We start from the raw sequence: 71,332 nt of genomic DNA on the forward strand, positions 1-71,332 counted from the left end.
GGTGTAGAGTGGAGTCTGTGCTGGTTGGGTGGTGGTGTAGAGTGGAGTCTGTGCTGGTTGGGAGGTTTTGTAGAATGGAGTCTGTGCTGGTTGGGTGGTGGTGTAGAGTGGAGTCTGTGCCAGTTGGGAGATGGTGTAGAGTGGAATCTGTGCTGGTTGGGAGGAGGTATAGAGTGTAGTCTGTGTCGGTTTGGAGGTGGTGTTGAGTGGAGTCTGTGCTAGTTGGGACGTGGTGTTGAGTGGAGTCTGTGCTGTTTAGGAGGGACGTGGTGTAGAGTGGTGTCTGTGCTGTTTGGGTGGTGGTGTAGAGTGGTGTCTGTGCTCGTTGGGACGTGGTGTAGAGTGGAGTCTGTGCTGGTTGGGAGGTGGTGTAGAGTGGAGTCTGTGCTGTTTGGATGGTGGTGTAGAGTGGAGTCTGTGTCTGTTGGGAGGTGGTGAAGAGTGGACTCTGTTCTGGCTAGGACGGACGTGGTGTAGAGTGGAGTCTGTGGTGGTTGGGAGCTGGTGTCGAGTGGAGTCTGTGCTGGTTGGGAGCTATTGAGAGTGGAGTCTGTGTCCGTTGGGAGGTGGTGTAGTGTGGAGTCTGTGCTTGGTTCCGACGTGGTGTAGAGTGGAGTCTGTGCTGGTTGGGAGGTGGTGTAGAGTGGAGTCTGTGCCAGTTGGGAGGTGGTGTAGAGTGGAGTCTGTGTCTGTTTGGGAGGTGGTGTAGATTGGAGTCTGTGCTGGTTGGGACGTGGTGTAGAGTGGAGTCTGTGCTGGTTGGGTGGTGGTGTAGAGTGGAGTCTGTGCTGGTTGGGAGGTTTTGTAGAATGGAGTCTGTGCTGGTTGGGTGGTGGTGTAGAGTGGAGTCTGTGCTTGGTTGGCAGGTGGTGTCGAGTGGAGTCTGTGCTGGTTGGGATGTTTTGTAGAATGGAGTCTGTGCTGGTTGGGAGGTTTTGTAGAATGGCGTCTGTGCTGGTTGGGAGGTTTTGTCGAGTGGAGTCTGTGCTGGTTGGGAGGTTTTGTAGAGTGGAGTCTGTGCTATTTGGGATGTGGTGTCGAGTGGAGTCTGTGCTGGTTGGGATGTGGTGTAGAGTGGTGTCTGTGCTTGGTTCAGAGGTTTTGTAGACTGGAGTCTGTGCTGGTTGGGAGGTGGTGTAGAGAGGAGTCTGTGCTTGGTTGGGACGTGGTGTGTAGTGGAGTCTGTGCTTGGTTGGGACGTGGTGTGTAGTGGAGTCTGTGCTTGGTTGGGACGTGGTGTAGAGTGGAGTCTGTGCTGGGTGGGACGTGGTGTAGAGTGGAGTCTGTGCTTGGTTGGGACATGGTGTATAGTGGAGTCTGTACTTGGTTGGGACGTGGTGCAGAGTGGAGTCTGCGCTTGCTTGGGAGGTGGTGTAGAGTGGAGTCTGTGCTCATTGGGTCGTGGTGTAGAGAGCAGTGTGTGCTGGTTGGGACATGGTGTAGAGTGGAGTCTCTGCTGGTTGGGACATGGTGCAGAGTGGAGTCTGTGCTGGTTGGGAGGTGGTGTAGAGTGGATTCTGTGCTGGTTTGGGAGGTGCTGTTGAGTGGAGTCTGTGCTGGTTAGGAGGTTTTGGAGAGTGGATTCTGTGTCGGTTGGAGGGTGGTGTAGAGTGGGGTCTGTGCTGGTTGGGAGGTGGTGTAGAGTGGGGTGTGTGCGTGGTTGGCAGATGGTGTAGAGTGGAGTCTGTGCTGGTTGGGACGTGTTGTAGGGTGGAGTCTGTGCTGGTTGGGTGGTGGTGTAGAGTGGTGTCTGTGCTGGTTGGGAGGTGGTGTAGAGTGGAGTCTGTGCTTGGTTGGCAGGTGGTGTCGAGTGGAGTCTGTGCTGGTTGGGAGGTTTTGTAGAATGGAGTCTGTGCTGGTTGGGAGGTTTTGTTGAGTGGCGTCTGTGCTGGTTGGGAGGTTTTGTAGAGTGGAGTCTGTGCTATTTGGGATGTGGTGTTGAGTGGAGTCTGTGCTGGTTGGGATGTAGTGTAGAGTGGTGTCTGTGCTTGGTTCAGAGGTTCTGTAGACTGGAGTCTATGCTGGTTGGGAGGTGGTGTAGAGTGGACTCTGTGCCAGTTGGGAGATGGTGTAGAGTGGAATCTGTGCTGGTTGGGAGGAGGTATAGAGTGTAGTCTGTGTCGGTTTGGAGGTGGTGTTGAGTGGAGTCTGTGCTAGTTGGGACGTGGTGTTGAGTGGAGTCTGTGCTGTTTAGGAGGGACGTGGTGTAGAGTGGTGTCTGTGCTGTTTGGGTGGTGGTGTAGAGTGGAGTCTGTGCTCGTTGGGACATGGTGTAGAGTGGAGTCTGTGCTGGTTGGGAGGTGGTGTAGAGTGGAGTCTGTGCTGTTTGGATGGTGGTGTAGAGTGGAGTCTGTGTCTGTTGGGAGGTGGTGAAGAGTGGACTCTGTTCTGGCTAGGACGGACGTGGTGTAGAGTGGAGTCTGTGCTGGTTGGGAGCTGGTGTCGAGTGGAGTCTGGGCTGGTTGGGAGCTATGGAGAGTGGAGTCTGTGTCCGTTGGGAGGTGGTGTAGAGTGGAGTCTGTGCTTGGTTCCGACGTGGTGTAGAGTGGAGTCTGTGCTGTTTGGGTGGTGGTGTAGAGTGGAGTCTGTGCTGGTTGGGACGTGGTGTCGTGTGGAGTCTGTGCAGGTTGGGAGATGTTACAGAGTGGAGTCTGTGCTGGTTGGGAGATGGTGAAGAGTGGAGTCTGTGCTGGTGGGGAGGTGGTGTAGAGTGGAGTCTGTGTCTGTTTGGGAGGTGGTGTAGATTGGAGTCTGTGCTGGTTGGGACGTGGTGTAGAGTGGAGTCTGTGCTGGTTGGGTGGTGGTGTAGAGTGGAGTCTGTGCTGGTTGGGAGGTTTTGTAGAATGGAGTCTGTGCTGGTTGGGTGGTGGTGTAGAGTGGAGTCTGTGCCAGTTGGGAGATGGTGTAGAGTGGAATCTGTGCTGGTTGGGAGGAGGTATAGAGTGTAGTCTGTGTCGGTTTGGAGGTGGTGTTGAGTGGAGTCTGTGCTAGTTGGGACGTGGTGTTGAGTGGAGTCTGTGCTGTTTAGGAGGGACGTGGTGTAGAGTGGTGTCTGTGCTGTTTGGGTGGTGGTGTAGAGTGGAGTCTGTGCTCGTTGGGACATGGTGTAGAGTGGAGTCTGTGCTGGTTGGGAGGTGGTGTAGAGTGGAGTCTGTGCTGTTTGGATGGTGGTGTAGAGTGGAGTCTGTGTCTGTTGGGAGGTGGTGAAGAGTGGACTCTGTTCTGGCTAGGACGGACGTGGTGTAGAGTGGAGTCTGTGGTGGTTGGGAGCTGGTGTCGAGTGGAGTCTGGGCTGGTTGGGAGCTATGGAGAGTGGAGTCTGTGTCCGTTGGGAGGTGGTGTAGAGTGGAGTCTGTGCTTGGTTCCGACGTGGTGTAGAGTGGAGTCTGTGCTGTTTGGGTGGTGGTGTAGAGTGGAGTCTGTGCTGGTTGGGACGTGGTGTCGTGTGGAGTCTGTGCAGGTTGGGAGATGTTACAGAGTGGAGTCTGTGCTGGTTGGGAGATGGTGAAGAGTGGAGTCTGTGCTGGTGGGGAGGTGGTGTAGAGTGGAGTCTGTGTCTGTTTGGGAGGTGGTGTAGATTGGAGTCTGTGCTGGTTGGGACGTGGTGTAGAGTGGAGTCTGTGCTGGTTGGGTGGTGGTGTAGAGTGGAGTCTGTGCTGGTTGGGAGGTTTTGTAGAATGGAGTCTGTGCTGGTTGGGTGGTGGTGTAGAGTGGAGTCTGTGCTGGTTGGGAGGTGGTGTAGAGTGGAGTCTGTGCCAGTTGGGATGTGGTGTAGAGTGGAGTCTGTGTCTGTTTGGGAGGTGGTGTAGATTGGAGTCTGTGCTGGTTGGGACGTGGTGTAGAGTGGAGTCTGTGCTGGTTGGGTGGTGGTGTAGAGTGGAGTCTGTGCTGGTTGGGAGGTTTTGTACAATGGAGTCTGTGCTGGTTGGGTGGTGGTGTAGAGTGGAGTCTGTGCTTGGTTGGCAGGTGGTGTCGAGTGGAGTCTGTGCTGGTTGGGAGGTTTTGTAGAATGGAGTCTGTGCTGGTTGGGATGTGGTGTAGAGTGGAGTCTGTGCTCGTTGGGTGGTGGTGTAGAGTGGTGTCTGTGCTGGTTGGGAGGTGGTGTAGAGTGGAGTCTGTGCTTGGTTGGCAGGTGGTGTTGAGTGGAGTCCGTGCTGGTTGGGAGGTTTTGTAGAATGGCGTCTGTGCTGGTTGGGAGGTTTTGTCGAGTGGAGTCTGTGCTGGTTGGGAGGTTTTGTAGAGTGGAGTCTGTGCTATTTCGGATGTGGTGTCGAGTGGAGTCTGTGCTGGTTGGGATGTGGTGTAGAGTGGTGTCTGTGCTTGGTTCAGAGGTTTTGTAGACTGGAGTCTGTGCTGGTTGGGAGGTGGTGTAGAGTGGAGTCTGTGCTCATTGGGTCGTGGTGTAGAGAGCAGTGTGTGCTGGTTGGGACAAGGTGTAGAGTGGAGTCTGTGCTTGGTTGGGACGTGGTGTAGTGGAGTCTGTGCTGGTTGGGACATGGTGTAGAGTGGAGTCTCTGCTGGTTGGGACATGGTGCAGAGTGGAGTCTGTGCTGGTTGGGTGGTGGTGTAGAGTGGAGTCTGTGCTGGTTGGGAGGTGGTGTAGAGTGGAGTCTGTGCCAGTTGGGAGGTGGTGTAGAGTGGAGTCTGTGTCTGTTTGGGAGGTGGTGTAGATTGGAGTCTGTGCTGGTTGGGACGTGGTGTAGAGTGGAGTCTGTGCTGGTTGTGTGGTGGTGTAGAGTGGAGTCTGTGCTGGTTGGGAGGTTTTGTACAATGGAGTCTGTGCTGGTTGGGTGGTGGTGTAGAGTGGAGTCTGTGCTTGGTTGGCAGGTGGTGTCGAGTGGAGTCTGTGCTGGTTGAGAGGTTTTGTAGAATGGAGTCTGTGCTGGTTGGGATGTGGTGTAGAGTGGAGTCTGTGCTCGTTGGGTGGTGGTGTAGAGTGGTGTCTGTGCTGGTTGGGAGGTGGTGTAGAGTGGAGTCTGTGCTTGGTTGGCAGGTGGTGTTGAGTGGAGTCCGTGCTGGTTGGGAGGTTTTGTAGAATGGCGTCTGTGCTGGTTGGGAGGTTTTGTCGAGTGGAGTCTGTGCTGGTTGGGAGGTTTTATAGAGTGGAGTCTGTGCTATTTGGGATGTGGTGTCGAGTGGAGTCTGTGCTGGTTGGGATGTGGTGTAGAGTGGTGTCTGTGCTGGTTGGGAGGTGGTGTAGAGTGGAGTCTGTGCTCATTGGGTTGTGGTGTAGAGAGCAGTGTGTGCTGGTTGGGACAAGGTGTAGAGTGGAGTCTGTGCTTGGTTGGGACGTGGTGTAGTGGAGTCTGTGCTGGTTGGGACATGGTGTAGAGTGGAGTCTGTGCTGGTTGGGTCATGGTGCAGAGTGGAGTCTGTGCTGGTTGGGAGGTGGTGTAGAGTGGAGTCTGTGCTGGTTTGGGAGGTGCTGTTGAGTGGAGTCTGTGCTGGTTAGGAGGTTTTGGAGAGTGGATTCTGTGTCGGTTGGAGGGTGGAGTAGAGTGGGGTCTGTGCTGGTTGGGAGGTGGTGTAGAGTGGGGTGTGTGCGTGGTTGGCAGATGGTGTAGAGTGGAGTCTGTGCTGGTTGGGACGTGTTGTAGGGTGGAGTCTGTGCTGGTTGGGTGGTGGTGTAGAGTGGTGTCTGTGCTGGTTGGGAGGTGGTGTAGAGTGGAGTCTGTGCTTGGTTGGCAGGTGGTGTCGAGTGGAGTCTGTGCTGGTTGGGAGGTTTTGTAGAATGGAGTCTGTGCTGGTTGGGAGGTTTTGTTGAGTGGCGTCTGTGCTATTTGGGGTGTGGTGTTGAGTGGAGTCTGTGCTGGTTGGGATGTAGTGTAGAGTGGTGTCTGTGCTTGGTTCAGAGGTTCTGTAGACTGGAGTCTATGCTGGTTGGGAGGTGGTGTAGAGTGGACTCTGTGCCGGTTGGGAGATGGTGTAGAGTGGAATCTGTGCTGGTTGGGAGGAGGTATAGAGTGTAGTCTGTGTCGGTTTGGAGGTGGTGTTGAGTGGAGTCTGTGCTAGTTGGGACGTGGTGTTGAGTGGAGTCTGTGCTGTTTAGGAGGGACGTGGTGTAGAGTGGTGTCTGTGCTGTTTGGGTGGTGGTGTAGAGTGGAGTCTGTGCTCGTTGGGACGTGGTGTAGAGTGGAGTCTGTGCTGGTTGGGAGGTGGTGTAGAGTGGAGTCTGTGCTGTTTGGATGGTGGTGTAGAGTGGAGTCTGTGTCTGTTGGGAGGTGGTGAAGAGTGGACTCTGTTCTGGCTAGGACGGACGTGGTGTAGAGTGGAGTCTGTGCTGGTTGGGAGCTGGTGTCGAGTGGAGTCTGTGCTGGTTGGGAGCTATTGAGAGTGGAGTCTGTGTCCGTTGGGAGGTGGTGTAGAGTGGAGTCTGTGCTTGGTTCCGACGTGGTGTAGAGTGGAGTCTGTGCTGGTTGGGAGGTGGTGTAGAGTGGAGTCTGTGCCAGTTGGGAGGTGGTGTAGAGTGGAGTCTGTGTCTGTTTGGGAGGTGGTGTAGATTGGAGTCTGTGCTGGTTGGGACGTGGTGTAGAGTGGAGTCTGTGCTGGTTGGGTGGTGGTGTAGAGTGGAGTCTGTGCTGGTTGGGAGGTTTTGTAGAATGGAGTCTGTGCTGGTTGGGTGGTGGTGTAGAGTGGAGTCTGTGCTTGGTTGGCAGGTGGTGTCGAGTGGAGTCTGTGCTGGTTGGGAGGTTTTGTAGAATGGATTCTGTGCTGGTTGGGATGTGGTGTAGAGTGGAGTCTGTGCTCGTTGGGTGGTGGTGTAGAGTGGTGTCTGTGCTGGTTGGGAGGTGGTGTAGAGAGGACTCTGTGCTGGTTGGGAGGTGGTGTAGAGTGGAGTCTGTGCTGGTTGGGAGGTGGTGTAGAGAGGACTCTGTGCTGGTTGGGAGGTGGTGTAGATTGGAGTCTGTGCTGGTTGGGACGTGGTGTAGAGTGGAGTCTGTGCTCGTTGGGTGGTGGTGTAGAGTGGTGTCTGTGCTTGGTTGGCAGGTGGTGTCGAGTGGAGTCTGTGCTGGTTGGGAGGTTTTGTAGAATGGCGTCTGTGCTGGTTGGGAGGTTTTGTCGAGTGGAGTCTGTGCTGGTTGGGAGGTTTTGTAGAGTGGAGTCTGTGCTATTTGGGATGTGGTGTCGAATGGAGTCTGTGCTGGTTGGGATGTGGTGTAGAGAGGACTCTGTGCTGGTTGGGAGGTGGTGTAGAGAGGACTCTGTGCCGGTTGGGAGATGGTGTAGAGTGGAGTCTGTGCTAGTTGGGAGGAGGTGTAGTGTGTAGTCTGTGTCAGTTTGGAGGTGGTGTTGAGTGGAGTCTGTGCTGGTTGGGATGTGGTGTAGAGTGGAGTCTGTGCTAGTTGGGACGTGGTGTTGAGTGGAGTCTGTGCTTGTTGGGACATGGTGTAGAGTGGGGTCTGTGCTTGGTTGGGAGGTGGTGTAGAGTGGATACTTTACTTGGTTGGGACGTGGTGTAGAGTGGAGTCTGTGCTGGTTGAGACATGGTGTAGAGTGGAGTCTGTGCTGGTTGAGACGTGGTGTAGAGTGGAGTCTGTGCTGTTTAGGAGGGACGTGGTGTAGAGTTGTCTGTGCTGGTTGGGAGGCGGTGTAGAGTGGAGTCTGTGCTTGGTTGGGAGGTGGTGTAGAGTGGAGTCTGTGCTTGGTTGGGAGATGTTGTAGAGTGGAGTCTGTGCTTGGTTGGGACGTGGTGTCGTGTGGAGTCTGTGCTGGTTAGGTGGGACGTGGTGTGGAGTGGAGTCTGTGCTGGTTGGAAGGATTTGTAGAGTGGAGTCTGTGTCGGTTGGAACGTGGTGTAGTGTGGAGTCTGTGCTGGTTGGGAGGTGGTGTCGAGTGGAGTCTGTGTCGGTTGGAACGTGGTGTAGTGTGGAGTCTGTGCTGGTTGGGAGGTGGTGTAGAGTGGAGTCTGTGCTGGTTGGGAGGTGGTGTCGAATGGAGTCTGTGTCGGTTGGAACGTGGTGTAGTGTGAAGTCTGTGCTGGTTGAGACGTGGTTTAGAGTGGAGTCTGTGCTGGTTGGGTGGTGGTGTAGAGTGGTGTCTGTGCTTGTTGGGAGGTGGTGTAGAGTGGAGTCTGTGCTTGGTTGGCAGGTGGTGTCGAGTGGAGTCTGTGCTGGTTGGGAGGTGGTGTAGAGTGGAGTCTGTGCTTGGTTGGCAGGTGGTGTCGAGTGGAGTCTGTGCTGGTTGGGAGGTGGTGTAGATTGGAGTCTGTGCTGGTTGGGACGTGGTGTAGAGTGGAGTCTGTGCTTGGTTGGCAGGTGGTGTCGAGTGGAGTCTGTGCTGGTTGGGAGGTTTTGTAGAATGGAGTCTGTGCTGGTTGGGATGTGGTGTAGAGTGGAGTCTGTGCTCGTTGGGTGGTGGTGTAGAGTGGTGTCTGTGCTGGTTGGGAGGTGGTGTAGAGTGGAGTCTGTGCTTGGTTGGCAGGTGGTGTTGAGTGGAGTCTGTGCTGGTTGAGACGTGGTGTAGAGTGGAATCTGTGCTGGTTGAGACGTGGTGTAGAGTGGAGTCTGTGCTGTTTAGGAGGGACGTGGTGTAGAGTTGTCTGTGCTGGTTGGGAGGTGGTGTAGTGTGGAGTCTGTGCTTGGTTGGCAGGTGGTGTAGAGTGGAGTCTGTGCTTGGTTGGCAGGTGGTGTTGAGTGGAGTCCGTGCTGGTTGGGAGGTTTTGTAGAATGGCGTCTGTGCTGGTTGGGAGGTTTTGTAGAGTGGAGTCTGTGCTAGTTGGGACGTGGTGTTGAGTGGAGTCTGTGCTGGTTGAGACGTGGTGTAGAGTGGAATCTGTGCTGGTTGAGACGTGGTGTAGAGTGGAGTCTGTGCTGTTTAGGAGGGACGTGGTGTAGAGTTGTCTGTGCTGGTTGGGAGGTGGTGTAGTGTGGAGTCTGTGCTTAGTTGGGACGTGGTGTCGAGTGGAGTCTGTGCGGGTTGGGAGATGTGATAGAGTGGCGTCTGTGCTAGTTGGAAGATGGTGCAGAATGGAGTCTGCGCTGGTGGGGACGTGGTGTAGAGTGGAGTCTGTGTCTGGTTGGGAAGTGGTGTAGAGTGGAGTCTGTGCTGTTTGGATGGTGGTGTAGAGTGGAGTCTGTGTCTGTTGGGAGGTGGTGAAGAGTGGACTCTGTTCTGGCTAGGACGGACGTGGTGTAGAGTGGAGTCTGTGCTGGTTGGGAGCTGGTGTCGAGTGGAGTCTGTGCTGGTTGGGAGCTATTGAGAGTGGAGTCTGTGTCCGTTGGGAGGTGGTGTAGAGTGGAGTCTGTGCTTGGTTCCGACGTGGTGTAGAGTGGAGTCTGTGCTGTTTGGGTGGTGGTGTAGAGTGGAGTCTGTGCTGGTTGGGACGTGGTGTCATGTGGAGTCTGTGCAGGTTGGGAGATGTTACAGAGTGGAGTCTGTGCTGGTTGGGAGATGGTGAAGAGTGGAGTCTGTGCTGGTGGGGAGGTGGTGTAGAGTGGAGTCTGTGTCTGTTTGGGAGGTGGTGTAGATTGGAGTCTGTGCTGGTTGGGACGTGGTGTAGAGTGGAGTCTGTGCTGGTTGGGTGGTGGTGTAGAGTGGAGTCTGTGCTGGTTGGGAGGTTTTGTAGAATGGAGTCTGTGCTGGTTGGGTGGTGGTGTAGAGTGGAGTCTGTGCAGGTTGGGAGGTGGTGTAGAGTGGAGTCTGTGCCAGTTGGGAGGTGGTGTAGAGTGGAGTCTGTGTCTGTTTGGGTGGTGGTGTAGAGTGGAGTCTGTGCTGGTTGGGTGGTGGTGGAGAGTGGAGTCTGTGCTTGGTTGGCAGGTGGTGTCGAGTGGAGTCTGTGCTGGTTGGGAGGTTTTGTAGAATGGAGTCTGTGCTGGTTGGGATGTGGTGTAGAGTGGAGTCTGTGCTCGTTGGGTGGTGGTGTAGAGTGGTGTCTGTGCTGGTTGGGAGGTGGTGTAGAGTGGAGTCTGTGCTTGGTTGGCAGGTGGTGTTGAGTGGAGTCCGTGCTGGTTGGGAGGTTTTGTAGAATGGCGTCTGTGCTGGTTGGGAGGTTTTGTCGAGTGGAGTCTGTGCTGGTTGGGAGGTTTTGTAGAGTGGAGTCTGTGCTATTTGGGATGTGGTGTCGAGTGGAGTCTGTGCTGGTTGGGATGTGGTGTAGAGTGGTGTCTGTGCTTGGTTCAGAGGTTTTGTAGACTGGAGTCTGTGCTGGTTGGGAGGTGGTGTAGAGTGGAGTCTGTGCTGTTTAGGAGGGACGTGGTGTAGAGTTGTCTGTGCTGGTTGGGAGGTGGTGTAGTGTGGAGTCTGTGCTTAGTTGGGACGTGGTGTCGAGTGGAGTCTGTGCGGGTTGGGAGATGTGATAGAGTGGCGTCTGTGCTAGTTGGAAGATGGTGCAGAATGGAGTCTGCGCTGGTGGGGACGTGGTGTAGAGTGGAGTCTGTGTCTGGTTGGGAAGTGGTGTAGAGTGGAGTCTGTGCTGTTTGGATGGTGGTGTAGAGTGGAGTCTGTGTCTGTTGGGAGGTGGTGAAGAGTGGACTCTGTTCTGGCTAGGACGGACGTGGTGTAGAGTGGAGTCTGTGCTGGTTGGGAGCTGGTGTCGAGTGGAGTCTGTGCTGGTTGGGAGCTATTGAGAGTGGAGTCTGTGTCCGTTGGGAGGTGGTGTAGAGTGGAGTCTGTGCTTGGTTCCGACGTGGTGTAGAGTGGAGTCTGTGCTGTTTGGGTGGTGGTGTAGAGTGGAGTCTGTGCTGGTTGGGACGTGGTGTCATGTGGATTCTGTGCAGGTTGGGAGATGTTACAGAGTGGAGTCTGTGCTGGTTGGGAGATGGTGAAGAGTGGAGTCTGTGCTGGTGGGGAGGTGGTGTAGAGTGGAGTCTGTGTCTGTTTGGGGGGTGGTGTAGATTGGAGTCTGTGCTGGTTGGGACGTGGTGTAGAGTGGAGTCTGTGCTGGTTGGGTGGTGGTGTAGAGTGGAGTCTGTGCTGGTTGGGAGGTTTTGTAGAATGGAGTCTGTGCTGGTTGGGTGGTGGTGTAGAGTGGAGTCTGTGCTGGTTGGGAGGTGGTGTAGAGTGGAGTCTGTGCCAGTTGGGAGGTGGTGTAGAGTGGAGTCTGTGTCTGTTTGGGTGGTGGTGTAGAGTGGAGTCTGTGCTGGTTGGGTGGTGGTGTAGAGTGGAGTCTGTGCTTGGTTGGCAGGTGGTGTCGAGTGGAGTCTGTGCTGGTTGGGAGGTTTTGTAGAATGGAGTCTGTGCTGGTTGGGATGTGGTGTAGAGTGGAGTCTGTGCTCGTTGGGTGGTGGTGTAGAGTGGTGTCTGTGCTGGTTGGGAGGTGGTGTAGAGTGGAGTCTGTGCTTGGTTGGCAGGTGGTGTTGAGTGGAGTCCGTGCTGGTTGGGAGGTTTTGTAGAATGGCGTCTGTGCTGGTTGGGAGGTTTTGTCGAGTGGAGTCTGTGCTGGTTGGGAGGTTTTGTAGAGTGGAGTCTGTGCTATTTGGGATGTGGTGTCGAGTGGAGTCTGTGCTGGTTGGGATGTGGTGTAGAGTGGTGTCTGTGCTTGGTTCAGAGGTTTTGTAGACTGGAGTCTGTGCTGGTTGGGAGGTGGTGTAGAGTGGAGTCTGTGCTGTTTAGGAGGGACGTGGTGTAGAGTTGTCTGTGCTGGTTGGGAGGTGGTGTAGTGTGGAGTCTGTGCTTAGTTGGGACGTGGTGTCGAGTGGAGTCTGTGCGGGTTGGGAGATGGTGTAGAGTGGAGTCTGTGCTAGTTGGGAGGAGGTGTAGTGTGTAGTCTGTGTCAGTTTGGAGGTGGTGTTGAGTGGAGTCTGTGCTAGTTGGGACGTGGTGTTGAGTGGAGTCTGTGCTTGTTGGGACATGGTGTAGAGTGGGGTCTGTGCTTGGTTGGGAGGTGGTGTAGAGTGGATACTTTGCTTGGTTGGGACGTGGTGTAGAGTGGAGTCTGTGCTGGTTGAGACATGGTGTAGAGTGGAGTCTGTGCTGGTTGGGAGGTGGTGTAGAGAGGACTCTGTGCCGGTTGGGAGATGGTGTAGAGTGGAGTCTGTGCTAGTTGGGAGGAGGTGTAGTGTGTAGTCTGTGTCAGTTTGGAGGTGGTGTTGAGTGGAGTCTGTGCTGGTTGGGATGTGGTGTAGAGTGGAGTCTGTGCTAGTTGGGACGTGGTGTTGAGTGGAGTCTGTGCTTGTTGGGACATGGTGTAGAGTGGGGTCTGTGCTTGGTTGGGAGGTGGTGTAGAGTGGATACTTTACTTGGTTGGGACGTGGTGTAGAGTGGAGTCTGTGCTGGTTGAGACATGGTGTAGAGTGGAGTCTGTGCTGGTTGAGACGTGGTGTAGAGTGGAGTCTGTGCTGTTTAGGAGGGACGTGGTGTAGAGTTGTCTGTGCTGGTTGGGAGGCGGTGTAGAGTGGAGTCTGTGCTTGGTTGGGAGGTGGTGTAGAGTGGAGTCTGTGCTTGGTTGGGAGATGTTGTAGAGTGGAGTCTGTGCTTGGTTGGGACGTGGTGTCGTGTGGAGTCTGTGCTGGTTAGGTGGGACGTGGTGTGGAGTGGAGTCTGTGCTGGTTGGAAGGATTTGTAGAGTGGAGTCTGTGTCGGTTGGAACGTGGTGTAGTGTGGAGTCTGTGCTGGTTGGGAGGTGGTGTCGAGTGGAGTCTGTGTCGGTTGGAACGTGGTGTAGTGTGGAGTCTGTGCTGGTTGGGAGGTGGTGTAGAGTGGAGTCTGTGCTGGTTGGGAGGTGGTGTCGAGTGGAGTCTGTGTCGGTTGGGAAGTGGTGTAGAGTGGAGTCTGTGCTGTTTGGATGGTGGTGTAGAGTGGAGTCTGTGTCTGTTGGGAGGTGGTGAAGAGTGGACTCTGTTCTGGCTAGGACGGACGTGGTGTAGAGTGGAGTCTGTGCTGGTTGGGAGCTGGTGTCGAGTGGAGTCTGTGCTGGTTGGGAGCTATTGAGAGTGGAGTCTGTGTCCGTTGGGAGGTGGTGTAGAGTGGAGTCTGTGCTTGGTTCCGACGTGGTGTAGAGTGGAGTCTGTGCTGTTTGGGTGGTGGTGTAGAGTGGAGTCTGTGCTGGTTGGGACGTGGTGTCATGTGGAGTCTGTGCAGGTTGGGAGATGTTACAGAGTGGAGTCTGTGCTGGTTGGGAGATGGTGAAGAGTGGAGTCTGTGCTGGTGGGGAGGTGGTGTAGAGTGGAGTCTGTGTCTGTTTGGGAGGTGGTGTAGATTGGAGTCTGTGCTGGTTGGGACGTGGTGTAGAGTGGAGTCTGTGCTGGTTGGGTGGTGGTGTAGAGTGGAGTCTGTGCTGGTTGGGAGGTTTTGTAGAATGGAGTCTGTGCTGGTTGGGTGGTGGTGTAGAGTGGAGTCTGTGCTGGTTGGGAGGTGGTGTAGAGTGGAGTCTGTGCCAGTTGGGAGGTGGTGTAGAGTGGAGTCTGTGTCTGTTTGGGTGGTGGTGTAGAGTGGAGTCTGTGCTGGTTGGGTGGTGGTGTAGAGTGGAGTCTGTGCTTGGTTGGCAGGTGGTGTCGAGTGGAGTCTGTGCTGGTTGGGAGGTTTTGTAGAATGGAGTCTGTGCTGGTTGGGATGTGGTGTAGAGTGGAGTCTGTGCTCGTTGGGTGGTGGTGTAGAGTGGTGTCTGTGCTGGTTGGGAGGTGGTGTAGAGTGGAGTCTGTGCTTGGTTGGCAGGTGGTGTTGAGTGGAGTCCGTGCTGGTTGGGAGGTTTTGTAGAATGGCGTCTGTGCTGGTTGGGAGGTTTTGTCGAGTGGAGTCTGTGCTGGTTGGGAGGTTTTGTAGAGTGGAGTCTGTGCTATTTGGGATGTGGTGTCGAGTGGAGTCTGTGCTGGTTGGGATGTGGTGTAGAGTGGTGTCTGTGCTTGGTTCAGAGGTTTTGTAGACTGGAGTCTGTGCTGGTTGGGAGGTGGTGTAGAGTGGAGTCTGTGCTGTTTAGGAGGGACGTGGTGTAGAGTTGTCTGTGCTGGTTGGGAGGTGGTGTAGTGTGGAGTCTGTGCTTAGTTGGGACGTGGTGTCGAGTGGAGTCTGTGCGGGTTGGGAGATGGTGTAGAGTGGAGTCTGTGCTAGTTGGGAGGAGGTGTAGTGTGTAGTCTGTGTCAGTTTGGAGGTGGTGTTGAGTGGAGTCTGTGCTAGTTGGGACGTGGTGTTGAGTGGAGTCTGTGCTTGTTGGGACATGGTGTAGAGTGGGGTCTGTGCTTGGTTGGGAGGTGGTGTAGAGTGGATACTTTGCTTGGTTGGGACGTGGTGTAGAGTGGAGTCTGTGCTGGTTGAGACATGGTGTAGAGTGGAGTCTGTGCTGGTTGGGAGGTGGTGTAGAGAGGACTCTGTGCCGGTTGGGAGATGGTGTAGAGTGGAGTCTGTGCTAGTTGGGAGGAGGTGTAGTGTGTAGTCTGTGTCAGTTTGGAGGTGGTGTTGAGTGGAGTCTGTGCTGGTTGGGATGTGGTGTAGAGTGGAGTCTGTGCTAGTTGGGACGTGGTGTTGAGTGGAGTCTGTGCTTGTTGGGACATGGTGTAGAGTGGGGTCTGTGCTTGGTTGGGAGGTGGTGTAGAGTGGATACTTTACTTGGTTGGGACGTGGTGTAGAGTGGAGTCTGTGCTGGTTGAGACATGGTGTAGAGTGGAGTCTGTGCTGGTTGAGACGTGGTGTAGAGTGGAGTCTGTGCTGTTTAGGAGGGACGTGGTGTAGAGTTGTCTGTGCTGGTTGGGAGGCGGTGTAGAGTGGAGTCTGTGCTTGGTTGGGAGGTGGTGTAGAGTGGAGTCTGTGCTTGGTTGGGAGATGTTGTAGAGTGGAGTCTGTGCTTGGTTGGGACGTGGTGTCGTGTGGAGTCTGTGCTGGTTAGGTGGGACGTGGTGTGGAGTGGAGTCTGTGCTGGTTGGAAGGATTTGTAGAGTGGAGTCTGTGTCGGTTGGAACGTGGTGTAGTGTGGAGTCTGTGCTGGTTGGGAGGTGGTGTCGAGTGGAGTCTGTGTCGGTTGGAACGTGGTGTAGTGTGGAGTCTGTGCTGGTTGGGAGGTGGTGTAGAGTGGAGTCTGTGCTGGTTGGGAGGTGGTGTCGAGTGGAGTCTGTGTCGGTTGGAACGTGGTGTAGTGTGAAGTCTGTGCTGGTTGAGACGTGGTTTAGAGTGGAGTCTGTGCTGGTTGGGTGGTGGTGTAGAGTGGTGTCTGTGCTTGTTGGGAGGTGGTGTAGAGTGGAGTCTGTGCTTGGTTGGCAGGTGGTGTCGAGTGGAGTCTGTGCTGGTTGGGAGGTGGTGTAGAGTGGAGTCTGTGCTTGGTTGGCAGGTGGTGTCGAGTGGAGTCTGTGCTGGTTGGGAGGTGGTGTAGATTGGAGTCTGTGCTGGTTGGGACGTGGTGTAGAGTGGAGTCTGTGCTTGGTTGGCAGGTGGTGTCGAGTGGAGTCTGTTCTGGTTGGGAGGTTTTGTAGAATGGAGTCTGTGCTGGTTGGGATGTGGTGTAGAGTGGAGTCTGTGCTCGTTGGGTGGTGGCGTAGAGTGGTGTCTGTGCTGGTTGGGAGGTGGTGTAGAGTGGAGTCTGTGCTTGGTTGGCAGGTGGTGTTGAGTGGAGTCCGTGCTGGTTGGGAGGTTTTGTAGAATGGCGTCTGTGCTGGTTGGGAGGTTTTGTAGAGTGGAGTCTGTGCTAGTTGGGACGTGGTGTTGAGTGGAGTCTGTGCTGGTTGAGACGTGGTGTAGAGTGGAATCTGTGCTGGTTGAGACGTGGTGTAGAGTGGAGTCTGTGCTGTTTAGGAGGGACGTGGTGTAGAGTTGTCTGTGCTGGTTGGGAGGTGGTGTAGTGTGGAGTCTGTGCTTAGTTGGGACGTGGTGTCGAGTGGAGTCTGTGCGGGTTGGGAGATGTGATAGAGTGGCGTCTGTGCTAGTTGGAAGATGGTGCAGAATGGAGTCTGCGCTGGTGGGGACGTGGTGTAGAGTGGAGTCTGTGTCTGGTTGGGAAGTGGTGTAGAGTGGAGTCTGTGCTGTTTGGATGGTGGTGTAGAGTGGAGTCTGTGTCTGTTGGGAGGTGGTGAAGAGTGGACTCTGTTCTGGCTAGGACGGACGTGGTGTAGAGTGGAGTCTGTGCTGGTTGGGAGCTGGTGTCGAGTGGAGTCTGTGCTGGTTGGGAGCTATTGAGAGTGGAGTCTGTGTCCGTTGGGAGGTGGTGTAGAGTGGAGTCTGTGCTTGGTTCCGACGTGGTGTAGAGTGGAGTCTGTGCTGTTTGGGTGGTGGTGTAGAGTGGAGTCTGTGCTGGTTGGGACGTGGTGTCATGTGGAGTCTGTGCAGGTTGGGAGATGTTACAGAGTGGAGTCTGTGCTGGTTGGGAGATGGTGAAGAGTGGAGTCTGTGCTGGTGGGGAGGTGGTGTAGAGTGGAGTCTGTGTCTGTTTGGGAGGTGGTGTAGATTGGAGTCTGTGCTGGTTGGGACGTGGTGTAGAGTGGAGTCTGTGCTGGTTGGGTGGTGGTGTAGAGTGGAGTCTGTGCTGGTTGGGAGGTTTTGTAGAATGGAGTCTGTGCTGGTTGGGTGGTGGTGTAGAGTGGAGTCTGTGCTGGTTGGGAGGTGGTGTAGAGTGGAGTCTGTGCCAGTTGGGAGGTGGTGTAGAGTGGAGTCTGTGTCTGTTTGGGTGGTGGTGTAGAGTGGAGTCTGTGCTGGTTGGGTGGTGGTGTAGAGTGGAGTCTGTGCTTGGTTGGCAGGTGGTGTCGAGTGGAGTCTGTGCTGGTTGGGAGGTTTTGTAGAATGGAGTCTGTGCTGGTTGGGATGTGGTGTAGAGTGGAGTCTGTGCTCGTTGGGTGGTGGTGTAGAGTGGTGTCTGTGCTGGTTGGGAGGTGGTGTAGAGTGGAGTCTGTGCTTGGTTGGCAGGTGGTGTTGAGTGGAGTCCGTGCTGGTTGGGAGGTTTTGTAGAATGGCGTCTGTGCTGGTTGGGAGGTTTTGTCGAGTGGAGTCTGTGCTGGTTGGGAGGTTTTGTAGAGTGGAGTCTGTGCTATTTGGGATGTGGTGTCGAGTGGAGTCTGTGCTGGTTGGGATGTGGTGTAGAGTGGTGTCTGTGCTTGGTTCAGAGGTTTTGTAGACTGGAGTCTGTGCTGGTTGGGAGGTGGTGTAGAGTGGAGTCTGTGCTGTTTAGGAGGGACGTGGTGTAGAGTTGTCTGTGCTGGTTGGGAGGTGGTGTAGTGTGGAGTCTGTGCTTAGTTGGGACGTGGTGTCGAGTGGAGTCTGTGCGGGTTGGGAGATGGTGTAGAGTGGAGTCTGTGCTAGTTGGGAGGAGGTGTAGTGTGTAGTCTGTGTCAGTTTGGAGGTGGTGTTGAGTGGAGTCTGTGCTAGTTGGGACGTGGTGTTGAGTGGAGTCTGTGCTGGTTGGGATGTGGTGTAGAGTGGAGTCTGTGCTAGTTGGGACGTGGTGTTGAGTGGAGTCTGTGCTTGTTGGGACATGGTGTAGAGTGGGGTCTGTGCTTGGTTGGGAGGTGGTGTAGAGTGGATACTTTGCTTGGTTGGGACGTGGTGTAGAGTGGAGTCTGTGCTGGTTGAGACATGGTGTAGAGTGGAGTCTGTGCTGGTTGAGACGTGGTGTAGAGTGGAGTCTGTGCTGTTTAGGAGGGACGTGGTGTAGAGTTGTCTGTGCTGGTTGGGAGGCGGTGTAGAGTGGAGTCTGTGCTTGGTTGGGAGGTGGTGTAGAGTGGAGTCTGTGCTTGGTTGGGAGATGGTGTAGAGTGGAGTCTGTGCTTGGTTGGGACGTGGTGTCGTGTGGAGTCTGTGCTGGTTAGGTGGGACGTGGTGTGGAGTGGAGTCTGTGCTGGTTGGAAGGATTTGTAGAGTGGAGTCTGTGTCGGTTGGAACGTGGTGTAGTGTGGAGTCTGTGCTGGTTGGGAGGTGGTGTCGAGTGGGGTCTGTGTCGGTTGGAACGTGGTGTAGTGTGAAGTCTGTGCTGGTTGAGACGTGGTTTAGAGTGGAGTCTGTGCTGGTTGGGTGGTGGTGTAGAGTGGTGTCTGTGCTGGTTGGGAGGTGGTGTAGAGTGGAGTCTGTGCTTGGTTGGCAGGTGGTGTCAAGTGGAGTCTGTGCTGGTTGGGAGGTGGTGTAGAGTGGAGTCTGTGCTGGTTGTGAGGTTTTGTAGAATGGAGTCTGTGTTGGTTGGGAGGTTTTGTCGAGTGGAGTCTGTGCTGTTTGGGAGGTTTTGTAGAGTGGCGTCTGTGCTGGTTGGGATGTGGTGTAGAGTGGTGTCTGTGCTGGTTGGGATGTGGTGTAGAGTGGTGTCTGTGCTTGGTTCAGAGGTTTTGTAGACTGGAGTCTGTGCTGGTTGGGAGGTGGTGTAGAGTGGACTCTGTGCCGGTTGGGAGATGGTGTAGAGTGGAGTCTGTGTCTGGTTGGGAGGTGGTGTAGAGTGGAGTCTGTGTCAGTTTGGAGGTGGTGTTGAGTGGAGTCTGTGCTAGTTGGGACGTGGTGTTGAGTGGAGTCTGTGCTGGTTGAGACGTGGTGTAGAGTGGAATCTGTGCTGGTTGAGACGTGGTGTAGAGTGGAGTCTGTGCTGTTTAGGAGGGACGTGGTGTAGAGTTGTCTGTGCTGGTTGGGAGGTGGTGTAGTGTGGAGTCTGTGCTTAGTTGGGACGTGGTGTCGAGTGGAGTCTGTGCGGGTTGGGAGATGTGATAGAGTGGCGTCTGTGCTAGTTGGAAGATGGTGCAGAATGGAGTCTGCGCTGGTGGGGACGTGGTGTAGAGTGGAGTCTGTGTCTGGTTGGGAGGTGTTGTAGAGTGGAGTATGTGTTTGGTTGGGAGCTGGCCCCTGCTGTCAGTGCTGCCCGCCAGTGTTTGACCGGAAGATTGACCGGCTGCATTACCAGGGGCTGTAACATCAATTTGCATGTCACTCAGGGACTTGGACTATACACGTGTTTTCTTGCATTACCATGTGTGTTTTTCCTCTCTTGCCATTTTGAATGTATTTTATGCACCTTGGCTCAGAGGAACACCCTCTCATTTGATTGTATCCATGTATGGTCTGAATGATAATTAAACTTGATTTGATTTAATTTGATACGATCTGAAGTTTTGAACAATAGCACACTTTCTGTTTAACTGCCTGAGTCATTATCTATGCCCACTAATCAGCTACTACAAATCCAACATTTTCTGCTTTTATTTCCGTTTCCCCAGATGCTTGTTTAATTTAATATTTGATCAGTGTGTACTCCAGTGAAGTGCTTGAAGTCAGCATTCCAATAATGATTATAATGTTCTTTCTCTAGCAGTATCACAGCCATGCCAAATAAATTGTTACTTGATCTGACAAGAGGAAGCAAAATTGAGTAAATTGGTAAAAGTGTGAGGTTTTCTTGTCTGACTTTTGCTTGGTTAGAAAATAGAATGCAATTGCTTAAAAGATCAAATAGTTAAATTTAAAAGGTATTTGGATATATGGCTGAAAGTAAACACCTGTCTAACTACAGAGGCTTACATACCACCAAAGGCCAGGGTTAAGTAAGCACTCAAAGTTCTGATTGCCATGATTAGCAAACAAGCAACAGCCTACCCCCAGCACCTTTCAAATCATTGCTGGGTCTTAATCAGGCTTGCTTGAATATGTCACCTGCAGCACCAGGGGTCCCAATGCACTCCACCACAGTAAAAACTATGACTTTCATTCCATCCTTAAACTGCAGTTCAGGAAATCTGATCCTCCTCCAACCTCCATATAGATAGAGGCTAAAGAACAAGACTTCAGAAGTAAACACAACAAAGAGATGGTTGCAGGAGGCAGAAGAGCGGTTATAGGATTGCATTGAATCGGTGGACTGGGCTGTGTTGAAGGACTCTGAATGGTAACACCATGATTATCATGGATTTATAAAGACAGTTGTGGATCAGCGTGTCCCCAACAAATCATTCAGACTACCCCAACCAGAAGCCATTAATGGATTAAGAGATCTGCAATCTACTGAGTGGTGTTCAGGAGTGGTGACTAAGTATGATACAGATGGTTGAAGTATGACCTCTGGAGAGTCACTTCACATGCAAAGTGGCAATTCTAGATGAAACTGGAACCACAGAAGGATGCTCGATGGCTGAGTCAGGGCTTGAATACTATTGCCTCTTTCAAAGTAAAACCAAGTGGCATATATGACAGCAAGGTTTCACTCCCAGAGGAACTCAATGCTTTTATGCTCGCTTTGACTGGCAAAACATGGAGGTATACTCACACAATTCACAGCCCCTGGCAACCATGTGATTTTAGTCTGTGAGGCAGACATGCGGAGATTCTTCAGGAGGGTGAAGCCAAGGAAAGCGTCTGGCCCAGATGGTGTACCAGGCTGAGTACTGAAGACCTGTGCTATTCAAGTGGCTGGAGTATTCACTGAAATCTTTAACCTCTTGCTTCAGCAGTCTGAGGAACCCACCTGCTTCAAGCAGACTTCAATTATTACAGTGCCCAAGAACATGGTAATCAGTCTCAATGACTATCGTCTGGTAGCATTTACATCCATGTTTTGAGAGTTTGGTGATGCATAAGGAGCTATTTGGATCTGCTCCAGTTTGTCTACCATCACAGCAAGTCAACGGCAGATGCCATTTCATTGGCTCTTCACACAACCCTGCAATGTATAGACAGTAAAGGTGCATCCATTGGGGTACTTTTCATTGAATACAGCCCTGCATTCAACACTATCACCCCCTCAAAACTAATCAGTAGACTCCAAGACCTAGGCCTCAATATCTCTTTGTGCAACTGGATCCTTCAAACCTCAGGTCAGTCAGATTGGCATCAGCTTCTCCACATTCACCATGAACACAGTTGCACCACAAGGCTGCGTGCTTAGCCCTCACACTACTTACTTTCCACTTAGGAGGCAAGTACAGCTCCAATGTTGTATGGAATTTTGCTGACAACACCACTGTTGTTGCCTGAATCAAAGGTAGTGACGAATCAGCATATAGGAGTGAGATTGAACATCTGGCTGAGTGGTACCACATCACCAAAATCTCACTCAATGTCAGCAAAACTGAACTGATTATTGACTACAGGATGTGGAAACCGGAAGTTCATGAGCCAGTCCTCACCAAGGGATCAGAGGTGGAGAGAGTTATCAATTATAACTTGGCCAGTGTTATCATTTCAGTGGATCTTTTCTGGGTCCAGCGTCATGGCACAGAAAGCATGGTAGCACATCGACTTTCTTAGAAGTTTGTGCAGATTCAGCATGTCATCTAATACCCTGATAGATGCACAATGGAGAGTATATTGATTGACAGCATCACGGACTGGAATAGGAACACCAATGGCTTTGAATGGAAAAGCCGACAAACAGTATTGGATACAGCCCAATCTAGCCTTCACCATTGAGCACGTTTAGAGGAGTGTGTCACAGGAAAGCAGCATCCATTAACAAGGTCTCCCACCATCCAGGCTATGCTCTTTCCCATCATGGAGGTACAGGAACCTCAGGTCCCACATCACCAGGTTAGGAACCCTTCAACTTCTTGAACCAAAGGGGATAACTACACACCCCAACAATGAACTGATTCCACAAGCTATGGATAACCTGTGGACTCACTTTTAAGGACTCTGCACGTTATATTCTTGATATTTATTTTTATTATTTCTTTTTTTTCCCTTTTTTAAACATTTGCATAGATTGCACATTGGTTGTTTGTCCTTATCTGTTGTTCGTTGTTTCAAGGAAAGTAAACTCAGGATAGTAAACAGTGACATATACATATTTACTTCAATAATACATTTATTTTGAACTTTGAACTATTGGAAAGAGAATACAGACAGCAGCTCTTTCAGAAAGTTAGTATGGACACAAAGGGGCTGAATGGCCACCTTCTGTATTATGACTCAATAAGAAAGAAAGGAAGTAAAGTAAATTTTCTTAAAATCTGAAAAATCAGTAAGTGTCCTACCAATCTGAACTTGCACAAGGCAACTAGGTTGGGGAGTGGAGGTACTCAAAAATTTGTTTACCCTTGAAAGGAGCATATTGCATGTTTTATCAGAAGATGAACTAGACTGTCCCCTTTTGTGCCCACCTTTGTGAAAAAGGTAACATGGGTCATTAGCTATAGATTAATGAAAGTTATCTTCATCACAGCAAGCGTACCAACATTTTTGAAGCAATGGAGATATTAGAAGCAGTAAGTGGAATACATTTGATTGTGTGCAGATGACAGCCATATGATTGGTGTCAAATGTGGAGTGTATATATGGTGATATTGTCACTCCCACCACAAGATATGCTCTTCTATATCCAGTTGTTTTATAGTTGACTTAACTTCCCAGTTCCTTTAGTTCCTTCTGGATGTCCCAGAGGGTGTCAGCACTCCTCCTCAGCTGGGCCACCTCATCTTCTTTCAGGGTTTGGTTGATGACGGCAGTCAGACCCTCAGCACTCAGGACACAGGGCAAACTCAGGAAGACCTCATTTGCTATACCATACATGCCCTGGGGAAAGGTAATGTTACATTGTTACAGGAGAACTCTGCATTATTTCCAGACAATAAAGCTAGTGTTGCATTTACACATGACCAATTAGGCACACATTGTTCTTTCCAACTAAAAATATACCGCAACACACACTGGAAGAACTCAGCAGATCAAGCAGCATCTACTGAAAAGAATAAACAGTTGACTTTTCGGGGTGAGACCCTTCTTCAGGGCTGGAAAGAAAGGGGGAACATGCCAGAATAAAAAGGTGGTGGGAGGGGAAGGAGTGTAGCTGGAAGTTGATAGGTGAAGCCAGGTGGGTAGGAAAGGTAAAGAGCTGGAGAGGAAGGAATCTGCTAGGAGAGGAGAGTGGACAATAGGAGAAAGGAAAGGAGGGGAGGATAGGCAGGTGAGAAAGGGCAAGAGGCCCAAGTGTGGAATAGAAGAAGAGGGGATGGGGAGTGAATTATTTTTTACTGGAAGGAGAAATCGATATTCATGCCATCAGGTTGGAGGCTACCCAAAAGGTATAAGATGTTGCTCCCCCATGCCAAGAGTGGCCTCATCGTGGCTGTAGAGGAAGCTATGGACTGACACGTTGGAATGGGAATGGGAATCAGAATTAATATGTTCAGTCACTAGAAAATTCCGCTTTTGGGTGGATGGAGCAGAGGAGTGTGACAAAGCGGTCCCATTTAACCAGGAGGCAGATAAAAAGACAAAAAGGGAGCAAATCCATGGAGCAGTTCAAAGGAGCCCCGGAGCACATTAGTATAAACAAAGCCTCACTTTTGATTTTATGTCTGTGAGTCTGCAAGGAAAACCATCCGAAAGGAGGATGTATCCAAAAAAAAAGCAGGAACATCTGAAAAGCAGTAAGCGTGGTCAAATTCCGCAGCAGAGCTCTGCTCAATGGAAAGTCTGTACAGTAACAGTGGGTTGCTGGAATTAGTTATTACTTGAAAGGTGTAAAGTGACAGGAGTAGTTTAACCTTAATGGATGGAATAAAGGGAACAGCAACAAGTCAGCCACCTTTTTCACACCTCGCTGATTCTCCTGATTGCTCAATGTCAGAGTGAGGCAAACAAGCAATAGTGTAAACTGTCAACTTGTCAAATTAAGAATCTAAGAAAAGTGCCACGGCATGAATAAGGCAGAAAAAAATATTTTTAAAAAATAACAATGGCAAATTGCCCTTAAAGGATACAAATAAACAAAGAAATGGAAGCTTCATCACTATGAACTGGATTAATTCCAATTTAGATACTGCATTCTCTGCTGGCATCTTAGCTAGGGAAGGAGTTTATGGAAGAAAGGCCGTGCAGATGCACTAATACTAAGGCAGCAAAACAATGATAAGAAGATGCATAGAATGGGCTTTTGTTCTCATAAATGTAGATGGTTACATAATGGTCCCTCACATTTTAAACAGATTAAAGGATTATATATGACAAGGAGAGAAACTTTATTTTACCAGTATGCAAGTCCACAACAAAGAGGACACAACTCTAAAACGAGCATTGGGGCACTATGGGATGGTAGAAGTAGTCATGTGTTCATTCAAATGGTATACAGAACCCAGGACAATTTCTTCCACAGAACTATTGGGAACAGAACTGAAAACTTCAAAACTACAGTTACTACACTTTGTCGGGGTAGGTTATTAAAAGTTAAGGAATTAAAGTTGATGGTTGGGTGGCAGAGGTGTTTTTAAACCAATTCCAATTTGGCCCATGCCTAATTTTAGTATTTATTCAAAATCCAATGTATCAATTGGGGATAACTTTCCACTACAAGTAGACAATTTAGCTGTTACACTCAATCTTGAGCCCAGATATCTGGTGATAATTGAGCTGATTTTACAAACCCCAAACTTACTTGAGCACCAAAGAAGTTAAAGAAGCTTTCTTTAAAGAAAAGCCTGTGCACACTGTTCTGTTATGTTGTGCAGGGCAGAGGAGGCAATGAGGATGTGTTGACTGTGGATGGTAATACGCCACAGTTTAGCCTTAATTCAGTGCACATAAGTTACTTTGGAGCCCATTCTTGTTATCACACTTTAAGATTTGATATTATCAGTTGGCACAGCTGGTAGAGCAGCTGCCTCATAGTTCCTGGGCTCCATCTCTGGGTCTGTTTATGTGGAGTTTGCTTGCTTTCTCTGTGACATCAGGGGTTTGCTCCTATATCCCACGGGGATGCAAGTTGGAAGGTTAATTGGCTCGTGCATAGATAAGAGTAGAATCTGGAGGGTCTTGTTGAGAAAACGGCAAATATAGACCAGAGAAAATGGAATTACTCCTGCAGTTAACATCGACTCAAAGGGATGAATGGCCCCGTACATTGTATGAAAAGAGAAAATAATGAAATCAGTTGTTATCCTGCATTCACGGGAACACTGAATTTTGGAACAATTAAGTTCAAGACTACCCAACACCTGAATGATCCACAATTAATAATCCTGAATCACATCAGACTAGAGCCAATTGATGTAGATCTGAACATGTAGGTTATCCCTAGTGGTACATAGCTCATTCGCAATTGCCAATACATCAGTTTTTTTTTTAAAAAGCATGACAGTAGTAGAAACTATCCTCAGCCTAATACGTTAGCTTGAACACATATGACCATTCCTTGCTGCCAGAATAGAACTCACTCTGTGTTTCTGTAGGTGGAGAGTGACGGACAGATCCTTCCTAGTGAAGAGATGTGCTTTTGCCATCTTCTGCTAGTTTCCCAGGGATTAGTCTTCATCTGTACGTTATTCTCCACCTCTTTCTGGTAAGTATGTCAAAATTATCAAAAGATGCACTTTATTTCCATATTTCTTTTTGATACAGGTGGAGGCTACTTCTCATTCTCATCCTTGAGTTTAGCCTGGTCACACAGCAATCCCAATCCCTACCAACATTCTGTCACCTATTCTCCTCAACCCCTATCAATTCTCCTATTACTACAGGGAATCACTGAGCACGGACACAAGCCATTAAGCTGACCAGCTCCTTTCCAGCTATCATTTGCACTAATCTCATTTTCTTTTCCCCATATTTTTGTCAACTCCCCTCCCCCACCACCCATTCCACCACTCACCTGTGTACTGAGGCTACTTGCAGTGGCCAGTGAAGCTCCCAACCCACAGCTTAGGGATGTCAGAGGAATCCGATGCACTTAGGGTAAACCCTTATCATCACAGGGAAAATATGTGAACTCCACAGAGAAAACGCCAGAGGTCAGGGTTGAACCTGGGCCACCGAAATTAAAGCTGTTACAGTTCTTAAAGAAAGTAACAATTGAATTGGACCATAACTATCAAATAAATCTCTTTTGAAACTTGCAGCTCAAGTGATGTTCCCCGTGTGCTTCTTTCTCTCCAGCTTGTGATTCAATAAAATTAGTTACAATATCGAGTTACATCCACACTACCATAATCACTGGTTGTGGGGAAACAAAGAATTAAGCTGCCTGCTGTGGTGTTAGGTTTCCAGCAATTACTTCCCCCATTCCTTTCAGTGAATATTCCTTTACTCTGCAGCAGAGTGCCACTCGTTGAAAAAAGTGTCTGCTATTGAGAGCAATGAGTACCGATGAGACACACAGTGTCAATAACTTGGGTTTCATTAACTCTGTAGCACTCTCCACTATATTTCTAGCACTCTAACTTTACTTCACACTTCCAGCATCTTAATTTTTTTTGTCTTTGCACCTACACAAAAACACTGAATTGCAAGGCTTCATATTTCTTTAATGTTTTTCTTAAGATTTTAGATTTGGAGACACAGCAGTCACAGGCCCTTCCAGACCAATGTGGCCATGCCACCCAATTACACCCTTGTGACTAATTACCTATATGATTATGCCTTTCTTTATCATATATGCATAAAATAAAGAATGATGTGAAAGGACATTCAGTCTATTGTGTACACGCTAGCTCAAGGGGCAATTCAATTTCTCACGTGTTTCCCCCATCCCTCTAATGACACGTTAAGGTTGTTTTACTTAATTCTGAAGCATTCGGTATTTTACATGACTTGGAAAGTCTAGCAGAATAAACAGGGTGAATGAAGATTTGTCAATATTTATGAAAAGGGATATTAATATAGATTTTGAAAAAACTCCCACCGTATTTCAGCTAATGTTAAAAATCATAACATTTCTATTTGGCCAGCTGAAAGCTTCTAATTCATTGAGTGTCAAAATCCCAACTTGTATTGGGATAAAAGATGAATTAGTCTAATGATCGATATCAGATATATTATTATAGAAAAAGATGAGTGCAAAAGCCAAATCCTTTGGTTAAGATGGAAAATATTGTGCGACATGTATTTCCAGGAAATCGGGTGATGATGGGGAGCACTTGATGAATATTTCCTCAGTATTCATATTACTCAGATTCCTGGTTTAACACAGCTGTGCAAGTATTAAGGCAAGACATCCTCATTTACTTTCTATGGCTTAAAGCTGCTTGGAAGTTCTGGCATTCTGCAGAGAACCATATTAGTAGTGTGGAGTTGCTCAGTGAAATGGACAAAAAGAACTACAGGTTATTTACAGATTTTTGTATTCACTGTATTCCCTTTAATCTTTTCCATTATTTAAGTATCATTTAAAATTACTTTTTTAAGTCATTAGAATTTTGAAAAATACTCAGAATATCAGGGATGTGCTAAAGTGTTTGGTCTCATGTAGCTTTATGTCAAACATGTAAAGATGTGACAATCCTCAAGGTTGTTATAGCAGGGGTGGTAATGGGGACAAGCTCCCACTACCCATTAAATACTCCCAAAGGTGTGCAGCTCAAGTAGCCTCTGACCACCAAGTGCAGCTCCTGGCCTTCATGTGGATTAGCTACTAAGCCCAGCAGAATAGTTTCTACTGACGGGAGAAGGAACAAAGGGGCCTTAAAACCAGTCGCTTCGGGCAGATGGGGCTCATCAGCCATGGTTGGCAGCTCATCTAGGAGAAGAAAACTCTGATCTCAAACCTCCTTGTGGCTAGATCCACTCATAGGAAAGGCTTCAGGAGTAAACCCTGAGGGAAAGATCCAGAGCTGGAGTCACTAAGGCCATCCTACAACGAGTTCAATGCTGACTGGCAACTCCTGCGACGCTGCTGGTACCAAACTGCATCAGGCTCTGTTATTCCTTTGGGTTTATCAGATACATGGAGAGGGGGAGCTTGCTACATGGCCACCAGCTTGCCCTCTATATCATACTGGCCAGGCTTGCATATCTACACAGGTAGGACACAATACCTATGGTCAACTGTGACTGATGGAGACTCCCACTCAATCATGGAGAAAGTAAATAATGCAGTCAGCAACTCCTTGTAGCAAGAGGGACAGACAAGTGGCAATACCAAGTGGAGACAGGAAGAAAATCCTCATTGAGAGGTACGATTGTAGCAAGGCTTATTAGAAACCATACTGGCAAGGAAAATGTTCCAGGAAGATCACCTGTTAGGCTAACCATGTGTTACTTCACATTTCAGCAATTAATGGTTGGAGATCCCAACACTGACGAATAATCACTCAATCAAATCACACAATTAAATAAATTACTTAGTTGTCCAGCAAGGTTTCATACCTTCACCATAGTGGACACTGGGTGAATTCTTCTCAGATTTTTCACAATGGATTCAGTTAGTTCAGCGACACTGAGGCCAATAGCCCAGTTGGTGTAACCCTTCAGTTTAATCACCTCATAGGCACTAGAAAAGATCAAAAATTATATCAGGCATTTATCCATCCAGTAACAGACTCAACTAAAAATGAGAGAATTGCATGACAACAATTTTATTAATGACAAACTAGAATTAATGATGCTTTTCTGTACAATTTGGAGTACAAAACTTCTTGCAGAATAACTAGCTAGGATGCAAAATCTGTGTCACACTGATTTTGGTTGTCACAATCGCTACATTATATTGTCCTGTCTACAGTGAAGTTATAGGAAGAAATTCATAAATGAACCAATTGTAGCTGCCAACATCCAGATCAAGGGCCCCTGCCATCCAGGCCATGCTGTCTTCTCACTACTACCACTGGGTAGGAAGTACAGGAGCCTTAGATTCCACACCACCAGTTATTACCCTTCAATCGACAGGCTCCTGAACCAACGTGGATAACTGCACTCACATCAACTCTGAACAGATTCCACAACCAACAGACCCACATTCAAGGACTCCACACCTCATGTTTCCAGATTTACCTATCTATCTACTTGCACAATTTGTCATGATGGTGACATATGCACATCTTGGTAATGACTTTGAGGTATATACATATTTTGATAATAAGTTTATTTTGACTTTGGAAGTTCACTGCTACTTGTGAAGCATCATCAGGTCATAGAAATACCAGCCTTCTATACTGGAATCTATCGTAGTGTTTTATTTTACTGAATTGATTACAATGATAATAGGTGTTGACAGTTTAATGCCCATCTCCGTAGCATTCAATACAAAATTTGTGACATCCATTAAGATTCAGTATTCTACTCCTTCTTCACCACCAACACCATGTTCATGTTGTGAATCTGAAAGATTCTGCAAGCAGCCCGGGTTTCATGTGAGCACAAACTTCCCATCCGTTGTGAGACTTTGCTGGCCCCCACATTTGGAAGAACCACAGACCTATAATTTACCATCAGGCCACCGGAAGAACGTTTTCCTTCCGCAACATGGCTGAAAAGTGAAATTCTTTATGCCACAGCTTTTGATGCTGAAACAATTAGAGCTTTCAGGTTTGTAACTGACTAGTTTGTTTTGCGAGGGCAAGGACATCTAGCAAAATTAAGTAATGATAGTCAAAATGGAGATTTTCAAATCACCAATAGGACATTAAAACAGTAGACCAGATTTGACTGGCTGACCAACCCACTCCTGGTCCATACTTTACAATAACAAGTGCAATTCACTACATTGAATCATCTGGAGCGATGAAAGATATTGGATAAATTACTGACCCTTTCATTTATTTCATTTATTGTTTTCCAATTCTAATTTTGTGCATGGGAGCAACAATATACATTAATAAAGTTACCTATAATGCTATTTTCCAATCTGGAAATTATTGTGTAATTTAAGTGATGAACTAGACAAGAGCAGCAGTATGCTGCCAACATATCATTTTGATTGTTCAAACTCCAGTTGAAAACAAGGTCCAAAGCAGCACACATTTTCAGAAGTGTAAGTGTACACCCAGTACTCATTTCAGAGGTTGGTAGGGTATCAGTGACTGTATGACAGAAACAGAGAGGAGGACAAGTTGGTGACTGCCTGTTAGGCATTTGGGGCAGGAGTGGAATCTGGTTGGGGGGGTGGGGGGGCAGACATTTTAATTGTGGTCAGGTTGGAAAACAACTGCAGGGTAGAGTGGGCAACAGGTCAGTGTGATATAAAATTGGAGGTTATCAGTAAAGTAATAAAGGGTTAGAGTAAACCATGTGCTGAGTGTCCATCAGGACAACATGGTCCAGTTCCCTGCAACACTCCAAAGCAGCACTGCAAGGGGTGTGATGTCCTCCAGTGCATCTCAAATTGGGTAGGGCACAAGGGAGACTCGTGCATTATCAAATATCTCGAGTTGTATAATGCTGCAAAAATGCAGCTGCGTCTCTAGATAGCTATCTTTTAACGAAGTGCTGCTGTTGACAAGAAACTGTTTTAAAAAACCTTTCTAAATTTTTATTGTGTCAATGCATTTTTATGATGCTTGGTTAAAGCATTTCTTAATCCCAATGAACTTGGCTTGTAGCCAGTTCATTTCCAACAACGCCTAATGCTAATCTTTACACTTAAACATTAATGTGTACCTGTCCACAACCATTTTATGCACTTCCTTCCAGTTCTCCTTGTCCTGGGCAGTTCCAATTTCAGGATTCAGTTGCTGCAACCCAACTCCTGCCACATTGACGCCGCTCCAAACAGGAACTATAAAAGCAAAGACTTGGAATGTAGACCATCCAGTTCCAGATAATGATGGGCAAAACACCAAAATACTAGCTGTGTGCAATAGCTAGTGTTACATGTGCAACGATACATACAACATATCACATTCAACTTTAACACCTTTGTGCCAATTTAAATTTTTATTATATTCACTACTGATTTGTACTTCAGGGAGTGTGAAGCACAGAATCAAATATTGCTGTGATGATTGTACGCTCTAGTATCAATTGTTTCGCGACAATAAAGTAATAAAGTAAAGTAATCTTTGTGTGTGGAGAAAATTGCTATATTTAACTCAAACAACTGAAATATTTGATTTGACAGCGAGCAACTAATCAGCTTAGCAAATCTTATGCTAACAAAGTGAAACAGCTGGATTGCAGATGTTTTGACAGCATTGCAAAATGCACTCCATTGGTTCCTAAATAATCAAGTCCATGTAATAAAAGGATTAAAGTAACATTTAAACCACATTCTGTTTTAACTCTTTGAGCACAGTTGATCGAGTTGAATGCACACAGTGCTCAATGGCTTTACCTTTTAGGACATAGCTTCATCTGCGTGCCCCACATAAACATCCCAACTAAAACACGTGTAAGTGGAGGGCTGGAGGTCTGGAGTCTCCAGGAACAAATGTCAGTTCCAAGTGGATAACAAGGATGGGTTTAACTGTTCCAACAGTCTGGCTTCCTTGAGATCGACAGGGTTAGAAACAATTCAATTTGATACAGCCGAAGTGTGCATCACCTGGTGACCTACACTCCAATCAGCAAGCCTTACCGCTGGAATCTCCATGTTCACCGAGCACCCACCCATGGCAGCTGGATGGGTGGAGACCAAGTTTCTCAGCCATCAGGTAGCGGAATCTGGCAGAATCCAGATTGCAGCCGCTGCCAATCACGCGATTTTTCGGGAAGCCACTAATTTTCCAAGTTACGTAGGTCAAAATGTCCACTAGAAACAGAAACAACAACAAAACGAATGGTTTGTAGTGTGATCAGCTACAGAACAATGACTCCATTCAATTATAATATAGCCAGCAGCTATACTTCATGATTTACCATCAGATTTCTGAACAGACCATGAACCCTACCTCACTATTATGCTCCCCTTTGAACTATTTATTTTAATATATTTTTATTGTAATGTACAATATATTTTATGTATTGCACTGTACTGTGAATTTGTTGTTTTGCAACAATGTATTTCAGTGATGGAAATCTGATTCAGGATTAATTAACCATGTTTCACTGTTTTGATAACTTTTAGTAGTAGAAATTTGACTGAATAGAAATGATAGATATGGAAATTCCCAATTTGTCCACCTGTCTGCTGAATTTGGCTTCAATTTGTTAAAAGTTTATATGACTTACAAGATCTAAGTTATGACTTGGAGAACTGTTACTTCTGCCTTTAGAGTTTGTGGATGTACGTCCCCCAATACTGGAGCATAGAATTCTGTTTGCAATTCCACTGAATGAGTGCTTCAGTGATTGTGATGATCATCTTTGTGCCCTATCTGGCACACAGAGTGGATGTGAAAGATGCGATTTTGAAGCACACTGGACCTTTTCTTCAAAGCCTCACCTTCTCCACCAACATTACTCTAAACAGACTTACCAACAATTTATGCTACTTGTGGAAGAGTGGCAGAAAATGCAGGCAGAATAAAATGGAACTAGTATGAATTGATGCACGATGGTCAATGTGCACCTGGTTGGACGAAAGATTCCCTGCAGTATGTCTCTTCATGGTACCTTGCAGGCTGCTCATTATCTGCTGCACCTCCTTTCATTAGGGCAATGACTACATTGTAACAGCAAGAAGTCAGACACTCTGTACAAGCAGCTGCTGTGTGACAAGCATTATAGCTACCAAATTTGAAAGAAACGCAACCTTTAAAAAGTTCTGTAAATACCTGGATTAGAAACCACAATGATCGTGCAGTTGGGGCTGTATTTTACAATCTGGGGGATGATGAACTTGAAGATGTTGACGTTCCTCTGGACCAGGTTGAGTCGGCTCTCGCCCTCCTGCTGACGTGCCCCCGCAGTCACAACTACCACCCGGGAATTCGCAGTGATGGCATAATCTGTGCAAGGGAGAAACTAGAAAGCTCAGTCACAAGCGCAAAAACAGGTGAACTATGAACTGGATGTACTGAAACCTATTCTTGCAATCCAGTGCGGAAGAACAAAATGATTGTCAGTAATTCGTACATTCGTGGCAACACAGTTAGTACAGCAGTTCTCCCACAGCTCCAGGCATGAGTGGAGTGTGGACAATCACTACAGGTGGGTGGAGTCCCTCCAGGTTTCCTTTCACTTCATAAAGACATGCAGATTGGTAGGATAATTGACTGCCACAAATTATCTCGAGTGTGTCAGAGTGGTAGAGTTGGAGAGGAGTTGCTGTGTGCAGATCGCAGAACGTTGCAGCACAGTACAGGCCCTTCGCAATCATTGCGACAGGATGTTTGTTGGTGATGCAGTATAAGGTTTCTAAAGAGCTTGGGTGCTTTCAGCAGGCTGCAATCAGTGTGAAAGGCTATTCGTTGGTAAGCAGCGCCAGGTTTAAAAAGAGAGCTATAGTCTTTTCAGCAAGCAACAGTCATAACAATGTATCAGGCACTCAGCAGGGGCTAATAAAGAAAATGATGTGTAATCAGAGTGGCTATTTGTGGGTCAGATAATGTAGGAATGGATAGTGTACGAGTGTTCAGGCATTGGGCTCAACAGGCTTAGGCAAGCACAAGCTGAGATTCTATGTAAATTTCTAGTAGGGTTTTTTTTCTGTTGGTATATATCTAGTGCACTGAGAAGTGATCCAGAGTTAGTGATATGCTTCTTATCCAGTCTCCTTGATAACTACATCTGCATGAAGTGCATCGAGCTGCAGCTCCATCGAGACTGTGTTAAGGAACTGGAGCTGCAGTTGGATGACTGTCAGCTCTCAAGGGAAAATGAGGAGGTGATAGACAGGAGGTACTGAAAGGCAGTCGCCTTTAACTGTATGTGAATGCACAGAGTATACAGAGTAAGTTAGGTGACCTTGTCCTCGCAGTTAGAGATCAACAGGTGTGATGAGTATTGTTTGAGTTGTGGCTGAAAGAAGATTATAGTTGTCAGCTTAATGTCCAAGGATACACATTGTTTCAAAAGGACATGCAGTTTGGCAGAGGGGGTGGGGTGGTTCTGGTGGCAAAACCAAATCCTTAGAAAGAGATGACAGAATTGGTGCATGTAGAATAGTTGTGGGTAGAGTTAAGAAACTACAAGGGTAAAAAGACCACAATGGGAGTTATATACAGAGCTCCAAACAGTAGCCAGGATGTGGGCTACAAATTACAACAAAATGTAACTAAAAAAAAGCCATAAAGAAGGAAAAGATGAAATATGAAGGTAAGTTGGCCAATAACATAAAAGCTGATACAAGATTTTGCAGAATGCCAGAAATGCCTTGGTGCCAGGGGGAAGAAGTGAACATCACTGCTATTACTAAAGAGAAGGTATTTGAGAAGCTTGAAGGTCTGTAGGTAGATAAGTTACCAGGACAAGATGGGCTACACCCCAGGGTTCCAAAAGAGGTAACTGAAGAGATTTTGGAGGTATTAGTAATGATCGTTCAAAAATCACTAGATTCTGGAATGGTTCTGGAGGACTGGAAAATTGCAAATATCATTCTCCTCTTTAAGAAGGGAGGGAGTCAGAAGAAAGGAAATTATAGGCTAGCTAGCCTTTCTTCAGTGGTTGAAAAGATTTTGGAGTCTATTATTAAAGATGAGATTTTGGTGTACTTGGAGACACATGACAAAATAGATCAACATCAGCATGATTTGCTTAAAGGTAAATCTTGCCAGACAAACCTGTTGGATTATCTGAGGAAATAACTGGTAGGATAGACAAAGGAGAGTCAGTGGATGTGGTTAACTTGGATTTTCAGAAGGCACTTGACAAGGTAAGAGCTCATGATATTACAGGAAAGGTACCAGCATGTATAGAAGATTGGCTGACTGGCAGTAGGCAGAGTGGGAATAAAGATGGTCCTTTCTGGTTAGGTGCCAGTGACTAGTCCTGTTCTGCAAGGGTTGATGTTGGACTGTTTCCTTTCACGTTATATGTCAATGATTTGGATGAAGGAATTGACAGCTTTGTATCATCGCTGATGATACAAAGATAGGTGGAGGGCCAGGTAGTATTGAGGAAGCAGAGAGGCTGCAGAAGAACTTAAGACAGATTATGAGAATGGGAACGGAAAAGGCAAATAGAATATAGTGTAGGGAATTGCATGGTCGTGTGCTTTGGTAGAAGGAATAAAGGTGAGTTCGAGATTCGAAATGTGGAGATTTTTTTTTAAATCATACATGTAAAGGGACTTGGGAGTCCTTGTGCATGACTCCTCAAAGCAATCTTGAAGAAAGGTCTCGGCCCAAAATATTGACTGTTTGTTCATTTCCATGGATGCTGCCTGACCTGCTGAGTTCCTCCTGCACTTTGTCTGCATTTTCCTAAAGGTTAACTTGCAGGTTGAGTCAGTAAAGAAGGGAAATGTAATGTTGGCATTCATTTCCAGAGGAGTAAAATACGAAAGCAAGTATATAGTGCTGAGGCTTTACAGTATAAGTATTGGTCAGGCCACAACACTTGGGCCAGCACCTCCTGGCCACTTATCTAAGTAAAGATGTGTTGGCTTTGGAGAGGGTCCAGAGGAGGTTCACGAGAATGATCTCAGGTGTGAAAGGACAAACATATGAGGAGCATTTGATTGCTCTGGGCCTGTGTTTGCTGGAGTTTAAGGATTAGCGGGATCTCATTGAAAGACGAATCAAGCTTATTGTCATTTAACTATATACGTGTACATGGATGTGCAGAGGATGTTTCCTATACTGAGAGTGCCTCACAACCTCAGAGTAGAGGGACATCCATTCAAAACAGAGATGAGGAAATATTTCTTTAGCCAGAGGGTGGTGAATCTGTGGAATTCACTGCCACAGATGGGTGGGCAAGCTAAGTCATTGGGTACAGTATTTTTAATGCAGAGTTTGATAATTTATTGATTAATCAGGACATCATCAAAGGTTATGGGGGAAAGGGGAGAAGGCAGGTGGATGGGGTTGACAGGAATAATGAATTAACCATAGGGAATGACAGAGAAGACTCAATGGGCTGAATGGCCTATTTCTGTTCCTATATCTTACAGTCTTCAGTCCACAGTGTTGTACCAACCTTTTAACCTACATTAAGATCAATCTAACCCTTTTCTCCTACAAAGCCCTCCAATTTTCTATCATCCATTGGCCTATCTAAGAGTTCCTTAAATGCCCTTAATATACCTGCCTCCACCACCATGCACCAAACACCCTTTGGGTAAAACGCTTCCCTCTGACATTTGCCCAATATTTTCCTTCAATTACTTTAAAATTATGTCCCTGTGAATTAGCTATTTCTGCCCTGGGAAAATGTCTCTAGCTCTCTTCTCAATTTGTGCCTTTTAACATCTTGTACACATTCACCAAGTCACATCTCATCTTCCTTTGCTCCAAAGAGAAAAGCCCTAGTTCACACAACCTGTCTTCATAAGACATGCCCTCTAGTCAAGAGTATTCTGGTAAATCTCCTTGCACTCTCTCCAAAGCTTCCACATCCTTCCTATAATGAGATAACAAGACTGAACACAATATTCCAAGTGTAGTCTAGAGCTGCAACGTTACCTCTTGGCTCTTGAACTCAATTTCCCAACTAATGAAGGCCAACACACCACACACCATCTTAACTTGCCCGGCAGCTTTAAGGGATCTATGGACCCAGACCCAAATATCTCTAAGTGTTTGATGGGCACTTTTAACTATTTGAGCTTGATTCTCTGTTGCATAACTCTGTGACACAATGATCTTCATTACCTTTGTTAGCCATAATCTTTGGAGTTTTAAGGAACAGACTACCATGAAGAAGATCCATCATCTCTCCTTTCAGTTTGTCTTCCAGAACATCAACCAAAGCCATCTCATCAGTAAGCTCCTGAGAAAGAAAGCAGTGTACTGTCACATGGTGATTTCTCTGTATACTCCACCCCAGTATGAACATATAAGGCAACAGGAACAATTGGAACCAGCAGAAGCAGGTATCTGACCCCTCAATCTTATCCACCACCATTACGTATCCAATAGTTTTGTTTTATTCCTTTGTTTAAACCTATTTAGGCAAATCTCAAAAAAAAATTACAATGAGAGCCTAACATGCTAGCAAGTTCTATGAGGAAGAGATGCCCCCCGCCCCCAACTGAGAATCCACATTCCCACATGTTACCTAGCAACAGTGGGATACTGAACTGCGGAGGAATTTACATCATGTGCAAGAAATGAAGATGCTGAGGCTGTTCAGTTAGAAGCAAAGAGGGTAAAAGGGAGATTTAACAGAGTTGTTCAAAATCCTGAGAAACACATGCACAAACCATTCCCAATGCCAGAAGATGATTCAAGACAGATGCTAAAGAATGAGAGGATAGGAAAAGACCTCTTTCATTCAATAATACAATATAGTGCAAACAGTGTTTCTTCCAGGCTGAGAATTTGTGTACTCAGTCTGCTTAAAGGTGTTGCAGGGGTTATACGGATACACCTTTCATAAGGTAAAACTGTTCTCTTTTGCTTGGTATACAAATATAATTATCTTGTGTTTTAATCAGATAACCATCACAGTGCTGAACTTTCTGTTGAATCACAGTTAACAATTTGTGAAAATAAATCTATCATCAATTCAGATGTTGCACTATGTGCCAAGTATTTAAGATGGAAATTACATTTGTTCAAAACAACATCCCACGAGCCCAAACTTACCCTCAAGAGAATGCTGATAGCACAGGCCATCCCAACTTGGCCCACACCTACAATGGTGACCTTGTTTCTCGAAGCATCGGACTGAGCTTGAGAGACAGGGGTGATAAGCTTCTGCTCCACGTTTGCCATGTTTTCTGACTACTAATAAAATAATTTAAAAAAGGATTTTAAATAATAATACATTTTGTCTTACTTCCAAAAATATCTAAATGATCACACAAAACACTGGAAGAACTCAGCAGGCCAGGCTGCATCTCCAGCCTGCTGACTTCCTCCATCATTTAGTTCTTGTTGCTTGGATTTACGCATCTGCAGATTGTCTCGTGTTTGTGGATCTAGATGATCATATCTTTTTAGTAAATGCTGTCAAGTATAAGTGCAATGACCTGCTGAAATTAAGTGTTGTCACCTAAACTTAGACATATTGCATTAGGGCACCACAGTAGCGTAGTGGTTACCGCGATGTCATTGGTGTTCAGGGTGTCAGAGTTCAGAGTTCATTTCCCACATAGTCTGTAAGAAGTTTGTACATCCTTCCCATGAACATGTGGGTTTCCTTTGGGTGCTCCAATATCCTCCCACAGTCCAAAGCTGTACCAGTTAGTAGGTTGCTTGATCACTGTCAATTGTCCTGAGGTTAGGCTATTATTAAGTAAGTGTGTTGCTGGGCCATGCAGCTTGATGGACACTGTAACTCTAAGTAGGTAAATAAATAATTTCTTTGTTAGATAACCATATGTTTTACAGCTACAAAGAAACCTCCATATAATGCTAAACAGAGCTTGTACTCTAGTTTAAACTACTATCAACAGGCTAAATGCCATTGTACAGATCTGATTTATGTTGGGGACCAGGGAATGGAATTCTTTCCATTACAGGCACGTTGTCAGCACTGTGCATTTTCCAAGTAAGAGTCCTGTCTCACACAGCTATACGCCCATATCAAATAGTGGTTACATCTCAATGACACTGAAAAGGGCTGGGCCACCCTGAGATTGTGAGAGGTGCTACCAACTGATACAGGCTTTCTCTCGTCAATGAAGAACTGAAAAATTAGAAAAATTATAACAGTCCATCCACTGCTGCTCATCTTGATAAGCATAAAATGAAACTTCAGTTATAGCACACTCTTGCAAGTGGAAAGCACATGCCAGTTTTTCACAACCTTGCTACTATAGAAGAGGAGTCATTAACTAGAGGGCCTGGGTTAGTGGGGCAGGGAACAGGAAATTTAGAGGAATCAAAGGAAGACTTTTTGTCTTTCCCCAGGAGATGTTCAGATTGATTGTTTGTTAGTCTTTATTTATATATAGTTCTTCATCAATTCTATTACATTTATTTTCCTGTAAATGCCTGCAAGAAAATGAGTCTCAAGGTAATATACAGTGACATTTATGTATTTTGATAATAAATTTACTTTGATTTATATTGATTTAGAATCTGAAATGTACTGAAGAGCTGGGTCTTAGAGTCCCACAACATTTAAGTATCTAGCTGAAGAATCCAATTACAAAGGTATAGGTGTTAGTTAATAATATTTAGGTCAGTCAGCATGGTGGGATGACATGTCCCTTTCTATTCTGTATTGCTATCACTAGAAAATACCTTGCCAGAACTGGCTGACTCAAGATCAGCCCACAAACTCCATCTACCCTTCTTTGGTTTTGAAAGCACAAACAGATTGACACCTCATGCACCACTCAGTCTGGGAACAGCTCCGCCTGCAAGTCCGGCCTCCCAAGGAACCGGACTGAGCATCTCCCTACATCTTTCACAGGCTGTATGGGGGAGACATTGGTGAGTGTCTGGAGGAGGTCCATGAGAATGATCTTGGGAATGAAAATGTTAACATATGAAAAACATTTGATGTCTCTGAGATGGTACTTAATGGAGTTTAGAAGAATGGGGGGGGGGGGGGGGAAGCACCGGGCACAGCCTCTGAATACAAGGATGTCTCTTTGAAAGTGATGAGGAGGAAGTCCTTTAGCCAGAGGGTGGTGAATATACGTAATTCATTGCAACAGATGGATGTGCAGGCGAAGTCTTTCGATGTACTTAAGCGGAGGTTGACAGGTTCATGATTAGTAAGGTTATGGGGAGAAGGCAAAAGAATGGGGTTCAGAGGGTAATAAATCAGCCATGATTGAATGACTGAGCAGATTCAATGGGCTGAATGGCTTCATTCCACTTCTATGTCTTATGGTTTTATCTCAACAATCAGATCGAAACTACCAAACTCTCCCACTACACTTACTCTTCAATCATTCTGGAAGAAGTGGAAAACTTGTAGCCATCAAGCTGATAATTCACCAGACAACGCATTCGAGAGCAACAGCCACTTGTTCATCTTTTATTTTGACTTTGAAAACTTGGCTATGTATAAATGACCTTGCAGAAAAGTCAACCAGAGAATAGCTACAGCCGACTTCAATGCCAGACTAGACTGAGGCAAGTTTCCAAGTCTTTATTAACTAAACCTTATCCTGAGTTCAGTTCTCTGTACCCAGGTATTAACACCAAATTGACATATGTGAACTGGTGGCAGCGTGCTCTCAAGTTTAAAATGCTCATTCAGAATTCCGCTTCAAAAACTCCGTCTCTCCGTCCCATTCTGGCCTCTCACACGTCACTTCCCGCTCCCCTCCACTAGTACTCACGTTTTCACTTATCCAGACTAAAACCTCTAGACTTCTTTTCCTTAACCTCCCATTGAGATTCAAATCCAATATTTTAAAGCCCCCTTTGTACTCTGGGCTTTTCTTCATTTTTAAAGCTATTTATTTTGGAGTAAGTTTCGAAGCGTTGTGTACAGCTAAATTGGATTTTCCGAACTCCCCCTCAAACCGCATTCTTTGGTGGGATGCGAAATGGCACACTGTCACAGAAGTGTGAACTAGCCAAGATGATTCGCATAAGTTAGGCCATTAAAAAAAAACTCGGTTGTCAGGAATGGGGATCGGCATCCCAGAACTCGTGCAAAGGAGCACAGGAAAGGCCAGTCAAAAGTTCTGCGTCCCAACAAGGTGACATTCAGCGGGCGCCGACCGCCCGTTTGGTGGTCGCTGCTACTTCGTAACCTTGCCTTTAACAATACTGTTTTATCCACGAGCACCAGTTCCAACGTTTTATATTAACGTCTACAGGCGGATGCTATTTAGAAAATAAAGTGCCCCCCATTTTGCAACGTTCATAGTTAAAGAAAATAAAGATTGCAGTTTGACAAGTTGAAAACAACTCAATACATCCTGTCTCGAAAAGTGAAACTTGATGTGGAACGTGCTTTAAAGGTATCAAGTTATCTCTCCCTTGACTTGTATGTACTATCTATCATTTTATTGCCTCCGTATTTGCCACGCTTCTTTCTCAAGGTCAGAATTGATTGAGTTACAGAGTAAGCGCTGGAGAATAGACTGAGGAAGCCGCGGTACGGATACGGTGTTCCCGCCTGGCAAGTTTCACAGTAGTCGCCCTTCTCGGGGCAGCCTGAGAGTTTTGCATGATCCCCAACTTTCAAAGAGCACTCAGGGGAAAAGTTTCAATTAAAATCCTGGCCTTGAAACACAAAAAAAAATGAAAGCACGTAGCGGAACACTGCATTTACTGCCACGTTACCAGGGATCGGATTGCTTTTTTAAAAAAAATCAACAATACAATTAAAAATAACAAGAACATCGACATAGGCAGTGAAAACACAAGTGTCTTAAAACACGAACATAGTAAATTGGTTGCAATATGTGCATTAAGACACGTACCAAAACTGTCCCCGGACTCCTCGCTTCTCTACCGCTCCCTGCGCCCGCTGTGTGTTTCTTTATTGTTGAGATGAACGCTTATTGCTCCTTGTTTCGATGTGATTGGCCAGCACGTCACACTGAGTGGAAGGAAACCGAGCTGCACTTCCTCGCCTCGTCTGTGCTGCTGCCCGACTGTGGCCTTGGAGAATGGTTGGGTGTTCTTCGTAACTAATATCCCGATAAAATTTAACTTCACTTAAAACTTGTGGCATCTGATTACTACAGGTTCTTTCCTCTCCTTTCTTTTCACAATAAGGATTGAAAACAATTATTTTAAGAGCAATCCTCTTTCCACTATGCAGCAAGAGATGACTTGTGCCTCCTCTCTAAAGCTGGTTCTGCTTGTATAGGTCTTGATAATCAGTAAAAGATATCAAGGTTGAACTTGACGATCAACTTTTATTTACTGCAAACAAGAAAAAATCTGCAGATGCTGGAAGCCAAGTGACACGCAGAAAGTGCTGGAGGAACTCGGCAGGCCAGGCAGCATCTATGGAAAAGAGTGAACAGTCACGCTTTTGGCTGAGGTCCTTCAAGGGAAGACTTACATTTCTTCAGGGTAGGCATCCCTGGAAGAGACTTCGCAGTGTAATAGTCCAATCACAAACAAGAGAAAATCTGCAGATGCTGGAAATCGCATTGTCAGCTGTTCACTCTTTTCCATAGACATTACTTGGTTAGCTCTGTTCCTCCAGCATTTTGTGTGCATAACTTTAGCTGTTTTATGCATTTACATGTAGTAGGAATTTGCTGTGGCGTGTTGGTCAGGGTGCGGGCGCAACAAAAAACAGCATTCAGCAATTATAAAGGAAGGTATACAGAATTATATATAATTCTTTATTTTTCTCTATAACAGAGGGTGATATATTTGTGGAATTCATTGCCACAGATGGCTGTGGAGGCCAGGTCAATGGGTATATTTAAAGTGAAGGTTGTTGATAGATTTTTGATTAGTAGAGGTGTCAAAGGTTATGGGGAGAAGGCAAGAGACTTGTCATGGTCCGGTCCGTGAAATCTGAATTCCAGTTCCGTGCTCCTTATTCCAAGTTTTCTGGTTTTCCCCAGTTTCTGTTGAGACAGCTGATTCTCGTTTGGGCTGGCTTCATAAATAGCTTCAGAAGTCAGCCTCTGGCTGCTGGATTGTTCCTGCCAAACCACCTGTCTGTATCCCCTCCCTCCACCTTCACCTGGAGCCTTGCCTTCTCGACTGTCAAGTTCAACCACTGGAGCAAGATAAGGAACTGTCTTTTGTTGTTTTGAACTGTCTGTGTCTATGCCTTCGCTAGGTAGGTCTGGCTGTTTGCAATCACCTAGTGTTGGGAACTGTCTGCGTCTATGCCTTTGCTAGGTAGGTCTGGCTGTTTGCCATCACCTAGTGTTGGGAACTGTCTGTGTCTATGCCTTCGCTAGGTAGGTCTGGCTGTCTGCTGCTACCTTGTGTGGGGAACCATCTCCTTGTATTCTGCATTCTGTGTATGAGTCCCGGCCCTATGTCCTGTACCCAAGGAGGGGTCCCGGCTCTGTTCCATATTCCTGTCTCTTCCTCGCCAAGGTTCGGCATTCCTATCTCTTCCTCAACCAAGTAAAGGCTTCGGGGACTCGTCCAGTCTTAGCCATGTCCAAGAACCTTGTCCTGTCCAAGCCACGGCTTTGTGTTCTCGTCTTGGCCATGTGCCTCGCCCAGCCCAGGAATACCTTGCCCAGCTGGTGCTGGGGTTCCCTTCTCCTGCCAGGAGTCTCACGTCCAGTCCTGTTGCCTCTCCTTGTCCTGTAGCCACATCTTGTCTTCGCCTGGTTCTGGAGTCTGAGCCTGAGGCAAGACCCAGGTTCTGGGTCCTTGTCCAGTCTCTGGCTCAGAGTCCAAGCCCAGGCTTCAAGTTCCCAGTTCCATGTCCTGGTTCCACTATCCTTGTCAAGTGCTAGCCCAGGGCCTGTGTCATGTCCAGCGTCCTTTCTTCCCCATTTCCCTTGCTTCCTTCTCACATCTTGTCCTGTTCCTGGTAGTTCAGTATCGATGTCTTGCATTTGTGTCTGCTCCCAATGCCCCCGTTATGAGAAGAATGAGGTTGAGAGGGATAACAGCTATGATGAATTGACAGATCAGTCTCGATGGGCCAAATGGCCCAATTCTGCTCCTATGTCTTATAGTCTATAGTTTTATAAATATAAACATGGATTGAACTTGACTATTTTCTTTAACCAGAGCATAATTCTTGAGAGAGAATTGAGATATTGGTCTTGAAATTGCTGTATGACATTATCTCCTTCACTACTCATTTTGACACGTGTTTGTGAGCTGTTATTCAATGTAGAACACCAGGATGTGTTGCCCACATATATATTTTCTACATGTACATTCAGTCCAACTTTATCTGGATTTGAATTGCAAACTTTAGTGCTGGGGGATTTTGCAATCAATACATAATGAAAGTATTCTGTATCACCCTACCCCATCTTCTCTTAATGGGAAAATCTTCTGCATTTAGGATTTCACATTCGGAGCCAAATAAGATCCAGACCCAAACTAGTTCAGTAGAGAAGATATTCACTGCTGTACATGGGTTTGATCTGCAGAGAATTTCACTGCTGTACCTGGGTTTGATCTGTAGAGAATTTCACTGCTGTACCTGGGTTTGATCTGTAGAGAATTTCACTGCTGTACCTGGGTTTGATCTGTAGAGAATTTCACTGTTGTATCTGGATTTGATCTGTAGAGAATTTCACTGCTGTACCTGGGTTTGATCTGTAGAGAATTTCACTGCTGTATCTGGATTTGATCTGTAGAGAATTTCACTGCTGTACCTGGGTTTGATCTGTAGAGGAGATGTTCACTGGTGATGACAATTCAGTTCATAGCACCTTACAAACTCAGGTAGCCCGTGGCTTCCTGTGGCAAGGCCTGCCAGTCTTCAGGAATGGGATGATAAATGGTTGTTTTGATGGCTCTGGGCCTGTACTCACTGGAGTTTAGAAAAATGAGGGGCGATCTAATGAAAACCTATCAAATATTGAAAGGCCTAGATAGAATTGATGTGGAAAAATTTTTTTCCTATACTGGGGGTTTCTAGGATAGAGGGAAAAGCTTCAAAATAGGGGAACATCACTTTAGAGTAGAGATGAGGTGACATTTCTTTAGCAAGACTGTGGTGAATCTGTGGAATTCATGGCCATGGGTGGCAAGTCATTGGGTATATTTAAAGCAGAGGTTGATAGGTTCTTGATTAGTAATGGAGAAGGCAGGAGAATAGGGTTGAGAGGGATAATAGATCATCAATGATGGAATGGTGGAGCAGACTTGACGGGCCAACTGGCCTAATTCTGCTCTTAAGTCTTATAGTCTTATGGCCTTTACATGTGCCACAGGAATGCTGGAAAAGAGAAAATTAACCCTTTACAATTAATGGCATTTCACTTCACCACCCTCTTTCAACCCCTGGAACTCATCCTCACCCTACCCAGTATTGTTATTGACTATAAATTATCTGGACTTAGGAAATAAACGCTGTAACTACAAAAGTTGGTCAGGCACTCTGTATGCTTAAGAAAGTGATTCATCTCTTCACTACCTGAAGCCTTTCCACCATCTACAAGCTATAGGTTAGTGTAATAGAAAGCTTTGCACTTGGACTGATTGTGTTCTAAACCAAAGACACTCAAGAAATCTGACACTATCCAAGAACAACTACACACTCCTTTAAGCAATTACCCCTACACCACTGGTGCACTGAGGTGGCACAAACTACAAAGCACATTCTGGTTATTCAGCTTTGAGAGCATTACTAAACCCAAAACCTCTACCACTAGGCTTGATAATGGCAGCCTGTTCATTGTGATGCTTGGTGTATTGTGTGCCACTCTATCAGAAGAATATGAAGGTGCTAGAGAGAGTGCAGAGGACATTCCCTGAGATGTTGGATTACTTTAGTCGTAGGAGAGGTTGGGTAGGCTCATGTTATTTTGCCTGGAATAAAAGAGGCTAAATAGTGACTGGATCGAAAGATACAATTATATCATAAAATTTTTCTTAAAGAATCAAAAACAAGAGGACATAAGTTAAGGAAGGAGAGGGTGTTTAAATGGAAATCTTTTTACACACAGAATGACTAATAGCTACAAGGGGAAGTAGTGAAATCGGATATTGTCAGTCCTTGATCTTCACTGAGTCTAAATTCTGATACACTCATCCTTAAAGCAATTTAGTGCCTTCATAGGAAGGGCCACAATGGTTCAAGGCCAATACAGAATCCAAATTCAATGACGGGGCAATTGGGGATAAACAATATATCCTCTTCTTGTCAGGCAATGACAGTTCCTGGAAGTGATTAACTTGGACTATGCTGTCTAGATGGTTTTCCAAGTTTCTCATGTGTTTTTCCATTCTAGAGTTACTTAAATGTGTGTATTCTTGTCCTGTTCTGCTAATTGTATGAGAGTGGGATGGTAGGGTATTGGTCAGCACCAGGTTCTACAGTATAGATAACCTGGGTTCAATTACCACCGAGGCCTGTAAGGAGTCCTCTCTGAGACTGTGGGAGTTTGCTCTGGGTGCTCCAATTTCCTCCTACTGTCCAGAGACTTACCAGTTGGTAGGTTAATTGGTCATTGTAAATTTTCTCATGATTAGGTTAGGATTAAATCAGGGGACTGCTGAGCAGCATGGCTGAAAGGGCAGGCATGCTGTCTCTGTGCTATAAATGATTTTTTTAAAATTAAACACTTATTTTTATTTACCCTATTCTGATTGTTCCTAATATTGGAGATCTCTGTTTGGTCACTTCTTAAACCCCTCTTATCATTTCTGTTTGCTGAAGATGCCACCTCAGCCTATGTAAACGATTAGCTTTTCAAGTGCTGTTCTGTGCAGTATTGACCAAGACCATTAAGTAGCACTCCAGTGAGAGAGGGATGATAAGAGAGAGTGGGGAATTTGAACAAACAACAAAGTATTCTCATTTAAGTCACAATTCTATAGGAAACCAGGAATAGAAAATACTGTTAGTTCCTTACCAAATACTGCCTGTTGCACACTTCCTTGCTGGATTACAGCAAATACATTTTGGTTAAGTTTGTCTGCCGAGTCTGGTATGGAGTGGAGATGAGCGTATTTACTAAAGAAAAGTATAACATCATAATAATAACTTTTAAGCCTAAATTCTCCAGGTACACATCACAATAATTTAAAAAACATACAATCTGGGATTTTTCCAATAAAAAATTCCTCTCAATAAGCTTCAGTTTCTCAGAGTAACTTTTAATCCACGTATTTTAATCTGAAACTATTTGAATTTTTCTTGTTAGCTATAGTTATTTACAGTTACTTGGTTTATAGTCTTAAAGGAATGTAAACTTGTGCCAAAGTTTGAATTGTACTTTCAATATTTTTCATGGATTGTCATTTACTATGATTTGTCATTATTTCTACTGGCAGAGACAAAATTCAAAGTTCAAGGAGAATTCATTACAAAGTAAATACATATTGCCATAAACAGCCCTGAAGTTTATTTTCATGCAGGCATACTCAATAAATCCATATGGAATAATAAACCTAATGGAATCAATGAAAGGCCACACCAACTTGAGTGTTCAACCTGCGCACAAAACTGTGCAAATAAAAAAAGAAATAATAATAATAACAATAATGATAATAGTAATAATAACAATATTAAAATACTGAGAACATGAGATGAAGAGCAACACACAAAATACTGGAGGGACTCTGCAGGCCAGTTATCAGCTATGGAAAAGAGTTTAGTTGATGTTTCGGGCCAAGACCCGAACAAGACTGAAGGAAAACAGATGAGAAGTCAGGGTTAGAAGATGGGGAGAGGGGAGAAAGAAGCAAAGGTGATAGGTGAAACCAGGTGGGGAGGGGTGAAGTAAAGAACTGGGAGGTTGATTGGTGAAAGAGATACAGGGCTGGAGAAGGGGGAGTCTGATAGGAGAGGACAGAAGGCCATGGAAGAAAGAAAAGGGAGAAGAGCACCAGAGGGAAGTGATAGACAGGTAAGGGAGTGAAGTGTGAGATGGACAAGGGAATGGGGAAGGTTGAAGAAGGGGGCAGTTCTGGAAGTTTGAGAAATTGATGTTCATTCCATCAGGCTGGAAGCTACTCAGATGGAATATGAGGTTTTATTCCTCCAACCAGAGTATGGCCTCATCGTAACAGTAGAGGTGGCCATGGACTGACATTTCAGAATGGGAATAGGAAGTGGAATTAAAATGGGTGGCCACTGGGAGATCCCGCTTTTTCTGGTAGATGGGGTGTAGGTGCTTGGTGAAGCAGTCTCCCAATCTACATTGGGTCTTACTGATATACAGGAGGCCACACTGGACACAGTATATGACCCCAACAGACTCACAGGTGAAGAGTCGCCTCACCTGGAAGGAACTGTTTGGGGCCCTGAATGGTGGTGAGGGAGGAAGCGTAGGGACAGATGTAGTACTTGTTCCCCTTGCAAGGATAAGTGCCAGGAGGGAGATCAGTAGGGAGGAAGGGATGAATAGGCAAGGGAGTTGTGTCGGGAGTGATTAATTTGGAAAGCAGTAAGTGGGGAGGAGGGAAAGATGTACTTGGTAGTGGGATCCTGTTGGAGATGGTGGAAATTACAGGGTGGAAATTGTGTGCTCAATGCAGAGACTGGTGGGGTAGTGGGTGAGGACAAGAGGAAATTTATCCCTGGTGAGGTGGTAGAGAATGGGTGAGGGCAGACGTGCGAGAAATGAAAGAGATGCAGTTGAAGGCAGTAGAGGAAGGGAAGTCCCTTTCACATGTCATGTTTCACAGCAAACCCATAGGCACTCCTCTGCCTCATTCGCGATCACCTCTTTGTTGTCCTAATCTCTGGAACTTTGCCTTTTAGCCTCTGTCTGTATGCAGGTAGGAGAAGGATAGCTAAGTGATCAGATTTACCAAAATGCAGTCTGACCATGCCATATCATAGTATACCGGTGGTCTGGTGTGTGGGAGGCCTCTGGTGCTACAGGTTATGTGCTGATGGTAATTGGGCAGGGTTTTCTTCAAACAAGCCTGGTTGAACTCCCTGACTATGATTTAAAATGCATCCGGATGAACTTTTTCTTATTTGGAGATGTAATCATGCAGTACCTCAGGGGCATGATTATAGTCAGCCATTGGTGGGATGTAAACTGCAGTCAGGATTACGGACAACTTGCTAGGTAAGTAGAATGGATGCCATTTGATTGTTAGGTATTCAAAGTTGGGGAACACCGAGATGAACAAAGCCGGAACATCGCAGCATCACACGCTAAGACATAGAAGGCAACGATCTGTCATTTCCTCACTTCCCCTTTCAGCATTCTGCTTCGTACACCTCCACCACGATTATGCTCAATAATGGTGTCACACGGCCTCCTACCCTACTCCCAAAACACTCACAACTCACTGGCCAGAATCTGCTCTAATTTCATGTATGGTTTGCAGATGACATCACTGTAGAGGGCCATACCTCGAATAAGGTTGAGTTGGAGAACATGATAGAGCTGGAGAGCCTAGTGGGCCTGGTCTTATGGCACCAATCTTTCTGTCAGAGTCAGCAAAACAAAGGAGCTGGTCACTAACTGCATGAGGGTGTGTGGGAGGGGAGGGGAGAGTGACGGTTGCTGCACACACTCCTGTTCTGTTCTGCTGAGGCCAAGAGGGTTGAAAGCTTCTACTTCCTCGGAAATGACATCACCACATAGATAGTCACATAGGTGCAGCAGTACCTCCATTATTTGAGTGGTGTGTTCCCCTCACTACTGAGGAGGAGATACTTCTAACTAACAATGCATGAAATTCCTATAAATTAACTCCTTCTTTCTGTCTCTGCCTGGAAGTCCATCATTCCTCTGCACCTAGGTTCAGTCATCAGCGCACATTGTCACAGAGGCAACAATAAGGCCCTGGGAGCTGCAAGTATATGAGGCACTAATACTCAGCGAGGAACCACACTGATGTCCAACGCCACACCTAGATACCACTTCCAGGGTTTAAGTTACCTATTTACTGACTGTCCTTCCAAGTTCCTCAGTTCTTCCAATTCAGCTAATAGCCTCCAGCACTCTGAGCTGGCAATCTTGGGTCATGCAAACTCTCAGTGGAGAAGGCTGAAGCCTGAGTCCCCATAAAACATCAAGACTTCTCCCTCCACTCCCCCACAACTCATTGAAACCAGCTACATTCCTGGACACTATTCATTTCTACGTGCTCTGCACGGGTGCTTTTCTCTTACTCTCTAGTCAGGTTGACACAGAAACCTCTCTGCCGGATTTCCATGCAGCAGGCTCATTGTCAAAGCAGACACAAGCAAGCTGTGCAGGGACCGTGTATTGCAGTTTTGGCCTGTAATGCACTTTCTCAGGAGGCTAAAAAATTTGAGCCTTATGACTGCCCAAATGAAGGGTCTTGGCCTGAAATATCAACAGTTTACTCTTTTCCATGGATGCTGCCTGGCTTGCTGAGTTCCTCCAGCATTTTGTGAGTGCTACTTAAGATTGTGGGTGTAGTGGACAGTGAGGAAGAGTATCATGACTTGCAGTGGGATCTGGATCATCTGGGAAAATGGGCTGAAAAATGGCAGATGCAAGGTGTTGCACTTTGGTAGGACCAAAAAGGTTAGGTCTTACATCGTGAATAGTAGGGCACTGAAGCACTGAGCAAAGGGATCTAAGTCTACAGGTCCATGATTAATTGAAAGTGGCATCACAGGTAGATAAGGTCATAAAGAAAGCATTTGACATATATGCCTTCACAAATCAAAGTGTTGAGTACTGAAGGTGGGATGTTATGTTGAAGTATAAGACATTGCTGAGGCCTAATTTGGAGTACTGTGTGTAGTTTTGGTCACCTACCTAAAGGAAAGACATAAATAAGGTTGAAGGGAGAATTTGCAAGGATGATGCTGGGTCTGCAAGACCTGAGTTATAAGGAAAGATTGAATAGGTTAGAACTTTATTCCTTGGAACATAAAAGATTGAGAGGAGATTTGATAAGGTATTCAAAATTATGAGGGGTATAGATAGGATAAATGCAAGCAGACTTTTTCCACTGAGGTTGGATGGGACTACAACTAGTTGTCATGTGGTAAGGGTAAAAAGTGAAAAGTTTAAAGAGAACATGAGAGGAAACTTCTTCACTCAGGGTTGTGAGAGTGTGGAATGAGCTGCCAGTGCAATTGGTCCATATTGAGCTCAATTTCAACATTTAAGAGATAGGTACATGGATGGTAGGTGTATGGAGGGCTATTGTCACAGTGCGGGCAGTTTAAATATTTTGGCACGGACTAGATGGGCTGAAGGGCCTGTTTCTGTGTTGTGCTTTTCTGCAACTATGACTCCAAAGTGATAGCTAGGTGCATGGGCGGGGGATGAAGTAAGAAGCTGGGAATGATAGGTGGAAAAGCCAAAGGGCTGGAGAAGAAAGAATCTGTAATGAGAGAAGAATGGACCTTGAGGGACTTGAAGGAGGAATGGCACCAGCTGGAGATGATAGGCCATTGAGGAGAAGAGGTAACAGTCCGGATTGGGGAAATGAAGAAGGGGGAAGGGGGAGAGGGAAAATGACCAAAAGTTGGAGAAATCAATGTTCATGCCATCAGGTTGGAGGCTACTTAGACAAAATATCAGGTACAGTTTCTCTATCCTGAGAGTGGCCTCATTGTGGTAAGAAGAGGAGGCCATAGACCACCATGTCAGAACGAGAATGAGGACAGGAATCAAAATGTTTGGTGACAAGGAAATTCTGCTGTTTGTGGATGGAGCTAAGACCCTTGACAAAGCATTCCCCCATCATACACTGGGCCTCACCAATGTAGAGGAGGCTGTATTGGGGACACTGGATACAGTAGACGACCCCAACAGACTCACAGTTGAAGTGGTGCCTCACCTGGAATGGGGCCCTGAATGCAGATGAGAGAGGAGGTAAATGGGCAGGTGTAGCACGTTTGCTGCTTGTGGGGATAAGTGCCTAGCGAAAGGTTAGTGGAGAGGGATGAATGAACAAGGGAATCACGGAAGGAGCAATGCCTGCAGTAAGTGGAGAGTGGGGTAAGGTAAAGATTTGATTCGTGGTAGGGTCCCATTGAAGACGGTGGATGTTACAGAGAATGCTGTGCTGGATGCGGAGGCTGATGGGGTGGTAGGGAAGGGCAAGAGGAACTCTATCGCTGTTAAGATGGCAGGAAGATGGGGTGAGCGTGGATGTCCGGAAAATGGAGGAAATTCTGGTGAGAGCAATATGAATGGTGGAGGGAGGGGAATCCCAGTTCTTTGAAGAAGGTGGAGATCGCTAATGTCCTGGAAAAGAAAGTCTCATCCTGAGAACAGATGCAGCAGAGATGAAGGAACTGAGAAAAGTGAATGGCATTTTTACAGGGGGCAGGGTGGGGAAGAGGTACTGTCAAGATGAGCATGGGAACTGGTGGGTTTATAAAATATATTGGTAGACAGTTTGTCTCCAGTGATGGAGAAAGAGATTGAGAAAGAGGAGAGAAGAGCAAAGTGGAAGTAGGAGGCAAAGTTGATGAAACTGATGAGCTCAGCATGAAGCAGCACCAATGTGGTGCAGAAAGAGTGGGAGCATTACCAGGGAAGGCTGGGAACATGGACTGTTTTTCATAATCAAGCCCCTCATAGGATTCTTGACCTCACACTCTACCTCATTATGACCTTGCACCTTATTGTTTACTTTTACTAACAAAATATCAAAACATCAAAGTAAATGTATTATTGAAGTACATGTATGTCACCATATACAACCCTGAGATACATCTTCTTGCAGACATTCACAGTAGACACAAAGAAACACAATAGAAAAATTTTTAAAAAACACGCAAGGACAAATAACCAATGTGCATAAGGTGACAAGTTGTAAATACACAAAGAAAAACTAAATAATAATAAATAAATAACAAATAATATTGAAAACGTGAGTTGTAGAGTCCTTGAAAGTGAGTCCATAAGCTGTGGAATCAGTTCAATGTTGGGGTGAGTGAAGTTATCTACTCTAATTCAGGAACTTGATGGTTGAGGAGTAATAACTGTTTCTGAACCTGATGGTGTGGGACTCGTACCTCCTTCCCAATGGCAGCAGTGAGAAGAGAGCACTGCCTGGATGGTGGGGATCCTTGATGATGGATGGTGCTTTCCTGTGCTCTTTGCAGTTTTGCTCAGTGGTGGGGAAGGCTTTGCCTGTGATGGACTGGGCTGCATTCAGGTAAAGTGTCTGAGCCAGATGTTTGAGAGACTGAAATTACAGGGTCATCAGGGTTGTGGGAATTCTTGAAGGTGTCGTTGTACTCTGACAGTGAGAGTATAAAAGGCATTGAGCTCATCTGGGAACAAAACCTTTTTGTCACATGTAATGTTTGGTTTTACTTTGAAGGAGCTGATGGCATTCAAACTCTGCCACAACTATTGAGCATCCTTTAGGGTTTAAGTTTGGTCCAGAGTTGTCATTTTGCATGTGAGATGGTTTCTGAAGGTTGCTCCTGGACCTCTTGTACTTTGTTTGGTCGCCAGACCTGAATGCCACAGATCTGGCCCTCAGCAGACTGCAGAAATCTTGGTTCATCTCGGTTTTCTGTTTGGGGTAGACTTTGAATGATTTTGTGGGAACACAATCGTCCACGAGTATCTTTATAAAGTCCATGACAGCCGAGGTGTATTCATTCAAATCCTCTGATAAGTCTTTGATCAAGACCCAATTCATCTCATAGCCCCTCTTCTGCCTCACTAGTTTCCTGTCCCTATCTCTGACTTTATTCTTATTCTTATTCTTTATTCTTATTCTTATTCTTATTCTTATTCTTTAGCCTACGCCTATACACTGATAGGACGACAGCCTGGTGACCAGATTTACGGAACTACCATCTAGAGATGGAACGGTAGGCATTCCTGATCATAGTGTAACAGTAGTTGACTATGTTGGGACCCCTGCTGTTGCAGGTGATATGTTGACGATAACTGGGTAGAGATTTCTTCAAGCAAGCCTGATTGAAATTCCCCAGCAATCATGTGAAAGGCATTGGAGTAGGCTGTTACACTTTGTTACTGTTATGCCTCATTCTGCCTTAATGCACTGTATAATGATCTCATCCCTATGAACAGTGTGCAAGACAAATTATCACTCTTTCTCAGTACATCTGACTATAATAAACCAATTCCCATGTGCTTAAAGTGATTAGCATTCCTACACATTTCATTACATATGTAGAACATAAATCATCCAATCCAAGTGATCGATACTAGACTCTATCCTCCATGAGCAATACTCCTAATCAAGGTATCTCAAATCCCTTTTTATCTTCTTCTCCCTAAACATCATTCTTAAAAGCTGACGTTATTCATTTTAGATCACTATCTCTGATAGTTTAAACTCCAACTAAAACAGTTGGTGCTTCTATTCAAACCAGCTCTTCCACAATTCCTGTCACATGCTGTCTGTAGACTTCTCCACCTAAAAACTGGATCTTTTCTACCTACTCTGCCCCCACTTTTCCTAATTTTATTAGGAAAGGCACTTCTTAAAGACTTCAAATATTTCTAACTCCAGTCACCTTTGTTTAAGGTGAACATGATTAAATGTAGCATAACTATGGTGTAACAAGAATGTTGCAGGTTATAGTTTAGAGATTGCATGCTAGCTTCTTTTATTTTGCAATTACTGGTGTAAGCCCAGGAAATGTACAGGGGCTCTAAACATTTATGTATATGAGAGACAACTAGATTTTAACATTGTACTGGTAAATTTGTTTATTATTGTCACATGTACCCAGATACGGTGAAAAAAATCTGTTTTACATACCATCCATAGAAATCACTTCATTACGTCATTGCATTGAGTAGTACAACAGGAAACAGTAGTAGAATGCAGAATAAAAGTGTTACAAAAAAAAGAGCAGTGCAGGTAGACAATAATGTAAAATGGGCTTTTAACAGCAGGATAGAACAGGTTACACTTCTTGAGAATCAATGCATCTTTAATTCTACAAATATTCTGTCCTTTCATCCTGTGCCAACCTGCCTTTTCTATCTTCATCAGTCTTGCCTCCCACAACATCACAGGCCCTTCTTTTCATTCCTTCCTGGTAACAAATAATACTGCCTTTTCCCCATGCTGAACATGAGAGGGTTATGGTAATATTTTCACTGTTGGCAATCCAGAAACCTAGACCTGGTGAAGTATGTTTAAACCTTACCACAGATGCTGATGAATTTGTATCAGAATAAACCTGGAGTTAAAATGCTAAGAGCAGTAATGAAGGCTATCTAACTGCCAGATTGTCATTACAAAATCTATGTGGCAAAACATGATTATGAACGTACATGCAGTGGAGAGTATATAGACTGGCTGCATCACAATATGTTATGGGAACATCAATGCCCTTGAACGGACAGTACTACAAAATGTAGTGAATATGACCCAGTCCGTCAGAAGTAAAGTCCTCACAACCATTGAACACATCTACATGAAACGTTCTTGCAGGAAAGCAGCATCCACCATCAGGGATCCCCACCACTAAGGACCTGCTCTCTTCTCGCTGCTGCCATCAGGAAGAAGGTACAAGAGCCTTAGGGCTCACACCACCAGGTTCAGGAACATTTATTACTCCTTAACCATCAGACTCTTGAACCAGTAGGGATAACTGGACTCGACTTCACTTGTCCCATCGCGGAACTGTTCCTACAATCTATGGACTCACTTTCAAGGACTACATCTCATGTTCTCAATATTAAGTGCTAACTTATTTTTATTATTTCTGCTTGTTTTTGTATCTGCATGTTGTCTGCTGCACTCTGATTAAGGGCCCTAGTTGGGTAGTCTGCTATTGATTCTGCTCTGGTTATTATTCTATAGATTTATTGAGTACACCCACAAGAAAGTGAATCTTGCTGTTGTATATGGTGACATATATGTACTTTGAAATTAAAATTTACTTTGAACTTTGAATATGTGAATGGGCTTAAAGTCTATTGCATTTCATTATAGAACACATACGTCCCTTCAGAAATAGGCCATCCAATTCAGACTCTTGGTGTCTGGGCATTATCCCATGTGGGAAACATTATGGATCAATGTATACACCCTTTACCACATCCCCACAGATGCTGCCTGACCCGATGAGTTCCTCCAGCAGATTGTTTGCTATTCCTTTGCCTCCTTCTTCCGCAGTCATAGTTTTTATTTTATTCTTTGGTTAGAAGCTGTTGATGGTAGTTCCAGCATTTATTGTCCATCGCTAACTGCCCTTGAGAAGGTTTTGAACTCTTTCTAAATCTACTGCAATCTTGTTTTGCAAATGCCCTTTAAGAAAAAAATCTTCCTTACCTATCTCAACTGAATGCAAGTGCATTTCATCAAAATCCCTGACAGATCACTCAGTCTAAAGACAACTAGGAATGCAAAATAAAAGCCATCTTACCAGTGATGCCAATGTCATATTAACTTTAATTTTTTTAAGGTCTGATTGAGAAGTCATTGACATTATTCTGTTTCTCCCTCTGCAGAAGCAACCTAACCTCCTGAGTTTTTCCAAAATTTTCTGATTTTATTTCAGTGTTCTGCTTTTGATGGTTATTTTGAAGAAGCCAGTGGTCTATCAGTGAGTCCTCATTTGGGGATCTGAGGTGTAGCATTAAATTCCTTGGTGTTGTTGGGTCAGAGGAACTGTCCTGGGACTAACAAGGAAGTGCCTCCACAAAGAAGACACAATAGTGCCACTACTTTCGTAGAAGTTTGCATAGATTTGGCATGTCACCTAAAAGTTGGACTAACTTCTGTAGATGCACAGTGGAGAGTACCCTAACTGGATGCATTATGGCCCAGTATGAAGACACCAATGCCCAGAAATGGGAAAGCCTACAGAAAGTGGTGGATACAGCACAGTCTATCACAGGCAAATGCCTCCCACTATTGAGCACATCCACAAGGAGCGCTGCCACAAGATTGCAGCATCCATCATCAAAAACTCCCATCATCCTTACCACTCTCTCTTCTCACTACTACCATCGGTTAGGAGGTACGTGATTCCCAGGTTCAGGAACAGTTATTACCCTTCAACCATCAGGCTTCTGAACTGGCATGGTTCACTCACCTCAACTCTGAACTGATTCCACAACCTACAGACACACTTCCAAGAACCCTACAACTCGTGTTCTCAATATTTATTTAATTATTTATGCTCAATGTGTCTTCCTTAGCACATTGGTTGTTCCCAATCTTTATGTATATAAATTTTATATTATTTCTTTATTTTCCTGTAAATGTCAGCAAGAAAATTAATCTTGAGGTAGTATATAGTTCAAAACTCTTTTAAGTATTTTCTTCTCAAAGTACGTATGTGTCATAATATACTACACTGAGATACATTTTCTTGCAGGCATTCACAGCAGGACAGAAATACAACAGAATCAGTGAAAGATGAACCACACAGAATCCAAGGTTGAGAAGCAACCAATGTGCAAAAGAAAATAATGTATATGTACTTCGATAATAAATTTACTCTGACCTTAACATTTACCTTTCACGTTTGCATTTGGTGCACCTTAGTAAGCTGAGAGTTTGTAGCTTGAGAGCAGTTGCTTCTGCATGAGGTTGGCAAGCCAGTTAATACAATGCAAATGGCAATGATGGAACTGACTATTAAACAGTTGACTATTGGTTAACAGGGTGAGAAACAATCATCTGTTATATGCATAGATATTTAACCATTGACAAATGCATTTCTGATTTGCACCTCCGGCCCCAATTCCACACAATATGGTTTTCAAAGATATTCCTTGATATAACTAAAGCTAATGATTTAGTACAGCTTGATCTATACAGTGGAAGATAGATAACAAACAGATACTTAAAATCACACTATCAAGACAGCACTTGTGATTCTGTTGACCTTAATATATACAAGCAAGAAAAATCTATGTCATGTTAGACCACTGTTATCACCTCCTTAGAATGTTTAGATTAATAGTCATAGAGTACTATAGCACGGAAACACACGCTTCATCAATGCTGGCCAAGATTCTCACCTAATTTAGTCATATTTACCGGCATTAGGCCCGTATTCCTGTAAAGCAGAGGTTCCCAAACTGGGGTCCACAGACCCCTTGCTTAATGGTGTTGGTCTATGGCATAAAAATGGCTGGGAAACCCTGCTCGAAACCATTCCTGTCCATTTTCTAGATGTCTTTTAAGTTGCATTATTATACCTGCCTTAACTACTTTCTCTGGCAACTTGTTCGATGTACGCATCACTCTCTGTGTGAAGATGTTGCTCCCAAGGTCCCTTTTAAATCTTTCCCCTCTCACTTTAAAATTCTGCTATCTGGTTTTGGATTCCCTTTCCCCAGGATAAAGACTGTCTACTTTCAAATTTAAATAATCTATTTTGAAAATGTTGCTGTTACGTTTTTAAGTCTGAAAGACCCAGTTCAGTTTTGTTGGAGCTTCTATGAAGGCTATTTTGGGAAACTCAGAGCAGTAACTAAATTGTTCTGAACTCTTATTCAGTTTTGTAAATGAGGCCAGTTTCTAACTCCATGAGTTTTAAACTAGCACAAAGGATAGTAAATCAAAAACTTTGTGGTTAAAGCTTTAAGATATTTTGTACCTACCATCTGATAATGAGTGAATAGAAAAAAAACATATAATCAAATGATTTTTCCTTCACACATGCCATCTTCCTGAATGCACAATCTCATTACTGCCTTTGGGAAGGAGATACAGGAACCTTAAGTCCCACACCAGCAGGTTCAGGATCAGTTATTACCCTGGAACCAGCAGGCTCCTGAACCTGTGTGGATAATTTCATTTACCTCAGCAATTAACTATTTCAACAAGATATAGACTGACTTTCAAGCACTCAACAACTCTTGTTCTCAATGTTATCTGTCTATCTATTTATTTATTGTTACTATTTGCACTTTTGTATTTGCACAGTTTGTCTTCTTTTGTACATTGATTTGTTTTTGTAACTACTGTGAGAGCATGTGAGAAAATGAATCTCAGAGTAGTAAATGGTGACAAATAGGTACTTTGATAACAAATCTACTTGAACTTGGAACACTTCCTGGGGTAGCACTGAATTTTCAATTGTCTTTATTGTGTTATTATGTCTTACCTTGCTAAGCAGCCACATGTGCAGCACTTTGTCGAAGGCCTTCTGAAAATCCATGTACACCACATCTACTGCATCTCCTCTGTCTACCCTACTTGTTATTTCCTCAAAAAATTGCCTCAAAACATCCCAAAGAAGTGTCATGCTTATATGATGTCCAATAATAATCATGGGAAGAAGAATCATTTAGCAAGCTGCTGCGAAGCAGGAGCTACCAAGAGAAACGTGCACAGAGTTGATGAGAAAATGGAAGAAGTCTTTTTAGATTCTCTGCAGACTGCTGGTGCTGGTAAAACAGTGGATCATCTAGTGATTGTGAAAGAGATTATAAGACCATAAGACATAGGAGCTATTAGGCCCATTGAATCTACTCCACCATTCATTCATGCCTGATCCTTTTCTCCCCTCAGCCCCACTCCCCGTAATCTTTGATGCTGTATCTATCTCCACCTTAAATACACACAGTGACCTGGCCTCCACAGCTGCCCGTGGTAACAAATTCTACAAATTCACCACTTTCTGGCTAAAGAATGTTCTCCACATCAATTTTAGATAGATGCCTCTCTATCCTGAGGCTGTGCCCTCTTGTTCTAGACTCTTCCACCATGGGAAACATCCTTTCCACATCTACTCTCTCTAGGCCTTTCAGGATTTGAAAGGTTTCATTGAGATCCCCCCCTCAACCTGAATTCCAGTGAGTACAAACCCAGAGCCATCAAACATTCCTTATATGATAACCCTTTCATTCCTGGCATCATCCTTGTGCACCTCCTCTGGAGCCTTGCCGATGCTAATACACCTTTTCTAATATGAGGAGCCCAAAACTGTTCACAATACTCAAGGTGAGGCCTCACCAGTGCCTTAGAAAGTCACAGCATCACATCCCTGCTCTTGTATTCTAGACCTCTTGAAATGAGTGCTATCAAGGCATTTGCTTTCCTCACCACTGGCTCAATCTGCAAGTTAACCAGGAGGGTGTTCTGCACAAGGACTCCCAAGCCCCTTTGCCCCTTTTTGTATTTTCTCTCCATTTAGAAAATAGTCTGCACATTTATTTTTTCTACCAAAATAAATGACCATGCATTTTCCAACATTATTTCACTTGCCACTTTCTTCCTATTTTCCTAATCTGTCTAAGTCCTTCTGCAGCCTTCCTGCTTCCTCTACACTACTTGCCCCTTTACCAATCTCTGTATCATCTGCAGACTTGGCAACAAAGGCATCTATTCCATCATCTAAATCATTAATATACAGCATAAACAGAAGTGGTCCCCACACTGACCCCTGTGGAACATCACTAGTCACTGGTAGCCAACCAGAAAAGGATCCTTTTATTCCCACTCACTGCCTCCTACCAATCAGCCAATGCTCTAACCATACCAGTAACTTTCCTGTAATAACTTGATAAGCAGCCTCTTATGTGGCACCTTGTCAAAGGCCTTCTGAAAATCTGAATATGCAACATCCACTGCATCCCCATTATCTATCCTACTTGTAATGCCCTCAAAGAATTCCAACAGGTTCATCAGGCAGGATTTTCCCTGAAGGAAATCATGCTGACTTTGTCCCATCTTGTCCTGTGTCACCAAGTACTCCATAATCTCATCCTTATCAATTGACTCCAAAATCTTCTCAACCATTGAGGTCAGGCTATCTGGTCTATAATTTCCTTTCTTCTGTCTCCTTTCTTAGAGAGTGGAGTAACATTTGCAATTTTCCAGTTCTCCAGAAACATGCCAGAGTCCAATGATTCTTGAAAGATCATCACTAATGCCTCCATAGTTTCTACCGCTACCTTTTTCAAAACCATAAGGTGCAGTTTATCTGGTCTGATGACTCATGTACCTTTAGATCTTCCGGCTTTTTGAGCACCTTCTCCCTTGTAATAGTAACTGCACACATTTCTTTTCCCTCACATCCGGTACACTGCTAGTGTCTTGCACAGTGAAGACTGATGCAAAATACTCATTGAGTTCATCTGCCATCACTTTGTTCCCTGCTAGAATTTCAAAGGACTCATTTTTTAGTGGTCCTATATCCACTCTCATCTCTTTTATTGTTATATACCTGAGGAAGCTTTTTCTGTCCACCTTGATATTGTTTGCTAGCTTGCTTTCAGTTTTCATCTTTTCCCTCATGATTCTTTTAGTTGCTTTCTGTAGATTTTTAAAAACTTCCCAATCATCTATCTTCTCGCTAATTTTTGCATTGTTGTATGCCCTCTCTTTTGCTTTTACATTAGCTTTGACTTCATTGTTGTACTACTTTGCTATTTGAGTATTTCTTTGTTTTTGGAATACGTCTACCCTGCACCACCTTCATTTTTCCCAGAGAGCCACTTCTGCTCTGCTGTCATCCCTGTCAGCATCTCCTTCCAGTTTACTTTGGCCAACTCCTCTCTCATACCCCTGTAATTTCCTTTACTCCACTGAAATACTGCTATGTCAGATTTTACTTTCTCCCTATAACATTTCAAGTTGAACTCAAATAATATTGAGATCACTGTCTCCAAAGGGTTCTTTTACCTCAAGCTCCCTAATTGCCTCTGGTTCATTTTATAACACCCAATCCAGTATAGCTGATCCCCCAGTAGTGTCAATGACAAACTGCTGTTAAAAAGTCATCTCATAGGCATTCTACTACAAATTAACTCCATTGAGATCTATTACCAATCCTATTTTCTGAATTGCTTTGCATGTTAAGATCTCCAATGACTATCATAACACTACCCTTTTGAGTCACCTTTTCTATTTCCCATTGTAATCTGTGGTCCACATGCCAGCCACTGTTTGGAGGCCTGTATATAACTGCCATCAGGGTCCTTTCATCCTTGCAGCTTCTTAACTCAACCCACAATGATTCATTATCTCCTGATTCTATGTCACATCTTTCTAATTATTTGATGCCATTCTTTACCAGCAGAGCCACTCCATCCCCTCTGCCTGCCTTCCTATCCCTCTGATACAATTTGCGACTTGGACATTCAGCTCCCAACTACAACCATCCTTCAGCCACAATTCCGTGATGGGCACAACATCATACCTGACAATCTGTAAAAGTGCAACAACATCAGCCTCCTTGTATCTTATACGCCATGCTTTGAGATATAACACTTTGAGTACTGTATTTGCCACCCTTTTTGATTCTGCATCCCCAATGCACCGATACCAACCCTGCTGGCTGTAATTTTCTCGTATCATCTGCCTGCCCTTCTTGACAGTCTGCTTGCTATCTTTGCTTTTTCACCATCCATCCTATCTTGAATCTCTTCATTCTGATTCACATCCCCCCGCCAAATTAGTTTAAACCCTCCCCAACATCTCTAACAAACCTTCCAGCTTGAATGTTGGTCCTCCTTGGGTTCAGGTACAATTTGGCCCTTTTGTATCGGTCACACCTCCCCTGGAAGAGGTGCCAATGATCCAAGAACCTGAAGCCCTTCCCTCTGCAACAGTTTCTCAGCCACACATTTACCTGCCAAATCATCCTGTTTCTTCCTCACTGGCATGTGGCACAGGAAGCAATCTAGAAATTACTAACCGGGAGGTCCTGCTTCTTCCTCAGCTTTCTACCTAGCTCTCTAAATTCTCTTTTCAGGACCACATTGCTTTTCTTCCTATGTCATTGGTACCCATATGTACCAAGACATCTGCCTGTTCTCCTTCCCCCTCCAAAATTCTGTGGACGTGATCCGAGACATCCCTGACCCTGGCACCTGGGAGGCAACGTTCCATCTGAGTGTCCCAGTCATGTTATAGGACCTCCTGTCTGTTTCCTTGACTACTGAGTCCCCTGTCACCACTGCTCCCCTCTCCACCCTCTTTCCCTTCTGCACCACAGATCCATGCTCAGTGCCAGTAACCTGGTCTCTATGGCTTTCCCCTGGGAGGTCATTCCCCACAACAGTATATAAAATGGTATTCTTACAATTGAGGGGAATGGCCACAGGGGTGTACTGCGCTAACTGCCTCTTCACATTTCCATTCCTTCTGATAGTCACCCAGCTACCCACCTCCTGCACCTTAGGAGTGACTATTTCCCTGTAATGGAATGATGATCTCCTCACTCTCCTGTACAAGCTGAAGGTCATCCAGCTGCTGCTCCATAACCCTGACGCAGGTGCTGCAGCTGGATGCACTTCACGCAGATGTACTTCACTCAAACATCCGGCATGAAGAACACACAACAGCCATTTAAACTACACTAAGTACCCGTGACACAGTTAGGAAAAAGGGAAAGTTAACAGAAACTTAACGGTCAACTTAACCCAGAGCCAACACTTCCTATGAGATGAAACCTCCTTTGAGCAAAAGCCACCCTCACCACTGGCCCTATCCCAAAAATGGCCACTCTGCTTGTCCCTTCTGTACATTTATTTACTCCTCTCTGCAGTGCCCCCCCACTGCTGATTGGGCCGCCGGTTTGAAACCAAACGCCTGTGAAGCACTCCTTTTATAAAGTGCCACTCACCTGCAAGTAACCTCCTCGCTGTGCACTGCCCCTGCTGCTGATTAGGCCACTGAAATGACCATTTAAGCTTGACACTGGAGCCCAGATTAATCTGTTATGGATGATTACAAAACTCTTAAAGGAAGGAACCTTTTACCCAGTGAAATTAAAAGTGACAGGCTATACTGGAGAGAACATACCAGTAAAAGGAGGCTGTATTGTGACCTTCAAGCACAAGGGATAGTACCTAAAGGCACAGCTACTAGTAGCTGAAAGTAAATACAGCCAATATTAAATCTGACTGCATGTGGCAGGCACAAGCTGGTGGAATGCGTGTACATAGTGGTTTCAGAGACCAAAGGTGGCCAGGCACTGCTCAGTAAAGAGTACTCGGATGTCTATGAGGGGCTCAGATGCTTACCTGATGTAACTTGAGAAACTCATTACAGCATTCTTGTGAGATCCAGAGATGTTATGCAAGAGAAGCACAGGAACTCCATCTTCCATAGGCATCCATGTCAGCTGTACCCGCACGACAGTTAGACGCTAGTGCTGAACAGAGTGATCATGAGGAAGTCACCAATGTTGTTTCCATGTTATGCAGCTTGGGTTCAAAATCTGTCTCTCACTGACTTGCAGTTAAAGACGGAAAATCAGCAATTTTCCACAATCCTCTGAGGTTGAAGAGGAAAATAAAAAGGAAGACAGGGAGACCACAATGGCCCAAGGTTAGAACAACAGCAACAGTTCAACACAAACCAACAGGGGGATTTGCTATGTATGAAGTGCAGCCTACAGAAGGAGCTCCGTGAATTGAGAAAGTCTCAGTCAGAACTTGTGCAAGGACTCACTGCTCACATGGATGTAGTCCAGACCTCCATTATGAGTTACATGGAGCTATTTTATGGTTACAAAGCAAGAACACGAACAAAGAGGGACAGATAGGATCTTGGCAGAAGAATGTAAAAGAAATGAACACATAAATTAGAGTTATCAAAAGGTCCCTGGTATTAACACAGCAAGTGAAAGCAACATCTCTGTGGAAGTAAATAGCAGTCCAAAAGGAATAATTAAGCCACCACCGAGACTGATTGAGAGTTATTGAATATGGGGCCATATTTGCTTATTGATGTAAATATATTTGTTGGAAAGTATTATTGTGTCTTTCAGGGTTATGAGGACATACTATTGTGTTTGTTTTCTTTAAAAGGGGAAGATGTGTTGTTATGTGTGTACATAATGAAGAACTTTAGTTCACAGTGTGCAATGCAGGCAGTTCATATGGAAATGGAAGTGATGTTTCTTGTATGGAGCACACGTGCTCTTGACAGGCTGGAGTGTCTAGAGTAAAATGTGGTTGAGCTGAAGTCTTTATGTAAATCTGTAGGTCAATAGTTTTTACTCACAGGAGTTTGGCTTTGTTAAAGAACACACATAACATTCACATCTTTTAGAGTTATCCTTAACACCAGCATTTTTCTGCCAGTTCAACACAAGTGAATCTGCAGATGCTGGAAATAAATAAAATCACAAAATGCTGGCAGAACTCAGCAGGCCAGACAGCATCTATGGGAGGAGGTAGTGACAACATTTCAGGCCGAAACCCTTCATCAGGAGTGAAGTAACATGGGATGGTCAAGGGGGGATAAGAAGTGGGGGGAGGGATGAAGTAGAGAGCTGGGAAGTGATAGGTTGGAGAGAAATGGGCTAAGGGGAAGGTGGAGAATTATGGGAAATAAAAGAGAAAGAAAGGTAGGGCTGGGGGGAGACTATAGTGAGGGGGAAAATCTTTTTCTTTTTATCGTTGGAAAAATTGACATGTAAATTTGACCTAGGAGGGTTACAACTCCCAAATTTTAAGAACTATTATAAAGCAAATCAACTTAGATTTATTGCATCTTTTTTTGATGAAGATAAACTGGCATGGAATGAAGATAACTGGAATAGAGTTAGATAAGATAGGAGAAAACATACCAGAAGATTTTATATATAAATGGGAATCCAAATGGATACGGGAAAAGAAAGAATCTCTTATATTAAAACATTTGATTGATTTAAAGAATAAGATAAATGTTGATGATGAGATAAAGAAATCTTTATTAGCAAAGAGAATGCTAATTCAAAATAGACTCATTCCTTTTACAATGGATAACCAACTTTTATATAACTGGTTTCAAAAAGGGATTAGATATATAGGTGATTGTTTTGAAGGAGGTATATTGATGTTGTTTGATCAACTAAAGAATAAATAGAAAAAATATCAAACAACGTTCTTTTCTGTTACTTTCAATTAAGGGCTTATTTAAGAGATAAACTGGATCAAACAATGTTAATGCCGAAGCCTAATGAAATATAAATTTTAATTCAAAAAGGAAAAATTTAAAAATTTACTTCTTGTATGTATAATTTGATTCAAAAACAGACAATTAAACAAGGAATTCATAAGTAAAGACAAAAATGGGAAACTTATTTGAATATTAAAATTGATGAAACAATTTGGTCAAGACTATGCCTTGACAGTATGACAAATACAATAAATGTCTGACTTAGATTAGTACAATACAATTTTTTACATCAATTATATATTACACCACAAAAAATAAATAGATTAAACCATTGTTTGTCAATATTATTTGCAATTTTGCTTTCATTTTTTTCAGAACTTTTGTTATATTGTGTACTTCATCATGGAGTTACAGTTATCTAGCACACAATCAGGCCCTTTAGTTCAATTAATCTATTCCGAACAAGGTATCTATATAAGCTAGTCTGATTCATAACCCTTCAAACTTTTCCAATCCATGTATTTGTCTAAATGTCTTTTGCATATCATAATTGTACCCAACTCTACCACGTGCTCTGACAGCTCGTTCCATATATTCACCACCACCTGTGTGAAAAACAATTCTCCTCAGGTCCTTTTTAAATCGTTCCCCCTCACCCTGTCTCAGTAGAATGGTTCCATCTGTATTCTCTAGTTGTCCAAATGCAACATGTTACTGTGTGATCTTCAGGTTTTTTAGTTAATGTATTGTGTACTTTGAAGTTTTCCATTGGGGGTAGTTTTGGCCATCTTTTAATGTGTTGTTCTTTTGTTCTCCACTGCTACCTCACTGTGTCCACTCTAGCTATGTGAATTGCTCATTGTTTGCATTCGATTGGTTTTCATAAGTACTGCATTACTGTGTGCTCTATTGTTTTTCTAATTGCTGTCTGCTTTCTTGCCTTGCTAGTTACTGCATTACTGTGTGCTCTGTTGTTTTGTTAATTGATGCAATGCTATATGCTTTGTTAATTGTTCTATCATTGTATGCGATATTGCTTTTATAATGGCTTTTGTAATGGTTGTTTGGATAATTGCTGCATTGCTGGGTGTTCTGTTGTACTCTTGGTTGATACATCATTGTGTACACTTTTCCTAATTGTTTTACCATTATGTCCTCTGTTGTTTTCCCAGTTGTGGTATCATTGTGGTATTATTGTATTTTTTTCTGAATCAATTAGCACTGCTGTTTTCCAATTTGCTGTAATAATTGTAGCTCCTTCTTTTCCAAATTGCTGTAATAATTGATACCTTCTATTGTTTTCCGTAAGTGTTGTATCAACGTGTTTTCCTAACTGTAGTGCTGATGTGGGATTTTGCCTGACATTTCAGCAACCCACTGAGTTCTTCCAGCAGTTTGCTTGATTCCAGCTTCTGCACTCTTATGCTAATTATCAATGTGTACTCTATTGATCTACTGGTTGCTGCATTATACTGTGCTCTATTGTTTACCTAATGGTTGTATTACTGTTTCTTTAGAATTTTTAAATTATCTTTATTCATGAATGCTGTCCTATTGTGAGCTCAATGGTTTTCCATAATTACTCTGTCATTGTATTGTTTTCTTAATAGTCGTATCATTATATACTCTGGTTTTCCCAGACTGTTGCTTTATTATACATTTTACAATTTTGGCAGCCAGCTCCAGGCACTTTTATTGGTTCATTCATGGCATTTGAAGTCAGTAAGTCATTTGCAGGCAGCCTTTAATCTCTACTGTGTTAGGCTTGAGAATCATAATAGCTCCGTACATTTTAAATCAGTGAGGCTTAGTCCTTTGTTTTGACCCCTAAATTGTCCAAGGCATTTACAAGGTATTAACCATCTTGTTATCAGAGTACAGAGAGCAGAAGAAAGAAATTGAATTGGAAACTGCACATAATGGTGTTCTCAAGGTAATCCCAATTTTCACAAGACGATAGAGAAAAAGATTTTTTCCTTTCCGTTGAACTCTAATGGAAGGTGAAATACCATATTTCCATCCAATTTACAATATGACCAGAACCTTCCTATGTTGAGAGTTCCATCATTATGTTCCAGACCCTGTGTGCAAGGCCTCCAAATGTCATTGAGGAGGTTAGGATGTAACAACTATTCGTCAGTTTCAAATAACTATTATTGATACCTATTATTTTAATTTCACCTTTCTAAGCAAACTCCAAGTTCTTCCAGTGCCATGTTTGGGAATTATTTGTTTAGTGCTTGGGGATCTTGCATCCAATAATCCATCCGCTTCTTCACTGTTCTTTCTAAGCAGAGTGGGCGCGCATCTGCGCGGAAACAGAAATGTGCCCACACACATAGCCTTTGTTGCCATGAAGCTGGAATAAAAACAGAAGAGAAAAAAGTTTATGGATTCTAAAATATTTTCTTTGTTATACTGTATTAATTTTCATTCTAAATATTTATGGTATGCATATTACAAAAAATTATAATGCTGCGCAGTTTTCAAGCCGTTGTAAGAAATTCTTGCTCAGAGGAAAGGTTTATCTGCACAGTTGTAAAACAGATTAGAGCTCTTCTGTATCTCTGACTGGATGCTGTAAGTGTGAACTTGAGACAAAGGCAAGATGTCAAGGGAATTTGGAAGAAGTTTGATGTAGAGTTTTATTTTCCGAGTTTGAGTAGCTTATTAGCACCGTCTTGTTGTAATTTTATGGAAAGTTGAACCTTACACTTGAACAGTCACTGTCAGCTCTGGGCACTGAACTGCATGACAACGTTAGCAGAAGGTGTAGGAAGTTTTAAGTTTGTGAAGACACTAATGTGTTGTTACAAAGAGGGAATAAAATAATCGGTTTTCATACTTTAAGCAACAGTCCTGATGAATGGACATTAACCTGAAATGGTAAATTGTTCTTCTCTCCACAGATGTGACTTGACCTGCTGATCTTTTCCTACATTTTCTATTGTTATTTCAGTTTTCTTTTATTTGCACTCCTATGCTTTTCAAAATGTACAGTGGCATTAGTACCAAGGTTTTCAGGTGATGATTTTCTATTGCACCAGCAGGCTCATGGTCAAAAACAATAATGATAATTAGCACATATAGGCTTTGACCCACTTTGCAGGAGCATCCTTGGACCTAATGGCAGAAGGAAGTATTCAGGTGGATGACTGTAAGTTAAAGACGTTTTAAAATGATATGGTTTAACCAGGAGCAGGTATATGGCAACAAGCCAAGCTTAACTGGGACATGATAGGTGAATGTAATTGTTTGAATTGGGATGTCAAGCACACAGTTTTAAATGTCCTTCAGATTGTATAGGGTTTAAGGACTAGAACCTGTGAGAAGTGCTTTGAATAATTGAGTCCAGAGCAACAGAGAATTTAATGTTTGATATTAATATTCATATAACCTACAATACTGCTCCAAATTTCACAAATACAATAATTGCATGAAGATGTACATAACAGCTATATCTTCACTAGTGACCAAAAATATTCAGGAATCCCTGTATTGTCCTAGTACAAGGCCATCCAAACTTATTCTCGAGCACTGAAGCATAGGTAATCAATCCAACTTGTGTTGACATTTTTTAATTGATTGATCTTAACAGACTTCGGTGGGATTAGTGTTTGCTGGAGTTTAGCACTCCTTAATTGGAAATGCTGGCACAGGAATAAGTTCTTAAACCCTTTGAACCTGTTCACTACACCTGTACCTCAACACCATCTGCACTCCTTAGCTCCATATCTCTCAATAACGTTCCTAATTCTATAAAGACCCATTTGGCTGTTATTCATAGGTGCTTCTACTATCCCTTCAGTGTGAAAAGTTGTTTCCTGAATTTCTTTCCAAAAGACTCAGCTACTTAAGACTACTTAAAACCACCTTGATTTTGATCTGCAAATGTTTCTGTCTGCAGATCAATTAATGGGGAGTCACCTGGAATATACGTCACTATCATTAATTTGAGAAATGCATCCTAATTCAACCTTATTGCTTCCAGGCATCAACATGCATACCCTCATGTTCCTCATAGACAGAATCCTTTAATATTCAAAACACTAAATGGATTTCATCAGTGAAACTATTAGCATTCACACTGTTTAGTTTAAACAGCTTCCAAACAGAGATAGCTAAATGAAATACATCAAATGTATTAATGAAAATAACCTTGTATTTAATTCTGCATCATTTCACTCTGTGCATGTGGCAATTGAGATAATTACTGTTGGAACAATGGAGTTGATGCATTACATATTAGTAATTTTGTTGAATGCCATTCGTGATTAGTAATATAATTGAATCTGTCTGCAGACCACCAGCTCTGTGACAAATTCACCAGTCCATTTTTGATCCATCATTGTCATTTGCAGGAGACAAGAAACTGTAGATGCTGGAACCTGGAGCAAAAAGTAAACAAACTCAGTGGGTTAAGCAGCATCTATCGGTGTGTGAGTGTGTGGGGGAGGTGATAAGGATTTTTAAAAATTTCAAAAATATACAGTACTGTCCTGAGTGTATATATATATGTGTGTGTTTCTATAATGCCTTAGACTTTCACATAGTACTGTAAATTTATGTATTGCATTATATTTCTGCCACAAAAAAACACAAATGTCATCACATATGTGAGTGATGATAAACTTGATTCTGATATGCGTCTCTGTTGTGGACTGAGAGTGGGAAGGGGGCAGCGAGGGGAATCATGGTTGGAAAAGGAGAAGGGAGAGAGTGGGAAGCTGGGAAGCACCAGAGAGACATTCTACAATGATAAATAAATGGAAGCAAATGCCCTTGACTGGTATATCAGGGCTGCGTGTGTCTGCTCCTGTTCTAACCCCACCCCAGCACTCCTTCTCTGCCACCTGTCCCACACCTCTCTAGCAACGTTCACCCTTACCATTCCCAACAACCTTTGCTCCCACCAGGCTTAAAAACTCGCCCTCCACTCCACATTGACAAATACAGTACAGTGCACAAGTTTTCAGCGCCCTAGCTGTATATACGTATGCAAGACTTTTACACCGTACTCTACTGTACTTTATTAATGACAAAGGAAGAAATGATGCTGTAGATTCATGGTCCGTCCACTTAGAGAGAAAAAAACAGACACCATGCTCCTGACACTCACCTTGCTCCCTGAGGTAACAGCCCTTTGATTCTCAAGAGCCTTCCCCACCAAGTACAGACTGTGGCCCTTCCCCACAGAGCCTCAGCGCCGGCTGCACTGAGCCTGGACATAGCCAGTCTGCAGCACTCTCTTACCGACAGCTCACCGTGTTGCAAGACCAACAAGCTTCTGGCAGACCAAAAGGGTCCTTCACTGAGTCAGAGTGGCACAGTAGTGCAATGATAAGTCTAACCGTACCATTGGGGTTCAATTCCCGCCTCTGACTGTAAGGAGTTTGTACACTCTCCCCGTGAATGCTTGGGTTTTCTCCGGGTGCTCAGGTTTTCTCACACATTCTTTTTTTTTTGTAATTTATTTTTTTATTGAAGTTCATCATCAAACAAACATTTCCATAAGATGTATTTCAGACATTGTGGAGATTTGTGATATATATGATATATATGTACAAAGTATTTATCTGAGGTATACACTTACAGAAAAGAGTGGAAAGAAAGAACAAGCACAAGGAAAGAACTATGTACAAGTAGGGAGTGATCTTTTTTTTACAACAGGACGTGGGTCTGGACGGCATCCCAGGACAAGTAGTCATCACCGAGGACCTCACGTGATCTGTACACACCAGCTGTGCGGTGGAAAAGGCACAACAACGCCTCCTTCACCTGAGACGGTTGAAGAAGTTTGGTATGGGCCTTCAAATCCTAAGAACCTTCTACAGGGGCACAATTGAGGGCATCCTGACTGGCTGCATCACTGCCTGGTATGGGAACTGTACCTCCCTTAATCGCAGGATTCTGCAGAGAGTGGTGCGGACAGCCCAGTGCATCTGAAGTTGTGAACTTGCAACTATTCAGGACATTTACAAAGACTGGTGTGAAAAAAGGGCCCAAAGGATCAGTGGGAGCCTGAGTCACCCCAACCACAATCTAGTACAGCTGCTACCGTCTGGGAAATAGTACCACAGTGTAAAAGCCAAGATCAACAGGACAGCTTCTTCCACCAGGCCATCAGACTGATTAACTCATTCTGATTTGGGTGAATTTCTATGTCACATTGACTCTTCTATTTATTATAAATAACTATGATTACATGTTGCACATTTAGATAGAGAAGTAATGTAAAGATTTTTACTCCTCATGTAGATGCAAGATCCTTAGAAAGATGTAAGAAATAAAGAGAATTCAATTCAATTCAAAACATGTAATAAAAGTAAACAAAAATCCATTTTAATGCAAGGTGATCAAAGTAGTCATGGTTTTGCTACATTGAAGTCAAGAACTAAATGGCTGAAGGGAAAAAGCTTTTCTGGAACCAAGTGGTGTGGGACAACCTCCTGACTGACGGTAGCTGTGAGAAGATGGCATGGCGTAGATGGCATGGATTTTTTAATGAAGGACGTTGCCTTTTTGAGGCAGCACGTCCTATAAATAGTACCAACAGTGAGGGAGGGATGTGCCCATGAATGACTGGGTTGAATCTACTA

The 71,332-nt window shown here is 44.7% G+C and overlaps 1 protein-coding gene across 1 annotated transcript; it reads right to left on the reverse strand.

Moving 5' to 3' along the window:
• Positions 1 to 21,601: 21,601 nt before the first annotated feature.
• Positions 21,602 to 41,001, reverse strand: LOC132403879 (L-lactate dehydrogenase B chain). The gene is made up of 8 exons (XM_059987655.1): positions 40,844 to 41,001; positions 37,092 to 37,232; positions 36,156 to 36,273; positions 32,175 to 32,348; positions 31,037 to 31,210; positions 30,121 to 30,238; positions 27,892 to 28,015; positions 21,602 to 22,326 (listed from the first exon to the last, which is right to left on the reverse strand). The coding sequence occupies exons 2-8, from the start codon at positions 37,218 to 37,220 to the stop codon at positions 22,153 to 22,155; spliced, it is 1,011 nt and encodes a 336-aa protein (XP_059843638.1). The 5' UTR covers positions 37,221 to 37,232; positions 40,844 to 41,001; the 3' UTR covers positions 21,602 to 22,152.
• Positions 41,002 to 71,332: the final 30,331 nt, after the last annotated feature.

Source organism: Hypanus sabinus, chromosome 13 (genome assembly GCF_030144855.1).
Source record: "Hypanus sabinus isolate sHypSab1 chromosome 13, sHypSab1.hap1, whole genome shotgun sequence".
NCBI lineage: Eukaryota > Metazoa > Chordata > Chondrichthyes > Myliobatiformes > Dasyatidae > Hypanus > Hypanus sabinus.

Coding starts and splice junctions, on each gene's coding strand:
- LOC132403879 (XM_059987655.1), bottom strand. CDS start 37,220: ATGGCAAACGTGGAGCAGAAGCTTATCACCCCTGTCTCTCAAGCTCAG. Junction 30,239..31,036: donor TGAACATGGAGATTCCAGCG/GTAAGGCTTGCT, acceptor TTGCTTTTATAG/TTCCTGTTTGGAGCGGCGTC. Junction 28,016..30,120: donor CATAAAATGGTTGTGGACAG/GTACACATTAAT, acceptor GATCTTTTCTAG/TGCCTATGAGGTGATTAAAC.